This window comes from Myripristis murdjan, chromosome 24 (genome assembly GCF_902150065.1).
Source record: "Myripristis murdjan chromosome 24, fMyrMur1.1, whole genome shotgun sequence".
NCBI classification, from domain to species: domain Eukaryota; kingdom Metazoa; phylum Chordata; class Actinopteri; order Holocentriformes; family Holocentridae; genus Myripristis; species Myripristis murdjan.
The window spans coordinates 1,934,911-2,006,999 of NC_044003.1; the positions used below are offsets into that span (position 1 = coordinate 1,934,911).

The window sequence follows — 72,089 nt, forward strand, 5'->3', positions numbered from 1 at the left end:
AAATTTAGCAAAATGTGAGTTTGGTAAAGCTACTGTCACCTATCTCGGCAAGCAGGTCGGACAAGGGCAGGTGCGTCCGATAGGGGCAAAAGTGCAAGCCGTGATAGATTTCCCCGTCCCTCGAACCAGAAGGGCGCTGCGCCGTTTTTTAGGCATGTGTGGCTATTACCGGGGATTTTGTCGGAACTTCTCAGAGGTGGTGGCTCCCCTCACAAGCCTTTCAAGCCCCAAGGCAGAATTTGTGTGGTCTCCAGCCTGCCAGTACGCTTTTAATGCCGCCAAAGATTTGTTGTGTAGCGCTCCAGTGTTGTCCGCCCCGAATTTCCAGCGGTCGTTTAAGCTGGAAGTGGATGCCAGTGGTTGTGGTGCCGGTGCTGTCCTGCTGCAGGAGGATGCACAGGGAATAGATCATCCAGTGTGTTATTTTTCAAAGAAATTTGATAAACACCAGCTGAATTACAGCACCATAGAGAAGGAAGCCCTTGCTCTTCTGCTCGCAGTGCAAAACTTTGAAGTGTATCTTGGCTCTAGCTCCCAACCAGTTCAGGTTTTCACCGATCACAATCCGTTGGTGTTCTTGGACAGGATGCGCAATTCGAATCAGCGGCTGATGCGCTGGTCTTTGCTATTGCAAGACTTTAACTTGCATATTTGCCACAAAAAGGGAACTGACAATGTTTTGGCCGATGCGCTTTCCCGTGTGGATTTGGTGTAATTATTTGTTTGTGTCCGACCCTTTGGAATTAAACATGTTTAATTCCTAAGGAAGGGGGTGTTACGACCTATGGTCGTGACGACTAACATGTCTTGCAGAGATTGCTGTGTCTGATTGGCTGCCGGCAAGGACGACCGGGATTGGACCAGCCAGCGAGAGAGGGCTATATAACGAGACCGGACGAAGACGGAGGCGGCATTCTTCTTCCGCTCCCAACTCAACACTCCCTGATTTTTGACTCTCGTTGTGTGTATTTGTGTGACAGGGAAATTAGTGTTGTAGCTTAGTTGATTCTGTGAAAGTAAAATAAGTGAACGTAGAGGTGGGCTGCTGTTTTATTTGTGACTGTTTTCTCCTGTTTTTGTCAAGTGAGGGAGGTCAGTTTTTCTGTATTTTATTTTCTCTTTATTTAATAGATTATCCTGGCAATAAGGTAGAGACGTTTTGTTTGTTATTTTGGCCGGAGCCCACCTTGAAGTATAAAACTCTAAACTTACACTGTAAATATAGTTCACCTTTTTGTAAATAAATGTCCTTTCACTTGCCATTGTTGTGTGATTAAGGTTAATTCGGCTTGGGAGTGGAGGAAGGTGCTCTTTTCATGTTGTGACCCTGGTTTCCCCTAGACGGGGTCGTAACATGTGTGTGTGTGTACACTGCTGATCTGAGAGTAACGTGACTTCGTCATAAGTTCAGTCTCCAAAGATAGTGTGGAGATGGTAACCCTAGATTTGTGAAACTCTCGCACATGCGCACTTGATTCAGCACAGCGACGCTTTACTCTGCTCTAATATTAACGTCAATACTGACGACATCGCGAGAGTTTGATGAGCAGTGGGAGTTTCACAAATGTAGGGTTACCGTCTGGACAGGCGAGAGAGAGTGGGGGGCGCAGAGAGAGAGAGAGATGGTCGAGCGAGGTAGACAGTGAACAGAGAGAGCGAAAGTAGACAAAACAAACGTCTTATAAAGGTTTTGAGCCACAGCAACCAGGAGAGGTTCACACACACACACACACACACACACACACACACACACACACACACACACACACACACACACACACACACACACACACTCACCTGCAGTGAGAGCGGGGAGTCCAGTGGAGTCCAGCTGCTTCACAGTCTCTGCTCTGCTCTCCTGTTCACTTTCTGACTGCTGAGCACTTTCACACAACTCCCATTAAAAAGAGTCAACTTCCTGTTTCCACACAGCGGCTGCTAACACAGGACACTTTGGAGTCAACTGGACAATCTGCACTGTGAGCACAGAGGGAGCGGCACGGCGGATTCAGAGCAGGACGAGGCTCTGCTTTCACTTTCCGGTTCTGTTTACGGAGCAGGAGCGCCACCAAGTGGACATGAAGGGAACTTCTCTGGATCCTTTCCATCAGTGTGTGTGTGTGTGTGTGTGTGTGTGTGTGTGTGTGTGTGTGTGTGTGTGTGTGTGTTTCTGATCTGATCGCTCGGAGGTTGCGACAGTGACAGGAAGAGTAAGAAATAACAGAAAAGCTGTGTAAACCTCACTGAATGTAGAGGTTAGTGCTGGGTGATGCACAAACAGCATTTCCAGTCATTTTTTTCAATTTACTACAAAACATGAGAATAAAGCCTAATTTGTGCTGTGCTAGAAAACAGCCGACCTACGAGGTCTTCAAAACGTCGCGTTCGTGGCGCGCTGTGTTTATATCGGTCGATTAATTTCTCTGCGTGACTCGGGCGCAACAGGTTTGGGTAGTAGGGTTAGGGTTAGGGTTAGGGTATATGGCTGAGCCGGCCGAGGTCTGCGCCGTGCGTGAGCTAAGCGATGAATCTTCACCACGATGCTTTAACTAATGGGCCCGACCCGCTGCCTGCTGGTCGACAGCCAAGAGGCGGGGCCGGTAAACTGCGTTTAAATTTTAAATAATAATAATAATAATAATAATAATAATAATAATAATAATGGTCGGTGACGGCTGGGTCTGAATCCCGTGTCAAAGTAGAATCTGCTGAGGTGATCAGCTGCAGTCCTGAAACCCGGCCAGCAGGGGGCAGCACATGTGGAGGAAAAAGGTCTTTTCTTGTAAATTTGTGACTTTATAATATCAGAAACTTTGATCGTCACTCGGGGGAAACTGGCACACCCTCGAGTGTAATGATGAGATTACACAACCATCACAAACAAAATAAAATATAATCAAAATGTATTCACCAAAATGTATACCTTGGGCATTTCATTCTCAAAATATAAAAGTTTTTTGCTAGTATTCTCTATTAACCCTTATATGGTATTCGTTTTTTTGTTACACAGGGAGTCCAGCTGGATCTGGTGGACCCATTGCAAATTGGGGCTTTTAATTCAACATAATCAAACCTTTTGTTGTTAAGATACTCAGTAGATTTTTACTTTATCCCAGTTGCAAGTAATATAAACAATATATATGTTTGTTGTTTGTGAAACTAAACAAACTAATAACGATTAATAGGCTAATTAATAACTGATAACATTAATGAACAGAGTTACAGCCGCACATCTACATGGAAAATCTGACAGGTACTGTCCGTGGTGCTGTATCTGCCTCAGCGGGTACTGTCCGTGACGCTGAATCCGCTCACGGGGCACTGTCCGTGGTGCTGAATCTGCCTCAGCGAGCCCTGTCCGTGGTGCTGAATCTGCCTCAGCGAGCGCTGTCCGTGGTGCTGAATCTGCCTCAGCGGGTACTGTACATGGTGCTGAATCTGCCTCAGCGGGCGCTGTCCGTGGTGCTGAATCTGCCTCAGCGGGTACTGTACATGGTGCTGAATCTGCCTCAGCGGGCGCTGTCCGTGGTGCTGAATCAATGGCGGACAATTCACGTCCGCCATTGTTATCGCTGTTTACATCCCCCCATCAGCTGATGCGCCGACGGCCTGTGACGTCATCACCTCCACCGTTGCCAGTGTACAGACTCAACACCCCAATGCATTCACTGTGATTACTGGAGACTTTAATCATGTCTCACTGGACAAAATACTGACAACTTTCCACCAGTATGTTGACTGCCCCACCAGGGAAAATAAAACCCTGGATCTGCTGTATGCAAACACCAGTGATGCATACAACACCACAGCCCTTCCTCCCCTTGGCAGATCGGATCACAACCTGGTCCTGTTAACCCCTAAGTATGTCCCCCTTGTTAAGAGGCAGCCTGTTCACACCAGGACGGTGAGGAGGTGGACTCAGGAGGCTGCTGAGGCACTGCAGGACTGCTTTGAGACAACGGACTGGGATGTACTCTGTGAGCCACACGGGGAGGACATCAACAACATGACGGACTGCATCACAGAATACATCAGGTTCTGTGAAAACACCACCATTCCAACCCGGACTGTACGCTGCTTCCCCAACAACAAACCATGGATCACCAGCGACCTGAAAGCACTCCTCAACGAGAAGAAGAGGGCTTTCAGGTCTGGAGACAGGGAGGAACTGAGGAGAGTGCAACACAAACTCAGGGTGAAACTGAGGGGTTGTAAAGACAACTACAGGAGGAAGCTGGAGGCCAAACTCCAGCAGAACAATGTGAGGGATGTGTGGACGGGGATGAAGGAGATCACAGGATGTAAAGGGAGACAAAGGCAGCCATCGGGCAGCCTGGAGAGAGCCAACGAGCTGAACGTCTTCTTCAACAGGTTCAGCTCACAGCCGTCTGTCTCCCTCACACATCCAGCCCCCCACACACCCTCACCGCATCCACCCCTCCCCCCTCTCCCCCTAGTGGTGAGCACTTCTGTGCAGCACCTCTCCTCCCCCTCCCCCTCTACCACCTCCTCCACTGTAGACACCAGCACCCTCCCCCGCATGACAGTGACTACGGGCCAGGTTAGGAGACAGCTGGAGAGACTCCACCAGAGGAAAGCCGCAGGACCTGATGGTATCAGCCCCAGGATCCTGAGGACTTGTGCCAGCCAGCTGTCTTCTGTCATCCAACACCTCTACAACCTGAGCCTGAGTCAGGAGAGAGTCCCGGTGCTGTGGAAGACGTCCTGCCTGGTTCCTGTCCCGAAGAAGTCGACTCCATCGGACCTCAATGATTACCGACCAGTTGCCCTCACATCTCACCTGATGAAGGAGCTGGAGAGGCTGGTCTTGGCCCACCTGAGACCGCAGGTGAAGGAGCTGCTAGACCCTCTGCAGTTTGCCTACCAGCCCCATTTGGGAGTTGACGACGCCGTCATCTATCTGCTGCAACGAGCTCATATGCATCTGGATGGTGGTGGCAGCACTGTGAGAATCACATTCTTTGATTTCTCCAGTGCTTTTAACACCATCCAGCCACTGCTGCTGGGTGAGAAGCTGCGGGTGATGGGTGTCGACACCTCCATTGTCTCCTGGATTACTGACTACCTGACAGGCAGGCCACAGTTTGTCCGTCTGGGCAGTGTTCTGTCTGACGCGGTGGTCAGTGATACAGGAGCTCCACAGGGGACTGTGCTGTCCCCTTTCCTTTTCACCTTATACACCACTGACTTTCAGTACAACTCCGAGTCATGCCACCTGCAGAAATTTTCTGATGACTCGGCTGTTGTTGGGTGTATAAGTGAGGGAAGGGAGGGGGAGTACAGAGCAGTGGTGGATAACTTTGTGGAGTGGGCTGGACGCAATCACCTGAGGCTGAATGTCAAAAAGACCAGAGAGATGGTGATCGACTTCAGGAAGAAGAGGACAGCTTCACAGCCACTGTGTATTCTGGGAGAGGATGTGGAGGAGGTGGAGGACTACAAGTACCTGGGCGTCAAAATCAACAACAGACTGGACTGGAAATCCAACACCGACGCTGTCTACAAGAAGGGGATGAGCAGACTCTACTTCCTGAGGAAGCTGAGATCCTTCAACGTGTGCAGCAAGATGTTGGAGATGTTCTACCAGTCTGTGGTGGCCAGCGTACTTTTCTTCGCCGTGGTTTGTTGGGGGAGCAGCATCGGAGCCAGTGACACCAACAGACTCAACAAGCTGATCAGGAGGGCTGGCTCCGTGATTGGCTGCAAACTGGACACTATGGAGGCTGTGGTGGAGAGGAGGACACTGAACAAACTGTTATCCATCATGGATAACCCTGATCACCCTCTCCACCTCACACTGGACAGACAGCGGAGCTCCTTCTCCAACAGACTGATACAGCTCCGCTGTCGAAGGGACAGATACAGGAAATCATTCCTGCCACAAGCCATCTCACTGTACAATAACTCACATCTGTCAGACAGAGACTTGCAACTGTCTGCTGCATTGTTCTGTTTTTAACACTCCACTACTCAGCACCTTAATCCAGCACCTTAACTGTGTATTTATCATCCACCACCCGACACCTTAACTGTTTATTTAGTATTTATTATCTGTATATTACAACCTAAGTTAATATACATTCACACTGTTTTTCAGACTGGAGGGGAAGTGGATTCCTTAAGAGGCTGAATCAAGGCGGTCAGTTCCTGAGACCCAGTTCAGGGAGTCGGGTTCTGCCACTTTGGTTCTTGGTCTCCGGGTTTCATGCTAACCCTCCTTATCTATATCTATACAATCACGTTTATACCTGTATTACATCTGTATATTTCATGTTATTTTTTATACTTATTTCATATTCATTCATTCATGTATATTTTTAGTTTTTAGTCTTTATTGTATATCTTTAGCCTTTATTTTCTACTGCTGCTGCTGTAACACCAGAATTTCCCTGGCTGGGATCAATAAAGTATATCTATCTATCTATCTATCTATCTATCTAATCTGCCTCAGCGGGTACTGTACATGGTGCTGAATCTGCCTCAGCGGGCGCTGTCCGTGGTGCTGAATCTGCCTCAGCGGGTACTGTCCGTGGTGCTCTTCACTCGTCACTCTCGCATATCTCTCCTTTTTCTCTTCTGTCTTGTCTTCCTCGCTCAGCCTTTTATCCAAACTTAGGTCGCCAAAGAAATCAAAATTGACAACAAAACGGTCCATTATGCAGGCAAACAAAGTTGACAGCGGCTTTTGATGCGGGTTTCAGTGAAGCGTTTTTGTGTTGCCATGGAAACCACACAGACTCGGGCAGTATGTGGGCGGAGTAATATTTTCAGTGATGAGGTATTTTTCATGTGAGCACAGCTAGCCGTGCTGTCATGCTCATTTGAGCACATTCTAAATGTCTGATTGACCAATCAGATTGCTTGGTTGGATCTACATGTTGTATAATTTTAATTCATATTAGGCTGTATACTGAAATTAAGTGGTCATTGTAGAAATATTCAAAGCCATGGTGCTTTGGGGATGTGTTCTCACGTCCAAAATTTAACTTGTCTGCATGCAGTTAACCCAAACAGACCAAAAGCAGCCATGCTGTCTGTTCTCATGCAACATGAGTCCAAACACACACCGTAAACAAGGTAGACTAACTTACCAGACACCTTTTTGTAAAACAAAGTGTGTAACATCATGCCTCCGTAAACTAAAGCTTTCCACTCTCATGCTTTGTAACCTAGCCAGGGCCGCCCCTCCCTACACGCAGAACACGCAGCTGCGTAGGGCCTCACGATCCATGGGGGGGCCTCATTTTTCCCGCGGGCATGGCGCGCACGTCGCACGCGGTACACGCACGTCACCCGCGGTTGAATCTGGAGCTACTAAGAGGGAAAAAAATAAAATCCAAACAAGAGGAAGCTCCTGCTGTGGGTATGTTGTGGAAATAAATATTAAACTTTGTGGCGCCACTTTAACACCTCAGCTGCTCCTCATAATGAGACAGAAGAGAGACGACTGTAAGTCATTTCTCTGTGAAAAAGGAGTGGTAAACTGACCAGTTGGTGGTCGTATATTAGCTTAAGTTTATAGCCTATCAATCTATTCATCAATAAAGAAGATCAATTTAAGGCTATTTGAATTGAATTTATTTAATTGTAACACACATGCTTGTTTAGTTCACTGACCTGTTTTCAGATATTTGCCAGGTTGAAGTTACATTTTTTTTTTTTTAGGAAAACATCTTTTGTTAAAATTATTTTTTTAAATTGATGACTATTTGAGACTCATATTTATTTATTTTTTCTACTTTGAAGTTATTTTTTTAGTTGACTCATACAGAACTGTTTATTCCGCTTACAGTACTTTTTTTCTTACTAATAGAGCTTGTAAAGTTTAATGGAATGTCTTTGTGCTGTCATTTTATTCCTATTATACATCTGGTGGTTATAGATCTGTGTGTCAGCTTGTATACAGGCAACTGATCTCTCTGGCTGGGGCACAAAGTCCCACACATTAAATATCGTGCTTCTAAATGAAAGTGTCATACCAAGTTATTTGCACATGCAATTACAAGAGATGGTTACTAGTCAACAAATAAAGAAACACTTTCTTCAGTACTCTGTTAAGACTCCTGGATAGGTCAATATGAAAAGTTGCCTCTTATAATCCCTGAGACTCTGTATTTTGCTCCCTCACTGCTGACTTGTCTTTATTCCAGAGACTGACCTCGCTGTCAGGGAACAGCCCAGATAATCTCCAGAATAGAAACACTCCAGCCGTTCACAGCAAACTAAAACCTTGTTCCTGACAGACCCCCAGCCTGCCGGGGGTCCTGGCGTCTACTGTGAGACCCAATCAGAGTCAACTCCTCGCCATTACAGTGGAGGGGGACATTACCTGAAGTCAAGAGGAGACCAAGTGAGGTGGATGATGGAAGGAGAGACTCGGGAGAGAAAAGGTTGTTGCTCCAAAAGTTTTAATTTTTAATGGCAAAAAGGCAGTGGGGCAAAAAAAAGAAGAAGAAGCCCAGTTTCTCAAATCTTTTCTGTGTTTTCATACAGAACAAAAGGAGCTGACCTGTTTGTTACAGTGACAGTGCAGTTTCCTACCCGTGCAACACGCCTCATGACCTGCTGGCCTGCGAGCCACTCAACCTCCTGCACTTCCTGTGCACGTAGTACGACTACGTACAGAACACAGTCCAAGTACAACATTTGGGCAGTATTATGACTTTAAGTAAGTAAATTCTGAAAATATAAGCATTAGATGAATATATGTTTTTAGCAAATTATTGCCACTGATTATAGATGAGTATATGTAATTAGCTCATGATTAATAAGCGGTGAGTTTATGTAATAAGCAAATAATCAATAAACAGTGATTATAAATGAGTATATATGTCAAATGATTAATAAAAGCAAAATAGCTCTTGATTTTTCGTGTCTATTTAACTTCTCAATCACACAAGCTTGATTAAATCATCCTAAACCAATTATGCAAATTAAAATAGGTAATAAAGAGTAAAAGATCAAAAAGGCAGTTTATGGACTAAAAATTCAACAGGTAAAGAATGTGAACACCAAAACTTCTCATCAGGAGTCGGTTGAAAAGTTGAGACACAGAAATATGCTAAACCTCCGTTAAAAAACAAAAAACAAAACAGGCCATGTTTAAGAAGTGATCTGTTGAAACTCTGTCACTGATATTGATATGACTTTTTAAAAAAATGGAAATTAATTCAGTTTTGAATACAAATATGACATCAAATGATTATGAAGGAAGATGATTATGCCAGCGTTTTAAAAAAGAAAAAAATGAGTATAGGAATTATAGAAAAACAACATCCTGAGTAACCAGCAGACATCACAACAGCTGCCTCCCAAATACAGACATCTCTGCTGATTAAAGTAAAACAAGTCAAAGCCACGACTGGGGGATGGTGTTCTTTCTCCTCTTGTCTTCAGGGCTCAGGCACCTGCTGGATGCTCTGTTGTGAACTGAAACACAAGTAAAAACCAAGTCAAGACCAACACCTACAACAAGAGGAGCTTCAGTCGTCCTGCTCTCACATCATTACAGTTTTTTTTTCAATATATTTTTTTTTTTTAGAAATGACCTGCATCGCTGTGAAATCACTAGTGCACCTGCATCACTACCCTTTCCACCAATCACCATTCACCAATCAATCAGGATGCACCTACAAAAATTACAGTATTTCAGTTTTTGCCATCAGTACGGTAAAATTTCACTTCAAAGTCTTTCTGAGTTTGGATGCAGTTCTTTACTGTAAGTTCACATTTGAATGTGCAGCTCACAGGAGAACCTTGTTCACACTGACAGCTGTATTTTGTATTGTGCTGTCAGCTGTGTTACAGTACAGTAGAGCTGACTGAAGGAATCTACTCATTTGGGCACAAGTTGAGTTGTTTGAGGGAAATATTGGCCTTTGCTACTTGCTTTACAATATGTAATGATGTAAACTGTCAAAAAATATGACTGTAATACACACTGGAGAAAGTAAGGTTGAACCTGCTCAGACTGAAAAGGCTGTGTTGCATTTTGGAGTTGAGTATGAAGTGAGTGGCTGGATTAGCTGTGTTGGACGGTGACAAAATGTGCGTTTGCTGCATGTTTGAAATGTTTTTGAGCCTGTTGCAAACAAAATGTTTTATTTTGGGAAGAGCGCCTCTCATCAGGCCGATGGATTTACTGTTTTGACACCAGGGTTTCTGAGCTGACAGAGGAGGTAAAGCCATTAAAAAAAAAACTGTAAACCTGCATTAAGCTGTGTAAGTGATTTATGACCACTAGAGGGCGTTAGAGCTCAAACAGAGTCAGTCCTGTTTCCTAGTTCACAGCAGATCTCCCGCACAAAGCCCAAAGTTAGAGAGAAAAAGTGTTTTGTGGAGGTTTACATCGGACTCTCTCCAGGCTCCTGTTGGATTAACTTGGATTATTTTGAATTTGAAATTTGAATTTTCACTGCTCATGAAATGTTAAAGACAGCCATGGATTATAATCTCAGTTTATAATCCTGTCTGCAGCAGAAATATGGACAGGAACAGTCCAGTTACTGATCAATATCTGGAATCAAATGGACTGATCAGTTTAGAGCCTTTAGCCCCACTGACCCACACACATTCTGCTCTGTTTAGCTCAGTGCTGCCCCCCGGTGGACACAACACTGAACTGCAGGCTGTTTAGCTCAGTGCTGCCCCCCGGTGGACACAACACTGAACTGCAGGCTGTTTAGCTCAGTGCTGCCCCCCGGTGGACACAACACCGAACTGCAGGCTATTTAGCTCAGTGCTGCCCCCGGTGGAGACAACACCGAACTGCAGGCTATTTAGCTCAGTGCTGCCCCCCCGGTGGAGACAACACTGAACTGCAGGCTGTTTAGCTCAGTGCTGCCCCCCCGGTGGAGACAAAAGTGAACTGCACCCTGCGTGTCTGCCTCCCAGCAGACAGTTTGTCTGACGTGAGCCAGTTTTAAATCTCTACAGTTCGGGTCTTAACATCTCAGCTCTACCTGTGCATGTGTCACGGACAGAAATTCACCTGCAGCTCTTGGGCTGACTGGATCAGCACCAGGGAATAAAAAAGTACAATTCAAAAAATATTTAAAATATTGCAGTTCTCAATAACAGTTCTGAAAACAATTTAACAAAGTTTTACCAAGTCTCTCTGGCTCTCAGTTCCTCATAGTATTTCTTCACCTTGTCATACTCCTCAGAGACATCTGAAAATGATACGGTTAGGGTTAAATCACCACTGCCACAATAATGCTAATGCATGAACACTACTCTAATTTCATGAAGAAAGTATGCATGTGTACATTATAGATATGTGTGTGTCTGTGTGTGTGTGTGTGTACAGATATAGATATATATACAGGGCTTGACATGAATTTTTTGGCTCACTAACCATTGGGGCGGGGCTAATGGCATTTCAGGGGAGGGGATTTTGGCTGGTAAAAATCATTACAGGCCTCCAACCTTAGTAAACTGTGTCTACCTTATTATTATTATTATTATTATTATTATTATTATTGCTGGATCATGTTCTATACCTGCTCACAGCCTGACTGTCACTTTTAGTTAATAGGTCTGGTCTTCTTGTCTCTTTCTGGACTGCGCTCCAATGTTTGGCTGTGCACTGGATGCCCTGCAAATGCACTGAATCTTTTAAATATTTTTTCAGTCGTAACCATTGATCTATACTATTAGAGCAGCCGAGTTGAGATCTGTGTATAACTGTAAATAAATAGACAAGTCAGTCACATCTGTCACCCCTGCTTGTTGACAGATTATTTCAGCCAGCAACGTTTTTTTCCAGTGTTTTTTCTCCCTCAGTCTCCCTCATTGTGGTGCTCACAGGTTACCGGGATGTGGTTTGTTGACATGAGGCCTTCGGGGTTCATTCTCCCCAAATACGGTTTAGGCAGCTGTATTTACTTTTACTGTATTTACTTAGGGCTCATGGGAGTGGTATATACCACCCACTGAAGTGTTATATACCACTGCCGAGTTCTACCTGCATTTATTGGGTGGCCAGGTGTTAATGTCAAGCCCTATATACATATATTTTTAGTTATTTTCAATTTTTATTCATAGTGTTTATAATAAAATACGTGACAGAAATTGTTCCTTTACCTGGGAGGGAGTCATCACCTGTCTTGAGTGACAGCTTGATTGCGTTCTCCATTTTGTAATTCACTGTCCCCAGGATCCATTCCTAATTGAGCAACAAATCATTTCTTCATATCTGTCTAGAATGTCAGATTCATAACAATTAGGCTGCTTTTTATTTTTGAAAATAAAGTAGTGCAGTCCTAAATGAAACTGCCAATAGCTAACACCATCTGGACATTTGAAAATTATTCAATATTACATCTGTGGAAAATTTGCTCACAAAATGAGTCACTCAGTCATATTCACCAATAGTGCAGGAAGATGAATTATTTGAATTTTTTGTCATAGGCGTGACTTCACTGTTAACTGGCATGACCAGACAAAATTTGGTCTTTGTACCAGACGAACTTAAGGCTGAAAATGTGCAGCATTTACGACTATATCATGATCAGATTTTTATAAAAGAAAATATTACAAACCCTCAGGTCTCTCATCTTATGCAGCATGTCGTCCTTCGCCTTGTTGAACATGGTGGACTTGGAGTCTTGCAGGTGCTTCTCAATTTTGTCCCTCATCCTTTGCAGACTGCCAGTTCCTGTTTCCTTTGCTGCGTCTACAACATTAAAATGTCTTCACTTGGACTTCAGTTTGCTTTTTTCTGAGCTGACTGTGTATATTTATCACCGTGGTGTCCTCTTGCTTTTCCAGTTCTGTTTCTTACCTTGGTAACACGGTTGCATGGTTTCCTTGATTGACTCTTGCAGAGTGTTGTAGATCTCTTTCTTACGCTCTGTGATTTCATCCCTCAGTTGCATTTTCAGTTTTTCTTCCTTTCAGAGAGATGAAACAAAGCAGAAATGATTCCTGCAGTCCACAGAAAATTGACTCCCTCCCCACATTAGATTACTAACTTGATGTCATCATCATCATCATCATTTGCTTCTGGTGGCGCTGCTCAGCTGGCAGCCCGGGTTCAGGCGCTGCTGCTGCATAAGTTGTTTGTTAGTTGTGTTGCCGGTGTTTATCAGTATGTGAAAAGACAGAGTCCTGGACAAATGCTTTGGGAATATTAGACGCATACAGGGCCAAGGCTCTCCCCCCTCTTTCAAATTCTGAACACTCAACCTTCCACCTCCTGCCCACATATAAAACTTGGATATGTTCCACAACCTGGATGTTGAGGATGCTACACATGCTATGACTGACTACATCAACTTCTGTGCCGACCATATCGTGCCCAAAAAACACATCGCACACTTTCCCAACAAAAAGCCGTGGTGGTAAGTATTTCAGTTTTTCCATCAATACAGTAAAATTTCACTTCAGAGTCTTTCTGAGTTTGGATGCAATTCTTTACTGTAAGTTGACATTTGAATGTGCAGCTCACAGGAGAACCTTGTTCACACTGACAGCTGTATTTTGTATTGTGCTGTCAGCTGTGTTACAGGACAGTAGAGCTGACTGAAGGAATCTACTCATTTGGGCAGAAGTTGAATTGTTTGAGGGAAATATTGGCTTTTGCTACATGCTTTACAATATGTCACTATGTAAATTGTCAGAAAATATGAGTGAATACACACTGGAGAAAGTAAGGTTGAACCTGTTAAGACTGAAAAGGCTGTGTTGCATTTTGGTGTTGAGTATGAAGTGAGTGAGTGGCCGGATTAGTTGTACTGGGCAATGACAAAATGTGCGTTTGCTGCATGTTTGAAATGTTTTGTCATGGTAAGAGCCCTTTTCAAACAAGATGTGTCATTTTGGGCACAGCGCCCCTCATCAGGCCGATGGATTTACTGTTTTGATACCAGGGTTTCTGAGTTGACAGAGGAGGTAAAGTGATTGAGAAAAACGTTAAGTTCATATTCCTGGTGTGAACTGCTCTCTCACTTGATCACCAAGAGACGTGGTTTTGATTGTAAATTATTACGCCTATCCTTAAGTAAAACTGCCTTGGTGAACTAATAACACTGGTCAACAATAAATTTATTGTTTAAGGTTTTTGAGCTGATTTAGGCTGAATCCAAAAATCACATTGGTTTTGCTCAATCAGGTCAACTTTCTGAACTATGCTACATATTGGCTTTTTAACATTTTTGCTTACATTTATGGGCATTTTCATGTCATATGATACAAAATTCTTTCGTATCTCTTATATTACTATTACATATAACTTATTCTCACATATGGATCGGTTTCCTAAGAATCTGGGATCAATGAGTGATGAGCAGGGAGAGAGATTCCATCAGGACATAAAAGAGATGGAGGCCAGGTATCAGGGACGCTGGGATGCAGTCATGATGGCTGATCACTGCTGGACTCTGAAGAGAGACATCCCTGCTGCTGAGCATTCGAGGGCTTCGAAGAAACAAAAGTCCATGCCCTGAATTTTGCACAATGACGACTTAATGTTCACTTTACATGTACTTACCTTTATCAATGTCTATTATTCAATTTACAGGAATTAAAGTTTGTAGCACTTAATAAATACATCCTGTTCGAAAATGTTTTTTTTTTTCTTAAAACCTATTTTGGGTGAGAACTATATAAAAAATCAACTGATAAAGTCACAAAAATGTAATCAATTTTGTGAGAAGATCAAATTTTTCAAAATTAAATTAGCAAAAAAACCTCACCTGATTGCGAAAAATAGATGTCATTTTTGGATTTAGTGGTGCAAAATCGTCCTAATTCAGTTGAAAAAACCTAGACAACTTGCAAAAAAAAATTTTTTGTAACCCAATGTAATCACTCTTATGGTGATTAATAATAGCGAGTATCCTACTCTATTTATATAAATCTCTTTAGGACGGTTCTCAAAATACACATGTTGCTATTTACCACCAAGGCAGTTTTATGTAAGCTACCTGCTTATATCTATTTGCTTTTATGCTTTCATACAAGCAGCTATAGCACTAGATCTGCTAGATCTACCAGTCAGATTCTTTTAAATGTTCCCAGGTAACACTACATTCCTTGTTTATAATGTTTATATTGCTTTTTGGTACTTATTATCTGTTTATACTGTTTATAGTGTAAATTATGCTTCATCATACCTCTGATCTGAGAAATGTCAGGTGCAGTGACACATCTGTGTACTTTTCAGCCAGGCGCTCTGTGCCAAGTGTAAACTTGCTGATGGCTCCATTGAAAGGTCCACGGCTTCTGTCGTTCCTGAAACATTTTCGTGAAGTTAAAAAAATGCTTTTATACAGGTGTCAGGTTCTTCTGGCAGTGTTGTGTGCATCTAATGTGCACCAACAAACACTGTTATGTGTATATTAGGTTTCTTACGGGAAAGTCTCCATGAACTTTTTGTCAATGCTCTCTCTCAGGTGTGAAGCTAAGATCTCATTGATGTCAATTGTGCGCTTTTCCTTGTCAGCTGGTTTGTAGATGCCACCATTCACAACTAAAGACCTCAACTTCTTATGAAACCCTTGGTCCTTTTTCCCTTTCTGAAACAGAGGAAAAACACTCATTTGTTATGTGCAAATTAACATTTTCATGTGCAAAACAAAATTTGTTCTGTAGATTCTGAATTATTATGATGAAATACTTACAGAGTCTAAGATGGTCTTTCTCATGTCTTTTTCATATGATTGGAGAGATTTTTCAACACCCTCTTCGATGCGGGTCTCAAATGCCTTATAAGCTTCGTCTATGGACCGACGGATTTTATCAACTTCAGCTTCTTTTATTTGTTCCAGGATCCTGCAAACCTCTGGTTTGTTTGCCTGAAATTGAACCGATATCACATATTTGTATATTGTAACCTCCCGACACTCATCCCTGATCCCCTGGGCCCCTCCCAGTGTGTGTGTGTGTGTGTGTGTGTGTGTGTGTGTGTGTGTGTGTGTCGCTGTCCCTCTCTCTCAGAGCTCTTTCAGTTTAGACACAACTGTCTGGGTGGAATAAGCAGGTAATGGTTGAGTCTGCATGGTCCTCATGGATGAACTGTGGTACAAGCATGATTTCAGTGTAGACCACACCCACCGGGTGGCGATGTTGCCGTGGCGTCAGGCTCAGCTGCTGTCATCATGTGGTGCTGCTGCGTTCCAGCTACATGATTACATGCGTGTTTTCTGAGTTACATGTGTTGTTTCTGCTGATGGAGATTTCAGGAGTGTAAATGTTTTAAATTTAATCTGAATTGACTTCATTCCTATTTATGTACTGTATTTACTGAAAACCACTATATACTCTATTTGTATTCTATTGTATTACTTTATGTATCTGGTATCTATTTGTATTTTCTATGTTTTATATGTGTGTAATCAGGGCACAACTGAAAAAGAGAGCTTGTTCTCAGCTGACCCTCCCTGACTGAAATAAAGGTCTGATGACTAAAGAATGGAAAGGGTCAAATCCTGATTCATGCTTTGATAACGGTGATATGATAAGAATTTGGTACATGAGTCTATTGATCCATCCTATCTGTTGTTGGTGGTAAATTCCTTTGGCTGGCTTTATGTACATAAACCTGGAAACCTGGTGGGCCTCTCTGGTACTGGTTTTAACTGGTTTTATTCCTATCTCACAGATCGCCGGTTTTTCGTAAGTTTGGATACATGTTCCTCAAGAACCCATGAAATGAAGTGTGGGGTGCCCCAAGGTTCAATTTTAGGTCCAATACTTTTTAATCTTTATATGCTTCCCCTTGGGGACATCATCAGGAGACACAGCATCAATTTTCACAGCTACGCTGATGACACACAGCTCTACATTGCCATGTCTCCGGATGACACAGGGCCTATTGATACCCTTTCAATTTGTATTTTAGATATAAAGTCATGGATGGCAGAGAACTTCCTACAGCTCAACCAGGACAAAACAGAGGTTTTAGTTTTTGGACCTGAAGGCAAGAGAGAGAAAGTTTTACCAAAATTAAAGGATTTTAAACCCTCACAATGTGTCAAAAATCTGGGCGTCCTTTTCGACTCTGAGCTTGATTTTATTCCACATATTAGAAATACAACAAAGATAGGATTTTATCATCTTAAGAACATAGCCAGAGTGCGCCCGTTTCTCTCTCTGGCCAGCACAGAGGTGCTAATGCATGCTTTTATCTCTAGTTGTTTAGATTATTGTAATGCCCTGCTTTCTGGTCTCCCCACAAAGAGTATTTCTCACCTTCAATTACTCCAGAACTCAGCTGCACGTGTGCTGACGGGGACCAGAAAGCGGGCTCATATTACACCAGTTTTAAAATCACTGCATTGGCTCCCTGTGCGTTTCAGGATTGATTTTAAGGTTCTTTTATTAGTTTTTAAGTGTCTTAACTTGGACCTTCTTATCTGTCTGACCTGCTTTTACCCCACCAGCCCTCCCGCACCCTGAGGTCCTCCGGTACGGTCTTTTAAATGTTCCCAACGTTCGAACAAAAACTCATGGTGAAGCTTCATTTTATTATTATGGCCCACGTCTGTGGAGCAGCCTGCCGGAGAACCTCAGGGCTGCTGAGACTGTTGATGTTTTTAAGCGCAGGCTCAAGACCCACCTTTTTAATTTGGCTTTTATCTGATTCTAGTTACCACTCTCTTATGCTACTATTGTTTTTAGTTGTTTGTTAAATAATTTCTTTTTTACTTTTTAACACATATTTATGTTGCCTGTATTGTTTTATTGTTTTTTTGTTTTAATACTCTCATTTATTACACTTCATATTTTTCTTATTTTTAATATTGTTTTTTTTTCTATTCCTTTTAGTATTGATTGTATTTTACTCTGTTATCTTTTAGTTTTTAGCTCCAGTGTTTTCCTCATGGGGGCGCTCCACACCGGGAGCTGTGTCTGGCCTGCCTGCAGGGGGTGCCGTCCTGGGGGCTGTCCTGGCCTGGATGGCTGGGGGTCCTGTTCCGGGCCTTATGGCCGTGGTGTGGGCTCCTGTCTGTCTGGGTCGGGGTGGTCTCTGCGGTGGCGCCCCCTGTAGTCGTGGGCTGGGACATCTCCCGGTGTGGATGGCTCCCAAAGAATGAATGGTGTTTCCTTATCTGGTCCCTCAGTGCTCAGCCATGTTTTATTTTATCTTTGGGTTGGGTTGGGGTGGGCTGGGGTGTGGTGGGGTGTATGCCTGGGGTGTATGCATGTGTGAAATATGTTGTACTTGTGTATGTGTGTGTGTGTGTGTGTGTGTGTGTGCGTGTGTGAGTGTGTATGAGGGGGTGGGGGATTAGGGTTGTATATATTTTAATGTAAAGCACTTTGCGTTGCATTTGTTTTATGTATGAAAGGTGCTATATAAATAAAGTTTGATTTGATTTGATTTGATAAATAATGCAATAAAGTGATCATACCATCTCTTCATTTTTGGCTCCCTGAATCCGAGAGAGAATCCCATGAGCTCTAGAGACATAGTTTGATGTCTTGTCTTGACGTTTATTGAGATCTCGCAGGAGTTCCTAAAGTTTGGGTATTTCTGGATGATAAAGACAATACAATAAGCATCTTACAGATGTAGATATCTACAAAAAGTCATTTTCAAAATGTGATAGTGTATTTTAAAAATCAAAGTATCTTTGGACATTCTGTCAGCCAAATTTAAAAAGTAACAGTGCAATGGTTTGAATGATTATAGCTTCCTAAAGTTAAAAATGCATCTTTACTCTGCCACATGTTCACAATTAGAATAAATCTACCAGTCTCATCTTGTTGTAGATAGTTTGCCTCCTCAAACTCTGTGGAGCTCACTGTAAACACTTCGAAAAAGTCATCACTATGACCACTGAAATGTTCCTGAAAGTAGAAAAAAAAACAGTCTGGATTTAAGAAATTTGGCATTTGTAAGACACGTGATTTGCCAGTTTGCAACTTACCCTAATCTTTCTGTGTTCACTGAATGTCTTCTTCACTTCTTCCTTGGCTTCCTGGTTTGTTTCTAATATGTTAGCATGTGCTTCTTCCTTTTTTAAACTGGAAAAAATGTATGTCAAGATTAGCAAGATTGTTTTTGGTGTGCAAAAAAATGTAACACTTCTAAGCACAAGAAACCATCTCTGTGAAGCTAATTAAGGATAATTAAGGAGAAGTATTTTCCAAGAAGTCTGATGTAAGGACCAAAGGCTGATCTACATGCAAATGGCACAGTTATTATATAATCAATTTTCCACTATGATTATTATATAATCCACTAGGGTCTGACAGAGCTCCCTCTGAGGAAAGAATACATCAACACCAAGGGCAGATGTGGGATCCGTGGAATTCCTAGCAGCGTGGAGCACTAGTGTTGCAAAGGGGTGGAAAGTTGCCCATAAATTTCCCGGAAACTTTCTGAAAATTCCCATGGGAATTATTGCTCTTGAACATTGGAAATTTTCAGGAGATTTTTTCTGTAACTTTTTTTTCCCAATTTTTCCGAAAATTCACAGGAAAATTCGGCTTGGGACTTCTGGGAATTTTCATTTTTTTTTCTTGTCATCAATTTGAATGAGGTTTTTAAAAAGTTTCCATGGAAATTTAAGCTTGGGAATTTTGGAAATTTCCATTTTTGTTGTTGTTAAGTGAAGGTGAATGGGGCAAAAATAAACAATAATCAATAAAAGGAATCTCAGCATCAATATCACCACTATCACCACCACTGGAACATACAGTGCTGTGAAAAAGTATCCTGAAACTTAAATGTTTCAGGTCATCAAACAAATTCTGATATTAGAACAAAGTAACTGACATCTATCATTCTGGAAAGGGTTACAAAGCCACTTCTAAGGCTTTGTGACTCCAGTGAACCACAGTGAGAGCCACTATCCACAAATGGAGGAAACTTGGAACAGTGGTGAACCTTCCCGGGAGTGGCTGGCCTACCAAAATACTCCACGAGTGCATTGACAACTCATCCAAGAGGTCATGAAAGAAGCCAGAACAACATGTAAAGAACTGCAGGCCTCACTTGCCTCAGTGAAGGTCAGTGTCCATGATTCAACAATAAGAACAAGACTGGGCAAAAATGGCATCCATGGGAGAGTTCCAAGGCGAAAACCACTGCTGACCAAGAAGAACACAAAGGCTCATCTCACATTTGCCAAAAAAACATCTTGATGATCCCCAAGACTTTTGGGAAAATATTCTGTGGACTGATGAGAAAAAGGTTGAACTTCTTGGAAGGTGTGCATCCCGCTACATCTGGCATAAAACTAACACAGCATTTCATGAAAAGAACATCATACCAACAGTCAAACATGGTTGCTGCTTCAGGACCTGGACGACTTGCCATAATTGATGGAAGCATGAATTCTGCTCTCTACCAGAAAATCCTGAAGGACAATGTCCGACCATCAGTTCATGACCTCAGACTCAAGCGTACTTGGGTTATGCAGCAGGACAATGATCCAAAACACACCTCTGAATGACTTAAAAAAAAATGAAGGTTTTGGAGTGGCCTAATCAAAGTCCAGACTTAAATCCAATTGAGATACTGTGGCATGACCTTAAACAGGCCTTTCATGCTTGAAAACCCTACAATTTGGCTGAATTAAAACATTTCTGTAAAGAGGAGTGGGCCAAAATTCCTTCACAGCGATGTAAAATACTCATTGCCGAAAATTCCCTGGAAATTCATTATAATGTAACATGTTTGCATGCATATCTGCTTATTACAAAACAAAATGTTTATTATGTATACATGTACATGACCAGGTGAATGCAGTGAATATAAATTCCCAAAAATTCCTGTTTATTCACGTTAATTTCTGAAAATTTCCATGGAAATTTTCCAACTTTGAAAATTCCGGGAATTTTGCAACACTATGGAGCACACAGGGCCAGTCACACCAGTCCTAAGAGAAGGAGCTGAGGGCAAAGGGGGCTGCTTTAGTTGTGTTGTGGCTGGACCACGCCAACACCTGCAGCTTCACGCCACACAATTTGGTTGAAGTTGCTGTCTAAAGACACAATATTCCCAGCAAAATCAAGGACCTCACCCTTGATTATTATGGCAATTTCAGGATAAGAGTTACTTCTGGATCTGTAATATCATACAGACACTGGCTTGAGGTGGCCATTATAATTAGCTGCACCATCTACGTCATCCTTTTTTCACCGTCAACATGGTGGTCAAGTCAGTAGAAGTGGAATGCAAAGGAGTGTTTGGCAGTGTTTTTTAGTGTTAAGCAGCCTCCAGTCAGAGCATTTATGGACAACCTGTCACCATAACTGCTGATGGATCCTACAAGGCCTTTGGAAGAGCATCACTTGGGCAAGGATGAGCTTTAAAAAAAAAAAAAAAAAAAAAAAAAACTGCAAGTCAAGATCTCTCATGCTGAAAAAAATTAAAAGTACTGGACAAGTTCCACCTCACATTGTTTGCAACCACCATCCCAATGCTGACAGAACAAACAAGAGCCAGGGGGAACTTGCTGACCACAACCTGAAGGATTTTGCCACCATACAGAGAACCAGTGAAGACCTCCAGGCCTGGCTCACAAATGTCAATAATTCCAGTTTGCCTGGAAGGTTCAAGGACTGGACCTACCAGCACAGCGTTTTATACACAGTTCCCCTGTAAACTGTTTAGAGGCCCTGAAAGGAGGACTGACAGTTATCTGTGGAGGTGGCTTGGTCTACTTCAAAGCCGTAGCACTGCTGTTTTGTACCCAATTTCCCTTCTGGGATCAATTAAGTATTTATTGATATAGTATTGATATAGTATTTACATCCTGCAGCTTCCATTCAGTGGGCTCACTGAGGAATCCAATGTGATGCAAACAAGAGAAGCCCTGCAGTATAGTGACTCCAGTGATGCCAAGATAGCAGCACCTGACATCGAGGTCTGGTCAGGCAGATAAGAAAGAGTTGGAGGTGGCAGAGTCATGACTGAGGTAAAAGGTTCTTGTGGGGATGTTGGCAAAAGGAAAAGCAGGCCAAGGCTACTTCTTGTGGGACTGGTGAGACTCAGACGGCAGGGAGCTTGGACAAAGTAGGAGAGCACCTTGCAGTGAAAGATCACCTGGTCGAAAACCTGGCCAGCAGGCCTTGTCCAAGATGTGTACAACAGCTTTCCAAGGCCTGCTAACCCTCACACCTGGGGGAAAAGTGAAACACCTTTGTGTCCTCTTTTCACCTGGAGAGGGTCCCTCAAACATCTCAGCAGTTGCCCCAAAGCCCTCAGCGATGTGCACTATTGCTTGCACCACAACAAATTCCTCGAGGCAATCGCTGAGTCAGTCGCCACAGCCATCAGCTCCAGCAAACATGACCACCTCGCGAAGGCTGTGAAGGCTGGAGAGAGGCCCCAACCACAGCCATGGACAAGAGCAAGCCTTCTTACCACAGCCACCAAACGGCAACTGAGAGTGGATCAAGGAACACAACTGTTTCTGGACCACATAACATCAGCCACACTCGGCCCAGACATGATTATCTTCTTAGGCACCACAAAGCAAGAGGGATTCTGATGTTGAAATACCACTTCAGTGTATGATAATGCTATATCTTATATGCAATTTATATGCACTACTGTATTTAAAACCTGTTTCCTAAATGCATTACCCTTTCCCACTGTCATCAGACTTGGTACAGATGAAGATGATGCGTTGACACTCTCCACCATTTCCTATGAGATTGATGGTATCTTCAAAGATATCCCAGGCTTCTTTTTCTGATGCAGCTCGATTAATTTCAGTGACAATCCACACAGTGGAACAACTTCCAACATACTGAAAGAACATAAATCAAAGTTACAATTGAGCATTGTTGAGGCATTACTTAGTACAAAGTGCAACAAATGCTAAGATTTATAGACAGGAGTTTATTATGGTGCACAGATGCCCATCTAAAAGTGATATTTATACCTTTGCGTAATCAATGTATGAATACTGCAATAAGTAACTGGCAAATTAACTGCAAGTAGTACTTTTTGTGGCACCATGGAAGTTTTTTATTCTATATTTCTTCAGAGCACTGTAATAATTTGGTGTAAGGCAGTTTTATATAACTGAACTTCATTTGATATGACATGAATAACGGTGAGTATGAATAAATTACCTCTTTCCACATTCTATTTCTGTGTGGGTTACAGTCTCCAGTTCCAGGAAGGTCCATAAGTGTGACATACTCCAGAAGATCATGGACACGCGGTGCCTTGATAGTCACACACTTCACCAGTGGCCAGTACTGTCTTCCTGACTTGTCATGTTTTGTGAACTTGACAAGTTGTGCAGATAGCTGTGAGGCCTGAAATATACAGTCAAATGAATGCACTGCCCTTGGCTTATGGTGTATTAACACTGAACCACATCAAAACAAACTTATATGCCTGTATCTATTACCTTGAAAGGTCATAAGCAACAGATTTAAAATGTCTCTCTGTACAGATTACATATGGAGTGTCAGGAATGTTTACTCTGAAATAAAAATATTTTAACTCACTGTGGCACATCTCAGTTCCTTCTTTGTAGATGAGAGAAATTCTGGAAGACTTTTAAAATGCTTGTCTTGCTTTAGTTCCTCATAGGATCTTTGAATTCCTTCTCTATACAGTGCTGAGATCTTTCCACCATCATCACATTTCCCATCAATGCTAATCATCAGTAAGGACCATAACTCATCATCCCATTCCTAACAAAAAAAAAATCAAAATAATAAAATCTCAGTATTGCCATATGATGACAACCCTCATGTACCACACAACTGTACATTTGTATATTCTACATTGTTCTGGCATGAAAATGCTTTTACCTTTTTGGAAATGAACTCAATCTCTGCCACGTAATCAGAGCTGCCCTCATTTGCCTCCACCTTAGTCACGACTGAGGTGCATGCAGTGACTTTTCCAGAAGGCAAGAGATTCTTTGCACCGATGATAGCATTTATCAGAAAGCTTTTTCCAGCCCCAGTTTTACCAAAGACTCCCACCGTCTCCTTTCTGGGTGTTTCCAAATCTTTGATTTCTCCTCTGTTGTGAAAGAAATTTAGGAATTACATAGATATTGTTAAATATAGTTCTATCTATCTATATCTATATATACATAAATAAATATATGTGTACATATAGATAGATAGATAGATAGATAGATAGATAGATAGATAGATAAATAGATAGATAGATAGATAGATAGATAGATAGATAGATAGATAGATAGATAGATAGATGCTGCTGTGTATCTGGTCACAGTAGAGTTGTGATTCATGAGTTTTTTTTGCACCTGTATTTTCACATAGCCCTAGACCTATAGGTCGGAACACTACTGTTATTCTATTTAGCTTGATTTTGCTTTCAAAAGGCACCAGATTGATGGATTTAAATGTACAATTTTCAAAAATTTTCTCCCGGGGGAGCATGCCCCCCAACCCCCCTACGGAGAGTGCCCTTTTTTCATTTTCACCACTGCTCTTCAAAAATCTTGTGCACGCCACTGTTGAGGATTGTGCAATGATGGAAGGATCTTGTTTTTTTATCCAGAATTTTGAGTGCTTGCTTGTTTAGTGATATTAATGGATTTAGAGTAGTTGAGTTTGCGATGGCCCAGGTGGGAAGACAGTAGTTAATATGAGATGTTATAAGAGAGAACATGAACATTTTTGCTGCTTCTTTGGACATATAATTTCTGAGGTGCCTGAAATTTCCAAGTGAAGCTCAGGATTCTGCATACTTTTTTTTTTTTACATGATATTTAAATGTGAGATTACTAGCTTATTACTTACAAGTCTAATTCCCCACTTAACATTAGTGTGTTTCTATTTGTCCTAGTTGTATCTTTTGGCCAACTGGTGGGAAAATGTAAATCCGTTTGTAGTCTGTTTAATAACAAAACATGAATAATGAAAAGGAATCTTCTGTTGAAAACTTACTTCAGAAAGGCATTGAGCTCTGTGTCAGTCTCCTTATCCAGTTTGCCACAGACGTTTTTCATGATCTCTTTCACTTCAGTCAGCATTTTAGCTTCTGCCAGAGTCAAAGTAAAGGACAGTTTATTGGGAATCATGCAGTCGAATGATAACTCTATCATTCAAATATTTCATTTATTAACTACATATTATAGATTACTGTCAACCATTAGATAATCATTAAACTGGTTAAAAACTGAAGGAAGAACTTTGCAGTAAATACCTTCACTTGTTGCCAACACTGTGTCATGGTGATTTTCACCAGTTCTTGATTTCTTTTTGGCTTTTTCATTTTCAGCAGTTTTGTTAGCGTGTGCAGACCTTTTCCTCCCTGGGGAAAAAAAGTATAGTGTATTTAATAAAACAGCTGTCTGTACCATCACTTGACTTGTAAAGTTTACAGTTTTTGCATTAGTCTGAATCTATTTCACCATCATCCGTCCAAACCTATATGTTTTGCAACATATTAAAATGCTCAATAGAAATTCTTCACCATACATCTCAACTCGGCCCATTCTCATTTCCAGGGCGCCAAATGCCAACGCCTTGTCACGCCTCTCTCTCATCTGATACCGACGTGGTGAAGCGTTGGACACCTTTGGAATGAGAATGTGTTGCTCACCTTTTTTAGTGGCTGGTGGAGTCCTGCAGGCACTGGTGGACGGCTCAGCCTGAGACTGAATATTCAAAGAATTGTTAGGTGACACTTCAGAAAACAGTGTTTACACACACACACACACACACACACAAAGATGACCGCTCTGCCTCCTGAGCCATGCCGCATTGAAGACAAATGTGTAGATAAAAATTAAATTATTAAAATTACTGTCACTGTCAAAGTAAAATATCTCACCTGACAAAATTCTTTGTGTTTCATAATGAATATTCTCCTTGGTCCAACTTTGTCAATCAATTTATCAATGTCTTTCTCTTCAAGAATTAAGAAACTCTCCTCAGTAATTTCTTCAGCTGAAATTCAGAAATACTCAGATGAATGTTGGTCAAACCACAATAAGTCTTTATCCTTTCTTTATTCTTTATTCAGATCCACGTTGGTTCTGCAGATTGGTCACTAGTTCTCCTATGATTCACATAGAAAACACAAACAATATAAAATCAGCAATATATAAAATGAAAACAAGTTAAGATTAATAAAGACACAGCAACATAAACAGCAAGTGAATAGCAACAATTAAAAAAACTAAAAAATAAACTTAGAATGATAACAAATACAATACTAGAGATGTGACTCATACAATTGCATACTACATGTATGTATATACTGTTTTTCATTAAAAAGGCTTCAGTTCTATCATGCACAGAAGAAAAGCAAGTAAATGTGTTGACATCAGCAGTCAAACAGGAGAGACTAACAGGAGAGACTGCTGGACCAAACAAATGCTCCAAAGTTTGGTTTCGCCTCACTAAAATAGACCCCAACACCGTAAAATGCAACACCGTAAAATGCAACACCGTAAAATGACGATGTTTCATGGGAGAGAGGAGGCAGTATAAACCACCAATAGCTGGACAGTAGCAGAGGGGGTTAGGGTTAGGGTTAGGTTAGGAAATAATACACTCGATATCTCACGCACACTCCATCTCCAATTTCGGTGGTAGTACGAGCGGCTTCGGTTGTGAGTTTTCGCATGAAAAGGCACTGACCCACGTCCGTTACTGTGCTGCCAAAACCCTGAAGAACAACCCACCTTGACTGAGGTTCAGGGTTAGTGTGAAACCATGTGGTTCTGCTTGAGCAGACAAAATGGCTGCTGAGCTAAGCAAAAAATTGGTCTTCCTGACTCTGGTTAGTTTTGAGATATGGGTATAGGTAGGTACAAAGTAGGGTTAGTGTGAGGTTAAGGTTTTAGGTTTAGAGTAGAGGGTTAGGGTGAGTTTAAGATCAGGTATAAAGTAAGGGGTTAAGGTTAGGGTTAGAGCAAGGTTAAGGTTAAGGTATGAAGTGAGAAGTTAAGGTTAGAGTAAGGTTAAAGTTTAGGTATACCGTAAGAGGTTAAGGCTGGGGTTAGGGTGGGGTTAGGTTTAGGTGTAACATGAAAAAGGTTAAGGTTAGGGTGAGGTTAGGGTTAGGGTTAGAGGAAGATTATTGTTATATATATTTAAATATATATATATATATATATATATATATATATATATATATATATATATATATATATATAGGTGTAGTGACCTCCATGCTATACGCACAAGGGGAGGTGGTGGTGATGGTGTGGGGGGTGGGGGTGGGGGGGTTATCTGGGGGGAAAAAAAGGAGGGAGAGGAAGAACACAAGCATAAGGGCTGGGTTGGTTAGGGTAAGGAGAGGGTTAGGTTTGGGTATGGTAGAGGCGGTTTTAAGGTTGAAAGAGGTTATGTTTAGGTGTGGATAAAAGATTAAGGTAAGGGTTAGGAGAAGGTTAGGTTTAGGTATAATTTTAAGAGGGTTAAGGGTTAGGGTTAGGAATAGGTTAGATTTAGGTGTAGTTGGAGAGGTTAAGGTTAGGTTTAGGTAAGGGTGTGGGAGGTTAGGGTTAGGAAAAGGTTAGGTTTAGGTGTAGGTTTGGGGTTGGTTAGGTTTTAGAAAAAGGTTAGGGTTAGGTATAGTTATAGAGGTTAAGGTTAGGTTTAGGTAAGGGTCTGGGAGGTTAGGGTTAGGAAAAGGTTAGGTTGAGGTATAAGTTTGGGGTTGGTTAAGATTAGAGAAAGGTTAGGGTTAGGTGTAGTTGGAGAAGGGTTAGGTAACAGTTACATGTTACACTTTTTGAATCCTATCATGATATCAGGAGACTCAGCCAAAATAAATTTTGTTCAATATCATTGCTCACCAAAGAAGCATGATAATACTTTACCCTCAAACTGCGGTATCAAGCCCTGGAGGTTCCATTCCTTTAATTTGTCCTTGACAAAGTCAGACATTCTCCAAGCGTCAACAGGACAGTCAGCCAGATAATTCAGAGTGCTATAGAAACAGGAAGTGCTACAGAATTAATCACAAAGACATAATAACACAGTAACAACTAAAAATATTTACCCCAAAATTATACCTAAACAGTTCATGAAATGTCAGGCTGCACAATTCCTTGAACCATTTATAGAAGGAGTGCTGTTTTATATTACATTATAGGTCATACTAGAAGTTCAGCAACAGGATATTTCAAAATCAGTAAGAACAATAAGAACACCACAAATTTCTTAATTTTTCTTATTTTTTTTTATTTAACATTTGGTGATCTTGTATTTCTTATAATCTGTTTTATATCTTGTCTTGATCTTTTTTGAAATTGTCTAAACCTGAGCCTGAGGAGAAAGGAGGGAGTCCATTAAACACCAGTGGGAAAGGGACTTGTGTGCATCTCTAACTACGGAGCAACAGCACAAAATCTGAAATACATTACCGTGTTATCCAAATATGTAAGACATAAAACCCTACAAATGAAGAATGTCCATAGGTGCTACATCACATTATGCACTTTAAAGAAAATGGACAGTACCATCTCAAATCTGTGCTTTAACCAAACAGTCATATTTGGTACACACCCTGTTTTTAATGGTTCCATGGACAATGAATGACTGTGAAACAGTCTGATCCTTTATTTCATGCATTGTCTTTATCTTTTTTTGAAATTGATTGTTATCATTGTTGGTGCTCAGAAATAGTGCAGAAAATATAATAGAAATTATAGAAATAGTGTATCATAGTTGGCAAGCCCATATTTGGCTGATGCAGTACCTTAATACATTGTTTTTTTTCTGGTTCATATGATATCCAAAGGAAGGTATCATAGGAAGTACAGGATTTTTCAGAATACGTAGAAGAAATTACTCAAAATGACCTCGGGGCAAAAACTGCTGCTGAATATCCTGTTACTCAATAACTACACGAAATTATTAACATTACAGTTTTCTTTTTTTTCGATTGCTTACACACTAAGAACATACACTTAAACCAATGTGACCAAACTCACTGTAACGATACCTCAAACACAGCATGGCCACACCTTGGCCAAACGTGCTGCTTTGAGCTGTGTTTGCAATTCTGCGACACCCTTCCTCCTGAACACTAGAATACAGAAGACACCTTTCTCAAACATGAAATCATGTGCTTACCATTGGGAAAACACTTTTGTTCAAAATATAAAACACGTTGGGTAATTGGAAAACCTGAGACACAGTCAGTCAAGGCCTCAGCACTACAAATAGACCCCAGGTTAGCCATTTTGAGTACTTTGCAAGCATGGAGGCGCTGGGGGGGCTCTTGCCCCGGTCAAAATGGTCATGCAACGATTACGTCACATCCAGAGCCACATCCAGTAACTTTACAGGAACCTTCCTCTCAGACACGGCAGTTGAGAGGGCTGAGCCAGAGGACGTTCCTGTAGTAGTTCCTGCCCTCCAAATACTACCAGGAACTTGTTGGGTGGAAACGGGCCTAATGTGGCAGTTTTCAGGCAGGTGGGGACTGTGGCTTGCTGCAGTGAGCGGGTGAAGATGTTAGTGAATACTGCAGCAAGCTGATGAGTGCATGATTTCAGCGCCCTTCTTTCCTGGTACTCCATCCGGTACTGGTGCTTTTCTGGTGTTGAAGCCACGTAGGGCCTGGAGGACCTGGTGCTGTTGGATGATGAGGGGCTGGTCATGCTCTGATGGTGTCAGACGTGTGTCCTCTGCCTGTCTGCTGTCCTCGGAGAAAAAGGTGTTAAGCTGGTCGGTGGGGGGTGTTGTGGCATTGTTTGTAGTCTGTGATGTTCTGGATGCCTTTCCACATATGACGCTTTTCCACTAGTACCTACTCGGCTCGACTCGGCTCGACTCGGCTCGGTTTGTAAGCGTTTCCGTTACATGGTAGTACCTGGTAGCTGGTACTGTTTTAGGACCTACTCGGCCGGGGCTTCAAGCGAGCTGAGTCGAGCTGAAATGTGACGTAAACGCCGTGAAGGCCACTGATTGGACAGGGAGTCACAAGACTGTTCTAGTGGAAAAGCAGCAATAGAGCGGGTGGAGTTGGCCTCTATCTGCTTCCTGTACTTTGCTTTAGCAGCCTTGACGCCTCTGTTCGCGTCCGCTCTAGCTTTCCTGTAGGCTTCCTTGCCCCTCGACAGTAACAACTACAAATATTTACCCAAAAATTATACCTAGACAGTTCATGAAATTTCAGGCTGCACAATTTCTTGAACCATTTATAGAACGAGTGATGATTTATATTACATCAGTGTTTCCCAACCTTTTTTGTCTTGTGTACCCCCTGAGCCTTTTTGTCAGACCATGAGTCCCCCCTCACTCATACGTTATACTCATATGTTATAAATTATGTTATGTTATGAAATGTTTCCACGTACCCCCTGCAGTGTGTACCCCTGGTTGGAAATCACTGTATTACATTACAGTTCATACTAGAAGTTCAGCAACAGGATATTTCAAAAACAATAAGAACAATAAGAACACTGCAAAATTCTTCATTTTTCTTTGTTTTTTTTTTATTTAACATTTGTTGATCACCTATTTTTTATAATCTGTTTAAATATATGGTCTTGATCTTTTTCGAAATTGTCTAAACCTGAGCCTGAGCAGAAACAGAGGGGAACTATTCTCTTGGCTTCCCTGATTGCACCTCGTCCATCAAGCACCAGTGGGAAAGGGACTTGTGTGCATCTCTACGGAGCAACAGCACAAAATCTGAACTACATTACCGTGTTATCCAAATGTGTAAGACATATATAGATTTTCTGTAGGCTTCCTTGTCCCCTGACCTCAGAGCTCTGATGTCGGTGTTAAACCAGGGTTTTTGGTTGGGGAATATTTTCACCCGCTTCCTTGTCATCCATGAAGAAACTGATGTACAACAGCACAGAGGAGGTGTGGAGCTCAATGTCCGGATCCTCAAAGAGCTCCCAGTTGGTGTCCTCAAATCAGTCCTGCAAGGATAGTGTGGCCTCCTCAGTCCAGCACTGCACTGGCTTGCACTGTGGCTTAGACCTGCAGATGAGGGGCCTGTAAACTGGTGTCAGGAGGAGCAGGGAAAGATGGTCTGAGTGTCTGAGATGGGGGGGAGGGGCGAGCTTTGCAGGCTCCAGGAATGTTGGTGCAGACCTCGTCTAGTGTTCTGCCCCTCCTTGTTTTCTTGTCCACATTCTTATTAATTCTTATAGAAATTTAGCGGTCCACAGGAACTCAAAACCACAAATACATCTAGCTAGGGATTTCAACAGTTAAAATAAAACCCTGGACAGCATGGGGCCCTTAATACTGACGGCATCACGAGAGTTTGATGAGAAGCGGCAGTTTCACAAATCTAGGGTTACCGTCTGGACAGGCAAGAGAGAGTGGGGGGCGCAGAGAGAGAGAGAGATGGTTGAGCGAGGCAGACAGTGAACGGAGAGAGCGAAAGTAGATGAAACAAACGTCTTATAAAAGTTTTGAGCCACAGCAACCAGGAGAGGTTTACACACACATACACACACACACACACACACACACACACACCCCGAGCGGCCTGTACTCACCTGCAGTGAGAGCGGGGAGTCCAGTGGAGTCCAGCTGCTTCACAGTCTCTGCTCTTAGAGACTTTTTTTCTCGCCTCTTCTCTCTCTCTCTCTCTCTCTCTCTCTCTCTCTCTCTCTCTCTCTCTCTCTCACTTTTTTCTCTTCAAGCTGCAGGTGATTGGTCAATATGTGTGATGTCGTCTATGTGTTTGCACTGAGCAGAGAGGGGAGGTTACACACACACACACACACACACACACACACACACACACACACACACACACACACACACACACACACACAAAGAGAGCGAGGGGCACGAACGCGCTGGAAAGGTGTGGTTAAGAAAATGAAGAAAATGAGTGACAGCAGGAAAATGAGTCAAATCTGGACCCATTTCAACTTTACTGACAATAGAAAGGCGGAGTGCAGCGTTGTGTGTTTTGCAGTGATTCTGTGTTGTTTCACTTTAAATTTGTTTAGAAGAAAAAAGTTAAAAGTTTAAAATAGATAAAGTTCAATGGTAAATAGTTAAAAGTTTGTTTTTGTGTTTTATAATTTACTTTTTGTATCATTATGTAGAGTGAATAAATAAAGGCATAGGCCTATTTATATAATAAACATATAAATAAACATAACGCATGTTTTTTATATTAGTAACTCATTTTGGGCATAATTTTACATTATTGTTGGTAATAAATTAATTTAAGCAACAAAAAAAATCTGAAGAGCCGCTTGGGAGCCGAAAGGGCCGGCTCTTTTTAGTGAGCCGAGCCAAAAGAGTCGGTTCTCTAAAAACAGCCAGAATTCCCATCACTACTGCTTTAACTTTCCCATTCTGTTTACGGAGCAGGAGCGCCACCAAGTGGACATGAAGGGAACTTCTCTCAGTCCTTTCCATCAGTCCAGACAATATAAACCTGAACACCACGCCTCTCACCTGGGTACAACGGTGTCCCGGAGTCATTGTAAGGGGACAAAATGAAGCCGATGGGGTGGGGGCTAATATTTAGGCTACTATAAAATTATGAAGCAAAATAAATAAATAAATAAATAAAAAGTAAAATTATAAAGTCACAAATTTCCAAAAAAAGATATTTTTCTGTCCACAGCAGAATCAGGAGATTGTTTTCTCCTGAATCGGCCCAAGTCACAGCAACGTCTCTTCAGAGTCCAGATGCTGAGGAGGAGGTTGTGGTTCTGGACTCAAACCAGCAGGATTTCCTTCAGACTGGATCCCACCTTGACACAAACACAGCAGCTGATTGATGACAACAAGCTTTCCATGATAGGATATTGATATTTAGTTTCCTGGGGTTACATTTGTGATAGGCCTAATTCTTTTGTCTGGGTGTAATTTAGGAATTATTTTTTAAAAATATATTGTTTTAACTGCTTACTAATTTCGTGCTGCATTTCTCATCACCTTTTTTGTGTTTTTTAAAATCCTAATCCATTTGTTCAGGTTTCAAAGGGTTAAAACTGAAACAGCAGGCACAGGTGAAAATAGTGTAAAAATAATATAACAGGACTCTTCGCTCTTGGTGAATCAACAGGAATCAAGAGTTGAGATTACATTCTACCCGACTCTGATTTCTGTCACCAAGAAAAAACACTTTTAAAACAAATGAAACAACACTGATTTTCTCGTCAATGTCAGACATCAATGTCATGACACAGTGAATATTTATGTGGTAAATATTTTTCTCTGACAATAGAGTAATAATAATAGACTAATAATAATAGTAGTAGGTTACAATAACAAATGCTTTTATTTGAACTAGAAACGTGTTGTCTTCAGTTAGAGTCGCATCTGGACGTTAAGTTGCTACAAAAGAATCTTTAGGTTGCTAGGCAACGGATCTGTTATTTTTCCTCTCGTTTCCTTTTATGTCGCGTCTGTTTGGTTCCTCCTTGGAACTGTTCAGTAGGCTATTACTTTTTAAATCAGTAAATATGATCGGCCTGAATGAGAAGCGGTGTTGACTGTCATTTTTAAAAAGCTCCAATATTTTTACAACAATTTACACGTGGAAACACAGAAATCAGGTTTGGAAAGACTTCCCAGCTCCTTGTGGTCCCAGTGTGCTCTCAGTCCTCCAGCTCTGAGACACTCAAATGGACTTCGCTCATCTTCTTGCTCCTGCTCAAACGGTAGCCTGTTTCACTGCAGATGTGTAACCACTGCCAGAGGTTAGCTGGGCTAGAGTAGAGTCAGTCAGCGCACAGACAGTTAAATGTAGTGCATCTGTAAGGTCAGTGCCAGAGTGTTATTGACATCAGATCTGAACATTCAATTGAAGAACCAGGAGGTCATGACAGTGTGGATACCTGACAGAAAATGACACTGAATCCACATTTTTGCGAAGATTTTAAAGGCTGTGGTCTTAAACTTTTGATCAGCTGGTGAACAGCCTATTTCAGTTTTATGGTTGTTTGCACGAAATTGCTTATTCACATTTTTTTATGTCTCACTCCCACTTCTTCTTTTTGCATTTTGAAGCTCAACTTAGAACCTTCTTAAGATCCAACAGTGCCAAATGTAAATTCTTGCAATTTCTCAACTGGTCTTAAAATTTTGATCAGAAGTGTATAGCCGTTTTTTTTTTTTTTTTAAATTAATAAATGGCTGTTTCTACAATAAATAACCATTGTATTTGTGAAAACATGATCAACAGTCAATATAAAAATTCATGCAAGATATTTCCCACGGACGTAAGATGTCCCAAAATTATAGAATGACCCACTACTGTTGTTGCAACACTATAAGTACTGTCGTTACTGTTATTATCACCACTGTATTATACAGTTGAACCTGTAACGCTCTTTGTCCTGCAATCTGCTCCTCCCTCCTTCCTCCTTTCTCTCTCTCTCTCTCTCTCTCTCTCTCTCTCTCTGGACAGCATCTCTGGACAGCATCTGTCAAATCTCTGGATTTGACAGATATCTGCTGGGTTTCTGTAAAGTGCCTTGAGATACCTTTTGTAATGATCTGACACTGTACAAAAAAGTTGAACTGAATTGAATTCATGAAGGCCTGTTATGAGCAGCAGCACCACAATGTCACTTTTTTATATATATATTAATGTTGGAAAATAAATGTGTGCTGTTGGCAAAAGTTCTTGGATGTTAGGGTTAGGTTAGGTAGAGGTCGCAGTGGTCCTGGGAAAGGACACTCCGGAAGGCATGGGCTCTCAGGGGTCTTAAAAGAATTTCAAGAATGTAAAAATCTCCTGTTAAAAAGACCAAGAGGGTCCTTAAAAGCACCATAAAATGACATAGAAGAGTTAAAATGATGTAAAGCTAATTGGGCCAACAGGCAGATAAGAAGGCAGGAGAATTTATATTTATCAAGGACCTCACGCTCAACAGGGTCTAACCCTAACCCTAACCCTAACCTAACCCAAAAGCACATCCGTGGGTGGTTTATGATGAATAAAATTTATTCTGTAAAAAATTAAAATAATAAAAGGGCATATAGAGAGAGAGGGTTGGCTTGAGTTAAAGGGATAAGTGCTATAAAAAGTAAGTGCTAAAATCAAACTCTAAAACACCTATTAACAATACAAAACACATAATTAAGCATACATAAGTCATAATAGAAATAAGAAACAGTGTAATATCTAAAAATATATACAAACATACAACCTATAAAATAAAGAATATAAAATAATCCATGGCCTCCCTCAATCCCTAAAAGCCCTTTATTTGTAAATCTGATTAAAGCCTCCTAAAAGAAAGACTCACCCCGGATGTGTTAAAATAGATTTATTTAGGCTGGTGCGGGTTCCGGCTGCGAGTAAGGAGTAATAAAAACCCAAAAGGGTGTGTATTTTTCCTTTTTATTCTTTCCCAACAGACTGTTTAAAAGAGAAGAAGTGATACACCTATATAAAGAGAGCACATATACAGTATATAAAGACATAACTACACATATATACAGACATACTAAAATTTAAATTGGAGGTTATTAAACTTTCCTATTAAGAATGAGGTTACTCCCTATAGGGATAAAAGTGCTTAAAAAGAAGTGCTGTATAACAGTAAAACACAATCAAAAGTATAAAATAGAAAGGTAAAATAGAAATTGTTGTCAAGGATGAATTATAAAAATCCACATGCAATAAACCCATGAATAGTAATAAAAAGTAATAATGTGTAATAAATATGTATTAAATAAGTAATAATAAGTAATAAATAATAAAAGTACAATAAATCATAAAATAACCCCATAGGAAGCACCTACATTTTGTTTAAATTAAATAAATTTCAATATGTAAAAAAAAAAAAAAGGAAGACATAAGAAAGCAATAAATGATTCATTCCAGCTGTTGGGAGTGCGCCATAGGGAACCTGTTAAAAAGAGCCCGCCAGGAGGTAAGGCCCTGGTGAGCCAGCCAGGAGGTTAGCACTTCTAGCAAATGCTTAAAAAACCTTACTACCATTATCAAGCGGAAGTGGATCATTTAGACCGGTAGGGTCCATTGTTTTTAACAGATGGATCCACTTCCTCTCCGCCGCTCGTCTCTGACCCCAAGGTCCAACTGCTGTTACTCTCCAGGCCCAAAATGTACATATAGGACACTCGTGCCACTATCACTGCTTATTCTGTAAAGTTGTTGTTTAATTCAGTTATTGATAGTGTTGGCGGTCTCCCCCACATAAAGTTTATGGCAGGCCTTGCACCTAATTGCGTAAACCGCATTTTGGGTGGTAGGTTTAAGGGCCTGCCATGGATTCATTCCTACTTTAGCGTATGGATTAAGAATGTGGGGGAGAGAGATAAAACCAGTAGCCAGGCCTCGAGATGCTCCCCCAGGTTGTGCTTTCTTGTTTAAATTTGAATGGACTAGGATGGCCTCTTAGGGTCTCCGAGAAGGTGACTACTAAGGGGACAAGGGTCGGGTCCGGCTGCCGGGGGACGATCTGATGATATTGGTCTTTAAAAGTTCGGCTGACCTCTGCCTTAACACTCCTGAGGAAGCATCTTGAGTAACCCCTAGGCCTCAGCGCACTAAAAAGGGTTTTTGTGGCCTCCTCCACATGTTCCGGGAAGGTGCAGATCCTGTGGAAGCGTATCAGCTGGGATTTAATCAGGCCTCTGTACGTTTGCCTTGGGTGATAACTGGATTTGTGAAGGAGAGCATGACGGTCCGTGTCCTTGAAATAGACCTTTGTGGCTAAAAGCTTCATTTGGTCACTGGAGGCACAGAAGAAAACTTGTGTGTCTAAAAACTTTGTTTGTTTGGTTGTAAATTGTGTTTTAGTTTTATTTTGGGGCGATGTGAGTTAAGTGTATCGATGAACTGTGACAATTGATCCGGTGTGCCGTCCCAGAGGCCGAAGATATCGTCCAGGTACCAGCAATACAGGAGGGGTTTAGTGGATAATTTAGTGAAAGCTGTTTTCTCCCAATGGGCCAGGTAGATGTCAGCGTAAGCTGGAGCATATTTCCGGCCCATAGCACAGCCGCACAGCTGGAGATAATGCTGATCATTAAATGTAAAATTATTGCGGGTGAGGGTTATGTGAAGTAACTGTAAGATGTGATTATCGGTTCTGGATGGGTCTGGGTGTTGTTGAAATGTCTTTAATTGCAGCGAGGCCGAATGTGGTTTCAATGTTGGTATATAGGGAATCAATATCTATGGAAAAGAGGAGGGTGTGACTGGGTACCTGCTGGTTTTTTATTTTCTGAACAAAGTGGTATGTGTCTTGAATGTAAGATGGGTGAAGTTTAGCTAGTGGGTTGATGAAATGGTCTATGTATTCTGTCATTGCGTAGGTCTCTGAGCCACAGTCGCTGACAATGGGGCGGCCGACCGGAACCACAAAAGGGACCGTCCACGCCTCCGGGGCCTTGTGGATTTTCAGGAGTAAGTAGAAGAGGCGGGGCCTGTCTGCACCACTACAAGTTGAATTGAATTGATTTCATGAAGGCCTGTTATGAGCAGCAGCACCACAATGTCACTTTTTTATATAAATATTAATGTTGGAAAATAAATGTGTGCTGTTGGCAAAAGTTATTGGATGTTAGGGTTAGGGTATGTATGTGTGATTAATTCAATATGAGTTGTGGGTAACATTATAATGATGTTTTAGGGCTGGATGATATATTGTTGTCATATTATTATCTAGATATGAACATGTGTAATATTAATAACTCAAAAGGTGACGACATGGATGATATCACATTACATTTAAGGTTGGTTGGGTCGGTCCACAGACATTAGATAGGGACTTCATTCACCTGGATAGTGTCAGAAAATTCTTCTGCACACCTGTAAACAAGCTTTGCGGTGTGTCAGAGAGAAGGCATGAATAAATCATAAAGAAAATCCCACACATTGTCTCAACAGCTAGAGCTTTATTTAACAAAACAACGTTACAGTCTGTTCAGGATCTTCCTCAGGTGTGAACAGCAGGTGACTGACACGTTCTTATACAGGGCACAGTCACCTGCCAAAGAAATAGATGACATGTAGGAAAATATAAAATATACTTTTCAGAATATTTCTCATGGTCAAACCATAAACCCTCATGGAACGGACCCCTGCGAAGTGATCAAATATAAGCATCAAATAAAACAACAGGCTCGGCTTCTATATAAAGATCCTAGAATTATGAAAATAAAATTCAGAGTCAAAGTGGCAGAGACTGAACACAATTCAGTGAAAGAAGAAAACCAGAGCCTCACATTGAGAACTAATTCATCATTACGTTCATGTGGGAACAGAGTTTTTAAGGTGTGTATCCAGTACGCTTCACCTCTTTTTAGAGGCAGTTCATGATTTTGGCCTCTAGGTGGCAGACTGACCTGTTCTATGCCAATGAAACCTAGACTAGAAATATGACTGGAGTCACTGAGGTGGACAGCTACTGGATCTTCCTGTCATTCGTCCAGATGCTACTTTTGTGTTGACTGCTTCACTGTTTGAACTTTGTAGATGTTTCAGCGACATGTACCAGGCCACAAGGAGCAGCAGATAAATCACATGGTGGAGGCTCAGGTGATGCTGCTGCCAACAGGACACCATTTCCCTGCATGTGGTATGTGTGTGTGTGTGTGTGTGTGTGTGTGTGTGTGTGTGTGTGTGTGTGTGTGTGTGTGTGTGTGTGTTTTCCACACAGGAGGCAACTCTCACTCCTCAAATCTCACACAGAGACACTGAGGAGCCAAGCCAAACCCAAAACCCCAGGTACAGAGGCTCAGTGAAGGTGCTGTTGAAGGTGTGGAGGTGGATCAGTGTGTCAGAGGAGACGCTGTAGAAGGACAGAGAGCCAGCAGGCCAGTCCAGATACACTGCCACTCTGTTGGAGGAGGAGGGTACACGGATGTCTGTTTCTCTGCTGCTGTGTCTGGCAGTGAAACCACCATCATAGCAGGCCAGACTCCAGGACTTGTCATTCCTGCCAAGTCCACAGTCATCACTGTTTCCTTTCCTGCTGATTCCTCTGTAAGTCACTCCCATATAAATCCTTCCCTCCCACTCGATCTCCCAGTAGCAGCGACCAGTCAGACCATCTCTACACAGGACCTGTTTCCAGAAGTCAAACCTCTCTGGGTGATCAGGATATGGCTGCTCCTCTTTCAGTGTCGCCTTCCTGTTGTCCTCAGACAGGACGAGGTTTCTGTGAGCTGTGTTTATGTCCAGTTGGAGTTCACAGGAATCTGATGGAGAGAACAAGACAAAACAGACCTGCTGTGGTTATTATCTGCTGATTTATTAACAGTTTGATGATTGATTTGTTAACTCTTTGATGATGACACATTGTGTCAGCCATCAGACAGCAGGATCTGAATGAATAGACGTCACAAACTGCTGTGGAAATTCACTTTACACCTATTAGAGCCATCTACACAGAACTAAACTACATCTATACTTCATGTATTTCTTTACAGTTACAGTCATGGATGGACATCAAATAAGAGAGACAATTATTTTTCTATTAGTCTCATTTTGAAGTTAGATCCACTTGATTGTAACCTTTACTCATAAAATGTGACATGTATAATCTTAATTGCCTTAAATTAATATTCTTCACTCACTGATTAACTGTCAGGTTTTTCTAATTTAGTGGAGAGAAGAAGCTGTTAAAGAGGGAAAACACCAGCTGCTGTAGTGATTCATTGTTACTGTTGTCATCAATGACTTTTCATCATCAAGCCTTTTATTCAATTCTTAGACCCTTTGTTAAAAGTTCTGATAGTTTTGCAAAATTATAAAAGTTTAGATTGTTTGGCGAACTTTTCCAAGAGCTTGGATCTCAGTTTGGACAGTTTTCTGTGTTGAGTTTTGAAAATACTACAGATGGTTGAATGGTCAAAGGTTTATGTGAGTGAGTTAAATGTTTATGGGTGTACTGGACCTTAGTTTACCTGGTTCAACAGGTAAAAGCAGCTGAGAACAAACAGCAGAAACTGCAGCTGCAGCATCTAAACAGCTGAATGTTTGCTGTTTTGTGTTCAGGAGTCAAACTAAATCCACACTTACACTTCCTCAGACCTGGTTTCAACCACTGCTTTCCACCATGGTCCACCCTGGAGGAAGAAACAGAGTCAGAGCAGCAGATTCTCTGTGAGGATGGAAACATGGGCAGTAAATAAACTTCCCTATAAAGGATTAACCCTATAAAGCCTGAACTATGAAAGAATTGGCAGAAAATTACAGTTTTTTTTTAAATTGAACCCTTTATTTAGTGCTAAAACAAAATCTAAAAATAAATAAATTAATGTTATTACACGATCTTTCTGTTGTATGATATATGATATGTAGTTGAAGTGCCAGTGCTATGGTCCAGGGTGAACAGGGGAAGTGTCCAAAGGTATACAACAGTATTTTGGTCAAGTATTGATTCAACTGAAAACAGAATGTGTGAACTGATAACGTGCATCATATATGATACAAACAGAGTACACTGAGTTAATGAAATCCATGGTTGTATTGTGTTCTTGCAGGTTAAACAGATCTATATCACAGTCACCGCAAATGACGGTTGTTTTTCTGTTGTTTTTATCCTGATATAGTGCCTGTATTTTTTCTATGAATTTGTCTATGTGGGAACCAGGTTTTCTGTATATGCAGCTTATTATAATACTGTTTGAATTTCCATTTCTATTTCAGCTGTGATACATTCCATGATGTTGTCCATAGTAAATGACATATGATTCTCTTTGAGGATGGAAACATGGACAGTAAATAACCTTCCCTATGAAGGATTTAGCAGACCACGTCACTCATATCCACCATTAAACATGAAACAATATTCCTCAGGCCTCTGTAAGACATTGTGTATGTCTCTCCATACCTGAGAGCCTCCAGTCTCCAGGTTGGATCCTCCAGTCCAGCAGAGAGCAGCTTCTCTCCTGAGTCTCCTGGATGATTGTAGCTCAGGTCCAGCTCTCTCAGATGGGAGGGGTTGGAGCTCAGAGCTGAGGCCAGAGAAGCACAGCCTTCCTGTGTGAGCAGACAGCCTGACAGCCTGCACACCATCACAAACACAATCAGTCCACCACATCATCTGCTTTGTGTTTTCACAAAAACCTACACAGGTTAGGAATCTGATCAGTGACATGAAGCTGCATGTAAATCAGGATTGAACTGGTCATGTGTTGAGCAGATTGAGGAATCCTGACCTGAGAGTCTCCAGTCTGCAGTGTGGACTCTCCAGTCCAGCAGAGAGCAGCTTCACTCCTGAATCCTGCAGCTGGTTGTTACTCAGGTCCAGCTCTCTCAGACTAGAGGACTTGGAGCTGAGAACTGAGGCCAGAGCTGCACAGCTTCTCTCTGACAGATTACAGCCACTCAACCTGAAGTGGAAGTAAAGACCAAAACAAAAATATTAAAATTAGTGTTTCTCTTGTGGAAATAACAATATATCATGTGCTAAATATGTCCCATTATCTCTGAACCTACACAGATTTCTTGGAGGCTTTGACCAGTGGCAGCAGCCCCAGAAGAGCCTCCTCTGAAGCAGAGTATTTCTTCAGGTCAAACACCTCCAGATCTTCTTCTGATGTCAGTAAGATGAAGACCAGAGCTGACCACTGAGCAGGGGACAGTTTGGCTGTGGAGAGATGTCCTGAACTCAGGTACTGTTGGATCTGCTCCACTAGAGAATGGTCATTCAGCTCATTCAGACAGTAGAACAGGTTGATGCTTCTCTGTGGAGAGGGACTGTCCCTGATCTTTTCCTTGATGAACTGGACTGTTTCCTGATTGGTCTGTGAGCCACTTCCTGTCTGTGTCAGCAGGCCTCGTAGGAGAGTCTGATTGGTGTGCAGTGAAAGACCCAGGAGGAAGCGCAGGAACAAGTCCAGGTGTCCATTTGGACTCTGTAAGGCCTTGTCCACAGCACTCTGGTAGAGGTGCTTTAGTTGGGAGGTTGATTGTCCTTCTGACAGCAGATTGACTCCAGAGTTGATGAAGGTCACAAAGACATGAACAGCAGCCAGAAACTCCTGAACGCTCAGATGGACGAAGCAGAAAACCTTGTTCTTGTGCAGCCCACGCTCCTCTTTAAAGATCTGTGTGAACACTCCTGAGTACACTGAGGCTGCTCTGATATCAATGCCACACTCTGCCAGGTCTGCTTCATAGAAGATCAGGTTGCCTTTCTCCAGCTCCTCAAAAGCCAGTTTTCCCAGAGACAGGATCATCTCCCTGGTCTCTGGAGTCCAGTGTGGATCTGTCTCAGCTCTCCCATGATACTTGATGTTCTGCACTTTGGACTGAACCAACAGGAAATGGATGTACATCTCAGTCAGGGTCTTGGGCAGGTCTCCTCCCTCACTGGTTTTCAACACGTCCTCCAGAACTGTAGCAGTGATCCAGCAGAAGACTGGGATGTGGCACATGATGTGGAGGCTTCGTGATGTCTTGATGTGGGAGATGATTATGCTGGCGTGCTCCTCATCTCTGAATCTCTTCCTGAAGTATTTCTCCTTCTGTGGGTCAGTGAAGCCTCTCACCTCCGTCACCATGCCAACACACTCAGGAGGGATCTGATTGGCTGCTGCAGGTCGTGTGGTTATCCAGAGGCGAGCAGCGGGAAGCAGGTTCCCCTTGATGAGGTTTGTCAGCAGAACGTCCACTGAGGTGGACTCTGTAACATCAGTCAGAATCTGGTTGTTCTTGAAGTCCAGAGGAAGTCGACACTCATCCAGACCGTCAAAGATCAACACAACCTGGAACTGCTCAAACCTGCTGATTCCTGCTTCTTTGGTCTCAGTGAAGAAGTGATGAAGAAGTTCCACCAAGCTCAACTTTTTCCCTCTCAGCAGATTCAGCTCTCTGAAAGTCAATGGAAATGTGAAGTGGACATGCTGGTTGGCTTTGTGTTCAGCCCAGTCCAGAGTGAACTTCTGTGTTAAGACTGTTTTCCCAATGCCAGCCACTCCCTTTGTCATCACTGCTCTGATTGGTTGATCTCTTCCAGATAAAGGTTTAAAGATGTCTTCACATTTGATTGGTGTTTCTGGTCTGGCTGGTTTCCTGGATGCTGTTTCAATCTGTCTGACCTCATGTTCCTCATTGAGCTCTCCACTCTCTCCCTCTGTGATGTACAGCTCTGTGTAGATCTGATTCAGAGGTGTTGGGTTTGCTGCTTTAGCAGTCCCCTCAAACACACACTCAAACTTCTTCTTCAGGTTAGATCTGAGTTCACGTTGGCACCCTGCGAGAGTTCCTGAATGAATGAACAAGAAAAAACAACAACAAATGGATGTTGTATTAAATGTGAGATGTGAATATATCCTTGTAAATTTGTCTGTTGGCCCTTTTCAACTATATGAACTTAGCAAGGTGTGATGTGCCATGTTTCAGTTGTTCTGCTTTTGTTTCCATGTCAATAACACAGTTCAACAAACAGTTACAGTCCCTGAAATTTAATTTGGGCCCTGCTTAGGGGGCAAGTGTAAGACCTGAGTTCCAGGATCTTGCAGGAGGAGCTAGCACGGCTATTGTTGTTTCAAGCATTGCCTTGACAATACCAGCCCAGACAGGAGTACACTCCGGAACGGATCCGCTCTCAAGTCGCCAGATCCGCATAGCAGTCACACCATTACACACCTCTGCACCAGCTTTGCCCAAGACCTCCCATGTGGCAGATCCAAACCATATATTATATGACAGATCTGGGCCAAATCCAAATTGAAAACCACATATCATAAGCATGGATCGCGGATCTGGGCCAGATACAGACCATATGTCATGGCTTTATCCACTGTACTGGGCCAGGCCCGGTCAAAATCTGTTACAGATGCCTAATCTGTGATACGTTTAATGGATCTGTCTGGCCGGCACAGATATATTTTGCTGTTAGAGACCTTTGTAAACACGAGCTGTCAGAGGACAACAGCACAAAACAGCAAGCACCAAACAAGAGACTGCAGAAACAAACAAAGAGCTGCACATCCTGGTCAGCATTAGGGAATTTGAGAATAAACTTTACAGTTTAACAAACAAGACAGCACTGCATCAGCAATGCTGCTGTCCCAGGGATCTGAGTTCACGTTGGCACCCTGCAAGAGTTTCTGAGTAGACAACCAATGAATAACATTAACAAATGGATGGTATATTAAATGTGAGAAATATGAACATTTCCTGCTAAATGTGTCTATTTACCCTTTTTGACAGTAAGAACCTAATGGGGTGTGTTGTGAAGGCTGTTTCAGTAAGTAAGTAAGTAAGTAAGTACACTTTATTAATCCCACAAGGGGAAATTTGGGTTTAAGTTACATCCCGTCCAAGAGACACAAAAGACATGACAACATGGGGTTACAGGATCAGGAGAAACTACGGCAGCAGCCAGCGTGCGCGGCGCACCTTTACGTCAGATGAAAAGGGTACATTAGGGAAGGGAGGGAGAAAAAAAAGGTCAAATGTCAAACTGGGCTCCAGAGGGAGTACAACATGGCACTTGGAAAAAAAACACCCCAGCACAAATAAGCACATGTAAGAACATTACACATAACTCGAGACAATGCACACGTGATGAGGAAAAGGATTGGGGGAGGGGAAGTGTCCCAGCACAGACGGGGGGCTACGCAGCCAAACTACGGCGCGCCACCCTGCCCACCAGGGCAGGAACCAGGAGGGAGAGGGGGCGGGGGGCCAACGAAGGCGTTGAGTTCCAGGGATGTGTGTGCGTATGTGACCTTGTGTATGTGTGTGCGTAAGTCCAAGAGCTTCTTCGCTGTACAGACACAGCATTGTCTCTGGCGTCTGATAAGATGACAACACCAGGTCGTTGCCTGGGAGACGACCACGCAAAGTCTGCACGCCATGGAAATGATTCACAGGTTCTTGAATCATTTCCATGGCGACGACAGATCCTGGTAAAGTTCCTGGATCCTCATTTGGGCCCAGATTGGGGGTGATAGTACAACCTGACTTTCAGGAACGTTTATGACAGACTGCAGAGATAAACAAAGAGCTGAACATCTGGATCAGGATTTGAGTAGAATAAATTTGACAGTTTAACAAACAGCACAGCGCTGCCTCAGCCGGAGAGACACCGCCGTCCCAGGGAAGCCGGTGTTACGTGACGGGAAAGCAGGAAGTGCCTTTTTGCCAAGGTAGCAGGAGGAAGAAAAGCTGCCCCCTGCTGGCTGGAAGAAAAATGTGTAAAAAGCAACAGAAGCTGCTATAAACTGTCAAACTGTGGGGGCGTTAAAATAGGTCAAACAGCCTGACTCACCACAACTGTTTTGATTTGATTGGCTGTGTTACTCTGCTTTTAACTGAGGCTTTATAGTATTTGGCAGGTTCCTGTATAAGACAATTAGGTCGACTATGGGACCAGAGCACCACTGCATGGTGACACTGTGGCAGCGCTAAAAACCAGACTTGGTGGATGCATTCGACTTGCATGGAATCTGAACTGTCACTTTAAAGGAGTTAAAGCCTCTTACTGCTCTGCAGACGCTCAGCCAGCTCCTCCTGCTTCATTCTCCTCAGGAAGTGCAGTGTGATCTGCAGAAAAGCCTCTCTGCTGCTCCTCCTCTGCTCTTCCTCCTCACCGTCCAACACCTCCTCATCCTCCCTCTGCCTCTCTAAGCATTCTGGGTGATCTGGACTCAGAGACCTCTGGAGGTTTTTCAGCTCCTTCTTCACAAAGGTGACCATGTTCTCCTCCAGCAGCTGCAACAGAAAAATCAAAGAATCAGACTTCCACATTAAAATCTGGACACAAAACACCAAATCAAATCCAGATTGTGAGCAGAATGGTTGTTTTTCAGTTGGTATGTTGTTGTACATTTACACACCATAAATATGGAGGCCAGGTCTGTTTGATGCTGCTGGGCAGACTGAGCACTGGGAACCTCTGAGCTCTGCTGGTGGACTCTGTGGAGGACACACACACACACACACACGTACACATGTATCTCATGACTGTGAATCTGAAAACAGAAAAAAAATCTGTTCTATCATCAGTATGACACAATTACCCATGATCCACAGAGTGCCGCCCATCTTTGAACTCATCATATCGCTGTATAGACGCATCGTCCCTCATGGACACACAGCTGGGCTCAGGGGAGTCTGCTCTCTGCTGCTGGACCCTGATGGAAACATCAGGAAGACAGTGAAGGGATCTGAGTCCTCATTAAAAAAATAACTGTAATGTTACTTTCACAATAAAGTTGAAATGCTAAGATAATAATGTCTTACTTCTTTTTAGAGGCATATTTATCTAAAACTTGTACAGATTTATTTGTTTTTGTCAGTTTAGTTTTCAACAAATCATGAACCTGTAAAGAGACTTTATCAGAGATTAGAGGATGTAAAACTGTGAATTTGAAAACAGATAAAAACATGTTTTATCATCAGTTTGAAATAATTACCCATGATCCACAGAGTGCCGTTCATCTTTGAAGCCACTAGGTTCAATCATAGACCCCTCACTCTTCATGGACACACAGCTGGGCTCGGGTTCAGGTTCAGGTCCAGGTTCAGGTTCAGGTTCAGGTCCAGGTCCAGGTTCAGGTCCAGGTTCAGGTTCAGGTTCAGGTCCAGGTTCAGGTTCAGGTTCAGGTTCAGTCCTTCAACACAACACACACAGAGCTTTTCCTGTGAATAAAGCTGCTGTGCTGATTTGCCTGCTGAGCTCTGAGATCAGTCATGGACAGTCAGAGATCCTCGTCTTACCTCTGAGCTTTGGTCTGGCTGTCATGTTCTCCAGACAGAGTGGTTCTAGAGGCGGGGAACCTCCTCTCTCTCTTCCCAGCCGGTTCCATAGCAGAGCCAACACCTTGACACAAACACAGCGGCTGATTGATGACAACAAGCTTTCCATGACAGGATATACGATGTTGATATTTAGTTTCCTGGGGTTACATTTGTGATAATTCTTTTGTCTGGGTGTAATTTAGGAATTATTTTTTTAAAATATATTCTTTTAACTGCTAACTAATTTCATGCTGCATTATTCATCACCCTTTTTGTGTTTTTTAAAATCCTAATCCATTTGTTCAGGTTTCAAAGGGTTAAAACTGAAATAGCTCTTGGTGAATTCACTGCATATAAAAACAACTCCAGTCATGTTGATCTGAGCTGTCAGACTGGTTCTGCATATTCAGCATATTTCATTGATGAAGAGTTGAGATTACATTCTACCTGACTCTGACTTCTGTCACCAAGAAAAAACACATTTAAAACATTTGAGACAAAACTGATTTTCTCGTCAATGTCAGACATCAGTGTTATGACACAATGAATATTTACATCTGCTGACACAGAAATCAGGTTTGGAAAGCCTTCCCAGCTCCTTGTGGTCCCAGTCTGCTCTCAGTCCTCCAGCTCTGAAACACAATGTAGGAGCCTGTTCATCAAACATCTCTAATGATCCCTGGTTGGCTCATTACCTGCTGAGTCACATCCACATCAAATCCAAGAGACTTTCAGCTTCACCTGGAGAGGAAACCCAGAGAGAGAAGACGCTGCTGACTCTCCTGAGACAGTCCTGAGTGTGTGTGTGTGTGTGTGTGTGTGTGTGTGTGTGTGTGTGGCTGATCTGAGGGTGTGGTTACTTCCTCATACAGAGGCGTCTGTCTGCAGCCTGCAGGCAGTTCAACACACACACCCCCAGCAGAGCAGGAGACGCCCACTCCTCTCAGGTAGGCAAGGTGACTGCTTTGGGCTCCCATGTTGCCATTTTGTCAACTATGTTATGGACAAAAACTGTCAAATTGTAACTTTGGATAAATGCCAGATATTAAAACAACCACTATTCCTGGTAAAATATGTGTGTATTTACCAATATTTTAAATTTTAATTGCTAATTAAAAAATAAGTCAAACTTTTTTTTTTTTTGCTTTTAAATCCCCAATTTCACAGAATTCAATCAATGGTCCACATATTTTCTTCAAAAACTTTTGAAATCCAAAGTAATTTTGTTGAAAAAAGTACACAGTATGACATACTTCTCAGCCACAAAGTTTCTACTCATTTAGTTTGGTTTTAGGAAACAGTTAATTATTTTTATCACATATTACATAATGGTAACTTAGTTGATGGTGTGGTATCATAGTTGACTGAAGTAAAAGAGTTGACTGGACATAAAAAATATGATGAAATAATCATAATGTAAATTATTAATATTATACTGCTTTTATATTAGCAATACTGCATATTCCAACTCTTACTAGATTTACTTAAGACCATTTGGAATCATTGTGACATCAAAAACACCAACCAGACTAGTTTGTAGTGGAAAACTTGTAATTTTATTAACTGCATTTATAGAAAATGTATATTAATTTCAATATAACAGTCTGAAGTCTTAAAAGGGCAAACAAAAGTGTGTTAATTTCTCATTATATGTTACAAATTATTAGAATTTATTCTAAAATTAACTCCTGAAAACTGCAAGAACATATGGTGTCAAGTGTCAACTACAGTATGTAACTCTTAATTAGCCCAGTTATCTTTCTAGGGTGACATAGTTGATGGGTAACATAGCTGACATTATTGGTGTTTTCAGGCATTAAATCAACGTGACTGCCTCCAACCAAATATCACATGGCATTAATGAGAAGGATTTTTTTAAACTGTTACAGAAATAATTAAGTAAAATATTATTAAACATAATTTCATAATGATATTGGAGTAACGCTGTTGACATATTTTATCATATTTTGTTTTATTATTTTATTTTATTTTAATATTTTTATATTATTTTACTTATTTTATCATATTTTGTTTTAATATTTTATTATCATTATTATTACTATTATTACTTTATTTTATTTGATCTTATTTTATTTGATCTTATCTTATTTTATCGTGTTATCCTATTGTGTTTTTACCTTTTTATTCTGCTTCTATTGTGTTATCTTGTGGTGTTTTATCTTGCTGTGCAGCACTTTGGAAAACCTCTGTGTTTGTTAAAATTGTGCTATATAAATAAAGTGGATTGGATTGGATTGGATTTGCTAGTCTTCCTTGACTCAGACACTACTTTATATGAAATATTTAAGAAAAGGCAGAAAGAACATACCATGCAGCCTGCTGACTGCTGAGTGTGAGAGTGAAATGACATCACAAGGTGAAGGTCACAGGATTTGGGTAAACCAGACCTTATTGGGAGGGTTTTTTTTAATGGGTAGCTTAGTTGACAATGATTTTGGAGACACACAAAAAATGTTATTTTGCATATAATATTTTATATATTGACACAAAATGTTTATCTTTCATCATTATCTCTACTTAATGAATGGGAAATTACCAAAATAAAAAGTAAATAAGTGCTTTTCATTGTTTTTGTTTTTGTTTTTTTTGGCTAATTAGAAGTTGGTTGTGATTAAAAAAGGACAGAGGGAAAATGTAGATTGTAGTGATATATAGCCATTTTTTAATTAATCAATGGCTGTTTCTACAATAAATAATCATTGTATTTGTGAAAACATGATCAACTGTCAATATAAAAATGATTTTTTTTTTTTTTTAAGTTTTACAAAAAATTCATGCAAGATACACTACCAGTCAACAGTTTGGACATGCCTTCTCATTTTAATGTTTTTTTTATTATTATTATTTCCATGACTATTTACATTATAGATTCTCACTGAAGGCATCAAAACTATGAATGAACACATCTGGAATCAAACAAAAGGGTGAAATAACTCAAAACATGTTTTACATTTTAGATTCCTCAAAGTAGCCACCCCTTGCTTTGTTGACAGCGCTGCTAACCCTTGGCCTTCTCTCAATCAGCTTCATGATGTATTATGGCAAGAACCATAATAGAACGATAAGAAAGAAAGAACCATAATATGAAGCTAAGTAAAAAGAAACAACAGTCCATCATTACTTTAAGAACTGAAGGTCAGTCAGTCCGGAAAGTTGCAAAAACTTTGAATGTGTCCCCTAGTGCAGTCGCAAAAACCATCAAGTGCTACAGTGAAACTGGCTCACATGAGGACCGCCCCAGGAGAGGAGGACCAAGAGTCACCTCTGCTTCTGAGGACAAGTTCATCTGAGTCACCAGCCTCAGAAATCGCAAGTTAACAGCACCTCAGATTAGAGCCCAGATAAATGCTACACAGAGTTCTAGTGGCAGACACATCTCTACATCAACTGTGCAGAGGAGACTGCGCCAATCAGGCCTTTATGGTCAAATAGCTGCTAAGAAACCACTACTAAGGAGAGGCAACAAGCAGAAGAGATTTGTTTGGGCCAAGAAACACAAGGAATGGACATTAGACCAGTGGAAATCTGTGCTTTGGTCTGATGAGTCCAAATCTGAGATCTGTGGTTCCACCCGTCGTGTCTTTGTGCGACGCAGAAAAGGTGAACGGATGGTCTCTACATGCCTGGTTCCCACCGTGAAGCATGGAGGAGGAGGTGTGATGGTGTGGGGGGGCTTTGCTGGTGACTCTGTTGGGGATTTATTCAAAATTGAAGGCTCACCGAATCAGCATGGCTACCACAGCATCCTGCAGCGACATGCCATCCGATCCGGTTTGTGTTTAGTTGGACGATCATTTATTCTTCAACAGGACAATGAGCCCAAACACACCTCCAGGCTGTGTAAGGGCTATTTGACCAAGAAGGAGAGTGATGGAGTGCTGCGGCAGATGACCTGGCCTCCACAGTCACCGGACCTGAACCCAATCCAGATGGTTTGGGGTGAGCTGGACCGCAGAGTGAAGGCAAAGGGGCCAACAAGTGCTAAACACCTCTGGGAACTCCTTCAAGACTGTTGGAAAACCATTTCAGGTGACCATTTCTTCCTCTCTCTCTCTCTCTCTCTCTCTCTCTCTCTCTCTCTCTCTCTCTCTCTCTCTCTCTCTCTCTCTCTCCCTCTCTCTCTCTCTCTCCTGCTCCTCTCCACTGTCGCCCTGTGCTGCTCTTGGGGGAGATTTTGGTCCTTGGATCTGACAGATATCTGTTGGGTTTCTGTAAAGTGCCTTACTTACTTTTGTTATGATTTGACACTGTACAAAAAAAGTTGAATTGAATTGAATTCATGAAGGCCTGTTATAAGCAGCAGCACCACAATGTTACTTTTTTTAATATAAATATTAATGTTGGGAAATAAATGTGTGCTGTTTGCAAAAGTTATTGGATGTTAGGGTTAGGTTAGGGTTAGATGGAACTCAATATCTCATGCCAACTTCATCTCCAATTTCGGTAGTACAAGCAGCATAGTTGTGAGTTTTCGGGTTAAAAGGCACTGGCCCTCGCACGTTACTGGACTGCCAAAACCCTGAAGAACACCACGTCTTAACCAAGGTGCGGGGTTGGTGTGATACCATGTGGCAGAACCTGATGCCCGGGACTGGGATTCAGGAACTCTCAGACTTGGTCCAGCCTTATGGAGTCACCCCCTACCCTCAGGTCATAACGTGTTGTAACAAATTGGGGGCCTGGTTCTAATCATAAGTCTACGACTTGAGATCGCTTTCTGGGGTCAGTGGGGGGATGGGGTTCCGTGTACTTCGGTCCCTGTCCCTCCAAATTCCCCAGCTATCGCAAAGGTCCGATAACCTGGTTTGTAGTTTTATAGACGGGAGGTCTAGTGACCTCCATGCTATCCGCGCCAGGGGGTGGGGGGGGGGTGGGGGGGGGGTGGGGGGGGTTAGGGTTAGGTAAGGGGGAGAAGAGGTTAGGATTAGGAAGAGGTTAGGTTTAGGTATAGTAGGAAGGTTAAGGTTAGGGTTAGGTAAGGGGAAAAGGTTAGGGTTAGGAAGAGGTTAGGTTTAGGTATAGTAGGAAGGTTGAGGTTAGGGTTAGGAAGAGGTTAGGTTTAGGTATAGGAAGGGGTTGGTTAGGGTAAGGAAGAGGTTAGGGTTAGGTGTAGTTGGAAGGTGGAGGTTAGGGTTAGGTAAGGGGGGAGTAGGGGTTAGGAGAGGTTAGGGTTAGGTATAGGTTGGGGTTGGTTAGGGTTAGGAAGAGGTTAGGTTTAGGTATAGTTGGAGAAGTAGAGGTTAGTAAGGGTAGGGGTTTAGGGTAGGATTGGGATGATCTGGGCTAGGTAAGAGGTTGAGCGTGGGTAGGGAGAAAGGGTTCGGGTGGTAGGAGTCGCGGGGGGGCTTTTTGGGCCGCGTGGCTGAACCTGTTGCCCGGGACTGGGATACAGGCTCCGCCAACCATGGTCCGATTGGCCCCCCTGAAGAGGGTCTCACCTGTTGGTGGGTAGTCTGATATGAGGTTATGTGGGCGTAACTGACTCCTGGGACTGGGTCTCAGAAACTGCTCACTTGGGTCCTGTCGTCACGTTCGTTTTTAATGTTGCTGAGTAGCCTGCATATGATTCCCTGTACTGGGTCTCAGTTTAGGTGGTAGGTACTTGTCCTATTTTTGGATTGTTATAGGTTTGGCAGAATATTGCTCTTTAGGCGCTTTGTTATTAGGTAGAGGATTACATGCCTGTACTTACGCACCCCTGCATGCTCCACACATAAGTGTGTGTGTGCGTGCCTGTGCGCCGTCAATACATGCATACCGTCCTCCATTTTTTGTTTCCTAAATTTGGGTTGACTATGGAACATTTCATCAGTAGTGTCACCACAGAATCATCGAGGGTTTTGGCCGTTTACACACTAGACCCTCTCCTCCGTGGAGGCCAGCTGGGGTGATCAAATCCCAGCTAATGTTCCAGAATTTTAAAGTTATTTTAGGATTCCTTGCCAATGTTTTGCTATTTTTTGCGCCGTGCTCGGTGTCCAGTGGACTTTGTCTGCCCCTGTCTGGAACTCTGTTTTTCTAAGAGGGATGATGTGCGGATATTTTTGAATTTCCGAGTTGATATTTTGGAGCATCTCCCTCTCTTGGATAGTTAGTCTATCACTATAGTTGAGTAATGCCCTTTTAATTTCTGCCTGCGGGAACGTGCTTTGCGCAACTTCATAAAGTTGTCCCACTTGCTCGCGGGTTTGCCGTGGGACCGCTGAGTTTTTGTCGTTGATGCCGAATGATAATATAACTTTTTGGACCCTCTCCGTGGTGGGAGTTTTCCTTTTTAGGATGTGAATTGCGTGGAAAATCTTGGCTCCTGGATAGGAGTCCATTTGGATTTGGGGGCCCAAATTGTGTGGGGTTAGCAGGCTCCAGACAGGCTAACCCTGTCTGGAGATGTTGGAATCTCCTATAATTAAGAAGGGACAGCTCGGCTGGAGTCGCCAATTTTGTAATTTGTTGCCAAAGTGTTCGTGCCTCGTAAGGAGGTTTTTTGGGGATGTGATTGTGGTTGGCACTGTGTTGGTCTCCAATAAATTGGTAAGTCTCATCTGTGCCCTGTTTAGTGTCGAGCTGTCCAGTTTCTTAATTTCTTTGTGTGTCCAGCGGACTGCTACCGTCCAGGCCTCTCTACATCTAATTGTGTTGGACTGGGTGATTTCCCATTCCATTCGTTCTTTAAAATTGCTGTTGTTTTTGGAGTGGAGGTCTGAGGTCTGAAAGTTTCCTTCTGGGCTGCTTCTTGTTCTTCTTGTCTTCTTCTGGTTCTGCTGCTTCTTTAGGTCTTGTTGTCTTCAGATCTTCAGATGAAGAGTGTTTTGGGTCGGATTTTCAGGTGGAGGGTGGTTCTTTGCTCCAGGTACCTGGGTCAGGGTTTCTTTATGCTCCTGCTAGGTTAGGGTTAGGGTTAGCGGACAGCAGGTTCAAATCCCTGATGGGGGGGAAGTCGGCAGCTTCCTCTCTACAGGCTCCATGGAGGCAGTTCAGTGTTCCTGTACAGTCACTACTGTCTGATCACAGCACTGCTTTGGAATAGAAAAAATGTCCTCCCAAATATTAATGAGACTCATTTTATTCTACATTTCATGTAATTCTTTTTCTTGATTTCATGTGTGTAAAAACTGGATAAAAGACACCAAATGATTTCCATAATTAACCAGTAAGCAGTGATTTAATACATGATGTATTATGCTGGTCAGAGCTCTAAGGTTGGGTCGGTCCACAGACATTAGATAGGGACTTCATTCACCTGGACAGTGTCAGAAAATTCTTCTGTACACCTGTAAACAAGCTTTGTAGTGTGTCAGAGAGAAGGCATGAATAAATCATAAAGAAAATCTCACACATTGTCTCAATAGCTAGAACTTTATTAAACATGACGACATTACAGTCTGCTCAGGATCTTCCTCAGGTTTGAACAGCAGGTGACTGACACGTTCTTATACAGGGCACAGTCACCTGCCAAAGAAATAGATGACATGTAGGAAAATATAAAATATATTTTTCAGAATATTTCTAATGATCAAACCATAAACCCTTGTGGAAAGGAACCTGTGAAGTCATCAAATATAAGCATCAAATAAAACAACAGGCTCAGCTTCTATATAAAGATCCTAGAATTATGAATATAAACATTGAGAATCAAAGTGGCAGAGACTGAACACAATTCAGTGAAAGAAGAAAACCAGAGCCTCACATTGAGAACTAATTCATCATTACCTTCATGTGGGAACAGAGTTTTTAAGGTGTGTATTCAGTACGCTTCACCTCTTTTTAGAGGCAGTTCATGATTTTGGCCTCTAGGTGGCCAAAATCATGAACATGAAGTGACTGACCTGTTCTATGCCAATGAAACCTAGACTAGAAATATGACTGGAGTCACTGAGGTGGACAGCTACTGGATCTTCCTGTCATTCCTACAGATGCTACTTTTGTGTTCACTGCTTCACTGTTTGAACTTTGTAGATGTTTCAGCGACATGTACCAGGCCACAAGGAGCAGCAGATAAATCACATGGTGGAGGCTCAGGTGATGCTGCTGCCAACAGGACACCATTTCCCTGCATGTGGTGTGTGTGTGTGTGTGTGTGTGTGAGTGAGTGTGAATTTTTCTCCACATTGGAGGCGACTCTCACTTCTCAAAGTCACACAGAGACACTGAGGATTGCTCTGACCAAACGTTAAACCCCGGGTACAGAGGCTCAGTGAAGGTGCTGTTGAAGGTGTGGAGGTGGATCAGTGTGTCAGAGGAGACGCTGTAGAAGGACAGAGAGCCAGCAGGCCAGTCCAGATACACTGCCACTCTCTTAGAGGAGGAGGGGGCACGGATGGCTGTCTCTCTGTTATTGTGTTTGGCAGAGAAACCACCACCATGGCAGTCCAGATTCCAGGACTTGTCATTCCTGCCAAACCCACAGACATCACTGTTTCCTTTCCTGCCAATTCCTCTGTAAGTCGCTGCTATATAAACCCTTCCCTCCCTCTCGACCTCCCAGTAGCAACGACCAGTCAGACCATCTCTACACAAGATCTGCCACCAGAACTCAAACCTCTCTGGGTGATCAGGATATGGCTGCTCCTCTTTCATCCATGTCACCTTCCTGTTGTCCTCAGACAGGACGATAGTTCTGTGAGCTGTGTTTGTGTCCAGTTTGAGTTCACAGGAATCTGATGGAGAGAACAAGACACAACAGACCTGCTGTGGTTATGCAATATTTAAGGAACAAAAGATTGGCTTTGTCGTTGTTGGTTGTTTTGTTTGGTTCAACAGGTAAAAGCAGCAGAACAAGCAGCAGAAACTGCAGCTGCAGCATCTAAACAGCTGAATGTTTGCTGCTTTGTGTTCAGGAGTCAAACTAAATCCACACTTACACTTCCTCAGACCTGGTTTCAACCACTGCTCTCCACCATGGTCCACCCTGGAGGAAGAAACAGAGTCAGAGCAGCAGATTCTCTTTGAGGATGGAAACATGGGCAGTAAATAACTTTCCCCATGAAGGATTTAGCAGACCACGTCACTCATATCCACCATTAAACATGAAAAAATATTCCTCAGGCCTCTGTAAGACATTGTGTGTCTCTCCATACCTTAGAGCCTCCAGTCTCCAGGTTGGATCCTCCAGTCCAGCAGAGAGCAGCTTCACTCCTGAGTCTCCTGGATGATTGTAGCTCAGGTCCAGCTCTCTCAGATGGGAGGGGTTGGAGCTCAGAGCTGAGGCCAGAGAAGTACAGCCTTCCTGTGTGAGCAGACAGCCTGACAGCCTGCACACCATCACAAACACAATCAGTCCACCACATCATCTGCTTTGTGTTTTCACAAACACCTACACAGCTTAGGAATCTAATCAGTGACATGAAGCTGCATGTAAAGTGAGATTTAAACATTTAAACAATATGTAATATTGTCCATGATGGTCCCAGTGATTGTAACTCAGCAGTGGGGGTTCAAGTGCTGTTGATGAATAGCAGCGGCTGCTGAGATTTCAGCTCTGAAAACAGCTAATCTGATTTTTTTTTGGAGAGTTAGAGCAGACACCTGGGGAAACATTTTCCTGCTTTCACCCAAACTAGAACATTTTTATTCTATTGGCAACACAAATGTTGTCACCAAGTTTCATGGTGATCCACCACAAAGTTTGGAGATTTGCTGCTCTGGACCTAACTGCTGAGCGACCGACACGGTGACGTACAGGCCTCTGTTTCACAGCAGGGCAAGAAGGGATGAAGACAAAAACACTGAACAGATGATCCCGATATGGATCTTACATGGTTACACTTTGCAGATTCAGGATCACTGGGTTGAGAGAAACTGCTTTGAGTGAATGGACCTTAGTGTGAAATGTGACAAATCAGTCAATCACTGGAAATGGACATTACCTGAGAGCCTCCAGTCTGCAGTGTGGACTCTCCAGTCCAGCAGAGAGCAGCTTCACTCCTGAATCCTGCAGCTGGTTGTTACTCAGGTCCAGCTCTCTCAGACTAGAGGACTGGGAGCTGAGAACTGAGGCCAGAGCTGCACAGCTTCTCTCTGACAGATTACACACACTCAGCCTGAAGAGGAAGTACAGTTGAACCCATTATTGACTTACTTATTCTTTTTTATACAAAACTCCAGGTTTTGTGTTAAATATATCCAGTTCTCTATGAACCTACACAGATTTCTTGGAGGCTTTGACCAGTGGCAGCAGCCCCAGAAGAGCCTCCTCTGAAGCAGAGTATTTCTTCAGGTCAAACACCTCCATATCTTCCTCTGATGACAGTAAGATGAAGACCAGAGCTGACCACTGAGCAGGGGACAGTTTGACTGTGGAGAGATGTCCTGACCTCAGGTGCTGTTGGATCTCCTCCACTAGAGAATGGTCATTCATTTCATTCAGACAGTGGAACAGGTTGATGCTTCTCTCTGGAGAGGGACTGTCCCTGATCTTCTCCTTGATGAACTGGACTGTTTCCTGATTGGTCTGTGAGCTACTTCCTGTCTGTGTCAGCAGGCCTCGTAAGAGAGTCTGATTGGTCGGCAGGGAAAGACCCAGGAGGAAGCGCAGGAACAAGTCCAGGTGTCCATTTGGACTCTGTAAGGCCTTGTCCACAGCACTCTGGAGGAGGTATTTTAGTTGGGAGGTTGATTGTCCTTCTGACAACAGATTGACTCCAGAGTTGATGAATGTCACAAAGACATGAACAGCAGCCAGAAACTCCTGAATGCTCAGATGGACGAAGCAGAAAACCTTGTCCTGGTACAGCCCACGCTCCTCTTTAAAGATCTGTGTGAACACTCCTGAGTACACTGAGGCTGCTCGGATATCAATGCCACACTCTGCCAGGTCTGCTTCATAGAAGATCAGCTGCTCAAAAGCCAGTTTTCCCAGAGACAGGATCATCTCCCTGGTCTCTGGAGTCCAGTGTGGATCTGTCTTGGCTCTCCCATGATACTTGATGTTCTGCACTTTGGACTGAACCACCAGGTAGTGGATGTACATCTCAGTCAGGGTCTTGGGCAGGTCTCCTCCCTCACTGGTTTTCAACACGTCCTCCAGAACTGTAGCAGTGATCCAGCAGAAGACTGGGATATGGCACATGATGTGGAGGCTTCGTGACGCCTTGATGTGGGAGATGATTCTGCTGGCCTGCTCCTCATCTCTGAATCTCTTCCTGAAGTATTCCTCCTTCTGTGGGTCAGTGAAGCCTCTCACCTCTGTCACCATGCCAAAACACTCAGGAGGGATCTGATTGGCTGCTGCGGGTCGTGTGGTTATCCAGAGGTGAGCAGAGGGAAGCAGTTTCCCCTTGATGAGGTTTGTCAGCAGAACGTCTACTGAGGTGGACTCTGTAACATCAGTCAGGATCTGGTTGTTCTTGAAGTCCAGAGGAAGTCGACACTCATCCAGACCGTCAAAGATCAACACAACCTGGAACTGCTCAAACCTGCTGATTCCTGCTTCTTTGGTCTCAGTGAAGAAGTGATGAAGAAGTTCCACCAAGCTCAACTTTATCCCTCTCAGCAGATTCAGCTCTCTGAAAGTGAATGGAAATGTGAAATGGACATGCTGGTTGGCTTTGTGTTCAGCCCAGTCCAGAGTGAACTTCTGTGTTAAGACTGTTTTCCCAATGCCAGCCACTCCCTTTGTCATCACTGCTCTGATTGGTTGATCTCTTCCAGGTAAAGGTTTAAAGATGTCTTCACATTTGAGTGGTGTTTCTGGTCTGGCTGGTTTCCTGGATGCTGTTTCAATCTGTCTGACCTCATGTTCCTCATTGAGCTCTCCACTCTCTCCCTCTGTGATGTACAGCTCTGTGTAGATCTGATTCAGAGGTGTTGGGTTTCCTGCTTTAGAAATCCCCTCAAACAAACACTCAAACTTCTTCTTCAGGTTAGACTTAAGTTCACGTTGGCACCCTGCGAGAGTTCCTGAGTGAACAAATAACAAATAATATCAACAAATGGATCGTATATTAAATGTGAGACATTAATATTTCCTGTGTCTATTGTCTCATTCTTTAAAAGATTTTTTGTCATTTCTACTTTATTTGATGGTCACAGTAGATACATAAAGGAAAGGCAGGGGAGATGACATGCAGCAAAGGGCCTGGGCTTGGATTCGAACGCGGGATGCGGTGATCAGGATTCAGTCCTAACAAGTGATTCGTGCTCCTATCAGGTGAGCTTCCTGGGATCCCTGTATTAGCCCTTTTGGACTGTAAGAACTTAGCAAACCGTGACGTTCCATGAAGGCTGTTTGCAACGTTCTTGAATTATTCAACGACATGGTTCCAGGTAAAGGTCCTGGAACCTGATTTGGGCCCTGCTCAGGAGGTGACTGTAAAACCTGAGTTCCTGGAACTTTCAGCAGGAACTAGCAGGGCTGTTCATCTTGATTGGTCCAAGTGTTGCCTTGACAACTCTTCTGTAAAAATGAGCTGTCAGAGGACGACAACACAAAGCAGCCGGCGCCAAACAACAGACTGCAGGAACAAACAAAGAGCTGCACGTCCTGATCAGAATTTCAGGAGAAAAAGGAACAACACAGCGCCGCCTCGGCTGGAGAGCCACCTCCACAGTGGCAGAACTACAACAGACAATCGTTCTGTTATTTAGAAACCAGCTGACTGAAAAGAGCTCAATGTGAAACTGAATCCAACCAGACATGGTGGATGCATTCGACTTGCATGGAATCTGAACTGTCACTTTAAAGGAGTTCAAAGCCTCTTACTGCTCTGCAGAGGCTCAGCCAGCTCCTCCTGCCTCATTCTCCTCAGGAAGTGCAGTGTGATCTGCAGAAAAGCCTCTCTGCTGCTCCACCTCTGCTCTTCCTCCTCGCCGTCCAACACCTCCTCATCCTCCCTCTGCCTCTTGAAGCATTCTGGGTAATCTGGACTCAGAGACCTCTGGAGGTTTTTCAGCTCCTTCTTCACAAAGGTGACCATGTTCTCCTCCAGCAGCTGCAACAGAAAAATCAAAGAATCAGACTTCCACATTAAAATCTGGACACAAAACACCAAATCAAATCCAGGTCAAAGAGGCTGAAAGATGTAAAGAGAGCAGCACGGAGACGATTCTGAGCAGAATGGTTGTTTTTCAGTTGGTATGTTGTTGTATATTTACACACCATAAATATGGAGGCCAGGTCTGTTTGATGCTGCTGGGCAGACTGAGCACTGGGAACCTCTGAGCTCTGCTGGTGGACTCTGTGGAGGACACACACACACACACATACACACACACACACACACACAGTGATGAAGGACTACATCTGCAGCCAGTCAGAGCCACACTACGCCCCCCTCTGGCTGAGGAAGAAGACGGCTGACGTTAGTTGGTAAATGCTTGGAAAAGAGTGCGGATATGGAAGGCCTGCAGCATTTGTATATCGATAGTGTACTTACAGTAATTGCGTTTGTTGTGCTTTTTCTCAGTTGATGATAAGAGTGTGTGCCTGCAGCAACTTGTCAGTGGGCTCAACATTTGTTGTTAGTTGTACTTTTGAATGCTGTTACTCTGTGTTGGTTTTCGTGCTAACTGCGTCCGAGTATACTACCTTGGTTATTATTTTATTCTGGATTTTATTGCTCTTTACAGTAGGCATTTAATGTCACAATTTACCAGAACTGTCAGGATCCTAGGCTGTGTCCACCCTTACCAAAAAGTAGTATACTCAAGTATACTTATAAGTATACTTTTTATGAACTAAGTATACTTTCTGTGAACTAATACTTAGGTAAGTATACTTTTCAGATTACTTTGAATGTACTATCAGAAATATACTTAACAAAAGTATACTTAGTTTATACTGACGAGTACACAGACAAAGTTTAAGTATAATCCAAGTATAACATACTTGATATACTTTAAGTATATTATCCAATAGTAGTTAAAACTTAGTACAAGTATATAAAAATGTTGTACCTGCTTGCAACATGGAGTGTTATTTGACTGTATTAGCTGGCTTGTTGTATAGCTATTTTACACATTCAAAGTAATCTGAAAAGTATACTTACCTAAGTATTAGTTCACAGAAAGTATACTTAGTTCATAAAAAGTATACTTATAAGTATACTTGAGTATACTCCTTTTTGGTAAGGGTTGGGAATTTGGATAAAACAGGTTTTAATTTTGAGAAAAAAAGTGCGTTAAATTATAAAATCTGAAGGTATATCATTATAGGCCAAGGTCTTGGCTGTTCAGCAATGTACCGGTGCAACCTCCTCATTTTGCATTTTTTTCATAAAATAGGTTTTTCCAGTTATTAGGCTACTTTGTTTTTGTCAACACATCACCATAATGTTTTTTTTTTCATTTGAAAAACATATTTTTGTATTAAAGAGACTATTACTTTAATAATTCAACAGCACCAAAGAAACATATTGTAAGCATATTCATTTAAAACCAATATAACTGCCTCTGATGGTGGTGACACTAATCTGACGGTGGTGACAGTCTCCTCATTAAAACATACATTTCCAAAATTTATACCACTCAAGTCAATGGCTTCTTGCTTAACAACTTTATTTAACTATTTGGTACAAAAAATAAGAATCCTGAGCACTGTTATAAGCATTTTTCAGACTTCAGTCATCACCGTCACACAGAAAACCTGACGGTGGTGACGTCTGACAGTGGTGACAAAAACCTGCTCTTTCACATGATCAGCATGAGTTGTTCACATTAGCCAGCTTGTTTCCCTCCTGTTGCTACCTGCATCAGACCTCTTCTTAAAAAGTATACATTTATTCCATAATCTAATCTAATATTTTTTATACAGAAGTGACGGTGTTGACATGTTATGGTTGTGACAGTAGCAGTGTCCAAAAATATGAAGAGATTTAAGAGAAAATAGCAAACTTCCAGGAGCCTGAGCGGCCTTGAAGCATGCAGTAGAGCTGAAGGTTTGAAAAGGGCTCCTCAGGAATGCAATTGACCTTGTAGTTTTTATATTATTATTTTTTAAATAAATATCTGACGGTGGTGACGAATATGTGGGACACATTTTGAGCAACAACAAAATAATAGTAAATATTATTAAAATATAAAACCCGTCGTTTGTAGTTTTTAATACATATTATGATGTACTCTTTCATGTGGTAAAGATATTTTTCAGTGAAATTATTACTTTTTGTTGTTTTAATCAAGTTGAAATGATTATCTCCTATCCGAGGACAACTGGTTTTGTAGGCCATGGGCCAACATATAATCATTAAATTAATACAAATTAAAAATAAACCTATAAAAGAACCTTACAAATGTGCAAAGGACCCCCTGATTATGCCCTTGATTCTTTTTATTCATTAAAATGTTGTAAATTTCCAGCAGAAATAACATTTTTCTTTGTGGGACATGATTTATCCAAATTCTCAAGAATCAGTGAACTGTCACAGCAGCCCCTCAGTTCAAGTACAAGTACAAATTCAACTCCACGTAGGGTAGCAGGCCTAGTGACCTATCAGATGCACTCTGCAAACTCATCTACTACACGTTGTGCAGGGGCGCCGTATATGGGGGAAAAGTTAGGACAATTCCAAGGGCCTTTGCCTGACAGGGGCCCCAAAAAATTGGTAATAACTAATATGAAATTATGAAACCATCATTGAGTAAATATACATATATATCTATATATATATATCTATATATATATAGATATAGATATATAGATATATATATACACACACACACACACACACACACACATACATATATATATATTATATATATAAATATGTGTGTGTGTGTGTGTGTGTGTGTGTGTGTGTGTATATATATATGTATGTGTGTATATGTTATCAACATGAATAGAGAATCCGCCCAACTCCCGTCAAAGTACACAAGCCCCAATGGCAGAGCGTATAGTGACCCGCCTGTGATGCAGGAGACCAGGGGTTCAGTTCCTCTCCCAGACAAGAAGGCATTATTACTTTATTATTATAATGCATCGTGGCGCGCTGTGACTGTATAGGTCGATTAATTTCTCTGCGGGACTGTGGCACAACAGAGCATAAAGTTGGCTTAATCCCTTTGTGATTTGGGTAGCACATGTACAGGCTTACAGGTGATGAATCGTCATCATCATTTTGCTTTAATTAATGGGACCACCCGCTGCCTGCTGTTCGACATGCCATGAGGCGGGGCCCGTAAAGTGCGTTTAAAATCTAAATAAAATAACGTCTGTGACGGCCGGGCCCCTGGCGTCCTGGGCCCGCCTCTGGCCCTGAGGTAAATACACCCCTAATGCTGCCAGACAGGGAGCGGACATGGGCTGGAAAACATTATGGTGTGGCCAGTGGCTGTGCATGAACAGGGACTGGTGTAGCCTTGGGGAAATGACTGATGCCAGACTTTACCAACGAGGGTTTTTGTGGGGGAAGAAACAGTGAACCAAATACATGCACATCAACCACAGGATGGTTTGAAGGATTCACTCCTGATTATGGATTAAAGTCTTACACAATTAAAGGTCTTACACATCACTGAGTGTTCCCTAAATAGAGTACCTGCAACTGGAGCAGTGACTCAGCAGCAACACAGAGTCAGCAGCAGCAAAGCATCACTGTTCATTAACTCTCTCTCTTTGGCCCGCCTCGGGAACACATCGGCGGCCAGGCCCTCCCTCTTAACTGTCGATTTAATGTCCAAACATGAAGGTTCAGTTCAAATCTCCACATCAAGACTGAAAATCTGCCTTTATTCACTTCAGTCCAGCGTATACCCAAGAACTTAGTCGGGTCCAACGCCTCTTTAACATCCCTCTAACTCTGCTGTTGGTTTCTTTTAATTATTCTTTTATTTGCTTGCTGCATGTTTTGTCCAATGTTTTCTTTTCAGTTATAAAGTGTATTGGGACCATGCTGCACGGTGATTCAGCACGTTAATCAAACTGATTGACTGCTCTGCATTTTACATGATCATTTTTGTTGACTTCATAAGAAACAATTACAATAAAATGTGTGAAAAACAAAAGTAGGTGAGAGACACTAAATGATTTTCTATAATGAACCTGTAGGCAGTGATTTAATAAGTGATCTATTGTGCTGGTCAGAGATCTTCAGGTGGGTCGCTCCAAAGACATTAGAGAAGGATTTCATTCACCTGGACAGAGTCAGAAAATACTTCTTTGCACTTGTAAACCAGCTTTGCAGTGTGTCAGAGAGAAGGCACGTAGAAATCATAAAGAAAATCCAACACGCCGTCTCAAACTTGCAGATAAAACTTTATTAAAGAAGAAACAAGAAACAAGAATACACAATCAGATAAATGTCACATGACATAAACCCTCATGGAACAGAACCTGTAGAGTCATCAAATATAAGCATCAAGTAAAAAACAGCAGATAGGCTTGTATATAAAGAAGGATTTCCCTGCATGTGGGGATGAAAACATGATGTTTTCACAGTGTTGTGTGTGTGCGTGCGTGCGTGTGTGTGTGTGTCTGTGTGTTATTCCACACGAGGCGACTCTCACCCCTCAAATTCACACAGAGACACTGAGGAGTCATCTATGAAGAGCTCAAACCCCGGGTACAGAGGCTCAGTGAAGGTGCTGTTGAAGGTGTGGAGGTGGATCAGTGTGTCAGAGGAGACGCTGTAGAAGGACAGAGAGCCAGCAGGCCAGTCCAGATACACTGCCACTCTGTTAGAGGAGGGATGGGCAGGAATGGCTGCCTGTCTGTTATTGTGTCTGGCAGTGAAACCACCATCAGAGCAGATCAGAATCCAGGACTTGTCATTCCTACCAAGCGCAGAGTCATCACTGTTTCCTCTCCTGCTGATTCCTCTGTAAGTCACTCCTACATAAACCCTTCCTTCCCACTCGACCTCCCAGTAGCAGCGACCAGTCAGACCATCTCTACACAGGATCTGCCACCAGGAGTCAAACCTCTCTGGGTGATCAGGATATGGCTGTTTCTCTCTCACTCCTGTCGCCTTCCTGTTGTCCTCAGACAGGACGAGGTTTCTGTTTGCTGTGTTTGAGTCCAGTTTGAGTTCACAGGAATCTGATGGAGAGAACAAGACACAACAGACCTGCTGTGGTTATTATCTGCTGATTTATTAACAGTTTGATTATTGATTTGTTAACACTTTGATGATGACACATTGTGTCAGCTGTCCTCTTCATTCACAGCAGGATCTGAATGAATGGACGTCACAAACTGCTGTGGAAATTCACTTTACATCTGCAAGACCCATTTATACACAAACTAAATATATCTATGCATATTGTCATTTGTCCAGGTCATAGGCATCTCAAGGAAATTTAATCAGATCAACTGGACTTAGTTTGTGGAGTTGTGAACGGCCATGACCCTTTCTCCTTCCACGAACTCAGCTTCACTTTTCTGTTTAGAGTTTTTAAAATTATATCTGTGGTTTTATTGGCTAAAAAAAAATTGAAATGCACAGATGGTTTAATAAAATAATTAAGTGTTTAGGTGAGTGTGTTCACTGTTTTGACACTGGAGAAATATGTAAAAACTAGAAAAGTGCAGTTTCAGGGGAAACTGCGTGGGCAAGCTGGAAGAGTAACTGTGGTGCGCGGTTTCCGAGCAGAAAATAAATTGTATCATGAGAAAGGTAAGGCGTTGGGCTTTCAACCTGTGTCAAAATTATTTTTCAACTCCCCAAAATGCCTGCCCTAGAGCGAGTTAAAAAAGTGAATGTTTCTCCCTCTCTCCCCAGATTTTGGGTTCCAGATATAATGGGAGTCTATGGGGGAGAGAGCTGGCACTCCTGCCTCATTAAGTGTCAGCGTTTAAAAAGTGTAAGCTAATTTGCTTTTGTATTTACATTTTTCAAAGCAGAACTAGTTTTCCTACTACTTTACCCGAATTTATGCATGTGGAGTGAAAATTGTGGCCAGGAGAGCAAGCAAAAGATTAGACGCACCTAAGATTAGACGATTTTTCAGGGCTGCTGCACTCTAGCCGTGATGTCACTCACTCTAGCACTCCCAACATTCTGCCATTAGTGTGTATTGCGTCCGGATTTTGGCTTCAAACTGGAATTGCGGAGAAACGCAAAGTCGGAGCGGCTTGAAAATGCACACGTTGCTGTTTTTCCACAAGACGCACGCTCTTCATATTTGGTGCATCCACGCACTAAATATGAAACATCAAACATCAAATACCAAATATCAAACATTTCCCAATTGGGCCGCACATTTTTCAAATTCATTGTGTGGGCCTAAACCGAAAGCTGCGGGAAGAGTAACGGGCCGAAAAATGCACGGAAAAATAAAGAAAGAAAGAAAAAATGAAAGAAAGAAATAGTAGGAAGAACGTGAGTGTGCAAGCTGCCAGCTTGCACACTAATTAGTTTGTAAAATGTGTAAATATTAAAGGAATAAAGATTGTCTTTGTGGTGGAGCATCAAATGTGATTTTGTTTGGTTCAACAGGTAAAAGCAGCAGAACAAGCAGCAGAAACTGCAGCTGCAGCATCTAAACAGCTGAATGTTTGCTGCTTTGTGTTCAGGAGTCTAACTAAATCCACACTTACACTTCCTCAGACCTGGTTTCAACCACTGCTCTCCACCATGGTCCACCCTGGAGGAAGAAACAGAGTCAGAGCAGCAGATTCTCTTTGATGATGGAAACATGGGCAGTAAATAACCTTCCCTATGAAGGATTTAGCAGACCACGTCACTCATATCCACCATTAAACATGAAACAATATTCCTCAGCCCTCTATAAGACACTGTGTGTGTCTCTCCATACCTGAGAGCCTCCAGTCTCCAGGTTGGATCCTCCAGTCCAGCAGAGAGCAGCTTCACTCCTGAGTCTCCTGGATGATTGTAGCTCAGGTCCAGCTCTCTCAGATGGGAGGGGTTGGAGCTCAGAGCTGAGGCCAGAGAAGCACAGCCTTCCTGTGTGAGCAGACAGCCTGACAGCCTGCACACCATCACAAACACAATCAGTCCACCACATCATCTGCTTTGTGTTTTCATAAAACCCTACACAGGTTAGGAGTCTGATCAGTGACATGAAGCTGCATGTAAACTGAGATTTAAACATGTAAACAATATGTAATATTTTCCTTGGTGGTCCAAATGATCATAACTCAGTGGTGGGGGTTCAAGTGGTGTTGATCAATAGCAGCAGCTGATGAGATTTCAGCTCTGAAAACAGCCAATCTGATTTAGCACTTCATTTTGTTTTGGAGAATTAGAGCAAACACCTTGGGAAAGATTTTCCTGCTGTCACCCAAACGAGAACATTTTTATTTTATTGGCAACATGAATGTTGTCACCAAGTTTCATGGTGATCCACCACAAAGCTTTGGAGATTTGCTGCTCTGGACCTAACTGCTGAGCGACAGACGTGATGACGTACAGGCCTCTGTTTCACAGCAGGGCAAGAAGGGATGGAGACAAAAACACTGAACAGATGATCCTGATATGGATCTTACATGGTTACACTTTGCAGGTTCAGGATCACTGAGCTGAGCCAAACTGCTTTGAGTGAATGGACCTTAGTGTGAAAGGAGACAAATCAGTCAGTCACTGTAAATGGACATTACCTGAGAGTCTCCAGTCTGCAGTGTGGACTCTCCAGTCCAGCAGAGAGCAGCTTCACTCCTGAATCCTGCAGCTGGTTGTTACTCAGGTCCAGCTCTCTCAGACTAGAGGACTGGGAGCTGAGAACTGAGGCCAGAGCTGCACAGCTTCTCTCTGACAGATTACAGCCACTAAGCCTGAGGAGGAAGTAAAGATGAAAACAATAATATCACACTGGAGATAACAATATGTTATGTGTTAAATATGCCCAGTTCTGTATTAACCTACACAGATTTTTTGGAGGCTTTGACCACTGGCAGCAGCCTCAGAAGAGCCTCCTCTGAAGCAGAGTATTTCTTCAGGTTAAACACCTCCAGATCTTCTTCTGATGACAGTAAGATGAAGATCAGAGCTGACCACTGAGCAGGGGACAGTTTGACTGTGGAGAGACGTCCTGAACTCAGGCACTGTTGGATCTCCTCCACTAGAGAATGGTCATTCAGCTCATTCAGACCATCAAAGATCAACACATCCTGGAACTGCTCAAACCTGCTGATTCCTGCTTCTTTGGTCTCAGTGAAGAAGTGATGAAGAAGTTCCACCAAGCTCAACTTTTTCCCTCTCAGCAGATTCAGCTCTCTGAAAGTCAATGGAAATGTGAAGTGGACATGCTGGTTGGCTTTGTGTTCAGCCCAGTCCAGAGTGAACTTCTGTGTTAAGACTGTTTTCCCAATGCCAGCCACTCCCTTTGTCATCACTACTCTGGTTGGTTGATCTCTTCCAGGTAAAGGTTTAAAGATGTCCTCACATTTGATTGTGGTTTCTGGTCTGGCTGGTTTCCTGGATGCTGTTTCAATCTGTCTGACCTCATGTTCCTCATTGAGCTCTCCACTCTCTCCCTCTGTGATGTACAGCTCTGTGTAGATCTGATTCAGAGGTGTTGGGTTTCCTGCTTTAGCAATCCCCTCAAACACACAGTCAAACTTCTTCTTCAGGTTAGATCTGAGTTCACGTTGGCACCCTGCGAGAGTTTCTGAGTGAACAAACAAATAACATCAATAAGTGGATGTTGTGTACACACACACATACACACACACACACACACACACACACACACACACACACACACACACACACACACACACATATATATAACTGAATTGATGGTTTATGGTATTCAGCAGATCTTGACATGAAAAAGTGAATTCTACAGCAAACAGACTGGCATTAACGGCATTGTGTGCATAAAAAAATATTAATTATTATTATTTTCTTTTTCACTCTTGGATTTTGTGAGTGCAACTGAAGGTGGACATCAGGTTACAAACATTTAGCATTTTAGAACTGATGAATATGTCAGACAGAACGCACAGAAATGAAGGAGGGGTTTATTCTAATCATTAAAACAGTTCCTTACTAAAAATCGTATTTACTGCCTTGTGAAATTATGTTTTAATTTAGATACAGACATTTTTTTTTTTAAATGTAGCAGCAGCCTACTTAGCGTCACCATAAGGATGATTTAAAATAAAATCTACAATAACACTTGTTTTAGAAATGTCTGTATTTACAGCAGAGAGTAGAAATGCAAACATTTCTATTTTCCCATCATTCCTCCTTTCCATCCTGTTAAAGGAGTTCAAAGCCTCTTACTGCTCTGCAGACGCTCAGCCAGCTCCTCCTGCTTCATTCTCCTCAGGAAGTGCAGTGTGATCTGCAGAAAAGCCTCTCTGCTGCTCCACCTCTGCTCTTCCTCCTCACCGTCCAACACCTCCTCATCCTCCCTCTGCCTCTCTAAGCATTCTGGGTAATCTGGCCTCAGAGACCTCTGGAGGTTTTTCAGCTCCTTCTTCACAAAGGTGACCATGTTCTCCTCCAGCAGCTGCAACAGAAAAATACAAGAATCAGACTTCCACATTAAAATCTGGACATGGAATTTGCCAGATTGAACTTCTTCTCCTACACCCTGTTGCAAACCTTCTTAGAGTTTTGAACAAAAGATTCTGTCAAGATCCCAAAACATTTGTATTTTTTGACTATTTCTATGTTTCTATGTGACTAAGTCTATGTTTGAGTACAAAGTGCACTGGTGTGTGATGTGTTTACAGCCGCTTATGAATCTTAATGCTCTGTGATGGACAGCATCCAACAAATGAAGAGAGTGAGCAGAGGCGCTCATGTGAATAACATCCTCATATTCAAGAAGAAGCAAGAAGGTGGCAGCAGCAAGCCGCCTCCTGACAGTAAGTGATTTGTTTCTAAAAAAGAAACCCCGTTTTCATTTCACTTTCTTTAAAAAGGCCAACAATGTGAAGTTTCAAATAAATGAGTGTTCTGTCATCAAACCCTGACCCATGGTTGGGTCTGCCAAAAGCCTGTGGGAGAAGAAGATCCACCTATTGATCGGCTGTTGAGCAGCCGTTTGGATCAAACAAATTAGGAAACACGACCTGGTGGGAAAGTGAAACATTAGAACGTCATTGGCCCCCCCACTTTTAACCTCCTCCCACATTATTTTAAGCACAATCAAAGGTCCCTATATTGCAACACTTACGGTAACTCATATGTCAGGTAAAATACAGAGAGGGGCCATAGAGAGAAAGATACAGCTGACAGCGGGCACTCACAAATTACATCTGGTTCACACTCAAACATTTCTAGAGCACGGCACAGTAAAATGTAGCATGGTGTTTTATTTTTCTCTCTATGGCCCCTCCGCGGTTCCGTAGTTCATAAACATAAAACAAGGGCAGAAGAATATTTACATTTTTAATCCAATCAAAGAGGACGTCACACAATTCAAATACATACAGTGTACTGTACATCAACCAATACAACTGTTTCATTGCTGTGCGTTGTGTTTGAACTGACCGTGTGCATCTGCAGACCTGTGAGTAAGAAGACAAAGTACTGCCAAACAAAATTGAACTTCATGAAGAATGTCGGGAATCCCGACAGGCCCTGAACCCCCCACAAGGTCTTGTGATGCTGTTGTCACCGGCTCACAGTGCTTTTGGCTAGCAGCGAAGGAGGAGATTTCCCATGAAAAGACTTTCTAACTTGATATTTGAGGAAAAAAACGCCTGACCTCAAGGATTTAATCCAAAGGAAGGGACAAAAAATGGGAGGATTTTCCAACGGAATAGATAGATAGATAGATAGATAGATAGATGGATAGATTTACTTCAAACGGAACGGTACAAAGAAAGCGCGGGTTGTGTGGATGTAGTCAAGCTAGCAGGTTGTTGCTCTCCGAGTCTCCTTTGCTCGGTGGGTCGCGGCAGCGTCTGGCTGAGAGAGGCTGACTGTGACCTGCACAGCCTGCCGAGGCTTTGCTGGAGCACCAAACCTCCACAGACCACATCCGCTCTCAGATCAGCCTGAAGGCCTTCGGGAAGAGCCGGACAGACACAGACACAGCGCTGGAGGAGCAGCTCAGGCTTCACATCAGGGCACACAACGAAAAGGTAAAAGCTAACAGGGAGATTTTAAATCTCCCTCTCTCTCTCCCTCTCTCTCTCTCAATTTTTCAATTTCAATTTAAATAGCTTTATTGGCATGACAAGGCAGTGCTTATTTTGCCAAAGCAAATAGCAGTGATAATGACAATAATATTAATAAAAATAAAATAAATAAACAAATAATAAGATAATCGACTAAAACAGATATAAACAACTTACCAATTTAAATGTTTTTCAATCATCATGCCACAAGGAATACGGGGGCACAACAGAACCATTTTTGATCATAACTTATCATTCTTGCTAAACATATACATATATCATAGACATAAACATATTTATAGGAAAGGAGAGGTGGTTTACTCCTGTGTGGTGTTTTCGTGGTTGTCCCTCAGTCTGTGGCAGGAGGTCACATATTCGGCTGCTCGTGTGCAGCACTTTGTTTTTTCACCTAAAAGATATTTTATTTTGTCTCCATCAGGGAGTGTATCAAATTCATTATATTTGGCTTTAAATTTGGGGTAGAAAGTTTGTCTGATTGATCTGTATTTGTCACAGTGGAGTAGAAAGTGTTCCTCTGTCTCCACCTGTCCCTGTGGGCAGAGCACAGTCTGTCCTCCCTGGGAGTCCAGGTGTGTCTCCAGAGCCAGACTGTGTCCCTCAGCCTGGATCTGCTCAGGGTCTTTCTGAGTCTGAGGTCAGATATGGTGGTCAGGTGTTCTGCCACTGAGTCTGGTCTGTTTAGGGCAGAATAACACGCCATTCTGCTTTGGTGTTTTGTGTGGTCTTCCCAGTGGGGATGTATTTCTCTTTTTGTTTGGTGATAATCTGATTGGGCCGGATGGTTTGGGGTCTGTCCTGGGGGTCTGGTGTCGAGGTCGGGGAGCTGAGGGTCAGGACGAGCTGACTGAGGGGGCTTTTTTCCAAGTTTTTCTCTTGGCATTTTAATGCTTCGTGATGGAGACTCTGGGGGTCGCTTGTTTTTAAATGGTTATAGAATTTTATGGTTCTTTTTTCAATTGTGATTTGTAGGGGGTACTGACCCAGTTCTGCTCGGCAGCCGTTGTTGGGGATGTGTCTCCTCAGGTGTGATATGTTTTTGCAGAATTCCACATGGAATTTCTCAATTGGGTGGTTTTCCCAGTCAGTAAATTTTAAATGTTTACTGAGCGGGCCCCATATTTCACTGCCATATAGAGCGATGGGTTCTATCACTGATCTTAATCAATCGCCTCAAAAAATTGGTTGGTCTTTCTGACTGTGTGTTACACTGGTTTAAAACTTACATCAAAGGGAGAAAGTTTTATGTCAGACTGGGAGATCAAGGGCCCTATCTTGTGCCACCCGCTATCCGCTGCCACTACCCGCTACCCGCAAATTGCGAATTTAGGAACTTCCGCTATCCCTAAACGGTATCTTGCGCCACCCGCTACCCGTTATGCCGACTCCGTCATTTGCGCCTGGAGGTGTGTCCATGGGCGTGTTTCATGCGCTATCCCTAAACTTGCCATCTTGCGCACACACTTTAGGGATAGCGGATAGCGGGTGGTCCTGACCACCCGCTATCCGCTATCCCTAAAGTTT

General features: G+C 42.4%; 2 protein-coding genes and 1 pseudogene across 2 annotated transcripts; 1 reads left to right on the forward strand and 2 right to left on the reverse strand.

Annotated features, from left to right (window-relative positions):
• Window positions 1-9,357: 9,357 nt before the first annotated feature.
• LOC115356563 (nuclear GTPase SLIP-GC-like) lies at window positions 9,358-31,444 on the reverse strand. The gene is made up of 20 exons (XM_030047778.1): window positions 31,404-31,444; window positions 27,753-27,862; window positions 25,754-25,869; window positions 25,523-25,577; window positions 25,124-25,231; window positions 24,865-24,958; window positions 23,752-23,968; window positions 23,443-23,631; window positions 23,059-23,247; window positions 22,564-22,730; window positions 22,343-22,361; window positions 17,880-18,029; window positions 15,645-15,818; window positions 15,376-15,539; window positions 15,138-15,255; window positions 12,806-12,914; window positions 12,564-12,697; window positions 12,106-12,187; window positions 11,129-11,192; window positions 9,358-9,450 (listed from the first exon to the last, which is right to left on the reverse strand). Exons 2-20 carry the CDS (start codon window positions 27,817-27,819, stop codon window positions 9,414-9,416), a joined length of 2,253 nt encoding a protein of 750 aa, XP_029903638.1. The 5' UTR covers window positions 27,820-27,862; window positions 31,404-31,444; the 3' UTR covers window positions 9,358-9,413.
• A 6,585-nt stretch (window positions 31,445-38,029) lies between these two features.
• On the reverse strand, window positions 38,030-44,704 carry LOC115356564 (ribonuclease inhibitor-like). Its single transcript, XM_030047780.1, has 5 exons — window positions 44,586-44,704; window positions 41,020-41,193; window positions 40,692-40,865; window positions 39,878-39,924; window positions 38,030-39,054 (listed from the first exon to the last, which is right to left on the reverse strand). Exons 1-5 carry the CDS (start codon window positions 44,702-44,704, stop codon window positions 38,531-38,533), a joined length of 1,038 nt encoding a protein of 345 aa, XP_029903640.1. The 3' UTR covers window positions 38,030-38,530.
• A 24,474-nt stretch (window positions 44,705-69,178) lies between these two features.
• The window catches only part of LOC115356565 (uncharacterized), a 4,596-nt pseudogene continuing 1,685 nt past the window's right edge, over window positions 69,179-72,089 (forward strand).

Coding starts and splice junctions, on each gene's coding strand:
- LOC115356564 (XM_030047780.1), bottom strand. CDS start 44,704: ATGGAAATGATTCAAGAACCTGTGAATCATTTCCATGGCGTGCAGACT. Junction 41,194..44,585: donor CCAGAGACAATGCTGTGTCT/GTACAGCGAAGA, acceptor CTTCCACTTCAG/GTTGAGTGGCTGTAATCTGT. Junction 39,925..40,691: donor TGGAGACTGGAGGCTCTCAG/GTATGGAGAGAC, acceptor TTCTTCCTCCAG/GGTGGACCATGGTGGAAAGC.
- LOC115356563 (XM_030047778.1), bottom strand. CDS start 27,819: ATGTCTGACTTTGTCAAGGACAAATTAAAGGAATGGAACCTCCAGGGC. Junction 24,959..25,123: donor AGTGTTGGCAACAAGTGAAG/GTATTTACTGCA, acceptor TGACTCTGGCAG/AAGCTAAAATGCTGACTGAA. Junction 23,632..23,751: donor TTGAGTTCATTTCCAAAAAG/GTAAAAGCATTT, acceptor TTTTTTTGTTAG/GAATGGGATGATGAGTTATG.